General features: G+C 41.7%; 2 protein-coding genes across 4 annotated transcripts; one reads left to right on the forward strand and one right to left on the reverse strand.

Moving 5' to 3' along the window:
- Positions 1-4,883: 4,883 nt before the first annotated feature.
- Positions 4,884-6,369, reverse strand: LOC150058366 (uncharacterized). The gene is made up of 2 exons (XM_090341162.1): positions 6,193-6,369; positions 4,884-6,030 (listed from the first exon to the last, which is right to left on the reverse strand). The coding sequence occupies exon 2, from the start codon at positions 5,751-5,753 to the stop codon at positions 5,055-5,057; it is 699 nt and encodes a 232-aa protein (XP_090197288.1). The 5' UTR covers positions 5,754-6,030; positions 6,193-6,369; the 3' UTR covers positions 4,884-5,054.
- Positions 5,880-45,680, forward strand: Dusp10 (dual specificity phosphatase 10). 3 transcript variants are annotated; one of them, XM_090341159.1, is made up of 5 exons: positions 5,880-6,039; positions 6,376-6,695; positions 9,068-9,919; positions 39,884-40,255; positions 44,421-45,680. In XM_090341159.1, the coding sequence occupies exons 3-5, from the start codon at positions 9,109-9,111 to the stop codon at positions 44,684-44,686; spliced, it is 1,449 nt and encodes a 482-aa protein (XP_090197285.1). In that variant the 5' UTR covers positions 5,880-6,039; positions 6,376-6,695; positions 9,068-9,108; the 3' UTR covers positions 44,687-45,680. The 3 variants fall into 3 exon arrangements, with proteins under 3 accessions (XP_090197285.1, XP_090197286.1, XP_090197287.1); XM_090341160.1 differs by lacking the exons at positions 5,880-6,039; positions 6,376-6,695 and adding an exon at positions 7,326-7,426; XM_090341161.1 differs by lacking the exons at positions 5,880-6,039; positions 6,376-6,695 and adding an exon at positions 7,517-7,619.
- The last annotated feature ends 26,155 nt before the right edge of the window (positions 45,681-71,835 follow it).

Here is a 71,835-nt window from a genome sequence, read left to right on the forward strand (position 1 = left end):
TAAGCTTGTCCATACACTTGAGCCTTGTCAGATTCTTCTCTTGGCAAAGCCAGCAGGTATTTGTGAGATCACATATGGCGGGGTCAGTGAAGGAGGAAAAATAACTGCTCAGGAAAGGGATCTGCCTACATAAGCAAAGATAAGGAGTTCATTGATGCCTCATCTAGGCAGTCACTCTATATAGCTGGTAAAGGCTAGGCCAGACTTTAAAAAGACTGTGAGGGCCACGTCCTAAAGTTATGTATGGTTTTGTCTGTGTCAACTCCATTTTCTGGGCCTCAAATTGCCTTACAGCTCAAATGATTGACAAAGACCATAAAATGAAACACAATAGAACACGAATAATAATTAAAACCCTTTCTTCAAAAGAAATGCCATTCCAGCCTCATGAATACATTATAGCTATCTTCAAGTCTACATACATATATCAAGTTTGGAAGAGGTGGGAGGTATAGTCAGAGTTTTACCAGTATAGCCCTGCTATGCTCTCTGCTGCCCCTAGCATCTGTGCTGGCTGAAGGTGTAGTGGGCCTACCTAGCAAGTTCAAGGTGCTGAGTTCAAACCCTAGCAGAAAGAAAAAAAGAAAAGAAAGCAAGAAAGGAAATACAAATATCTAACTTATAAATGAATATATAATAAGGCTATTTTACGTGAGGTTTTCAAAATCTGGTGTATATTTTATACTTATAACCCATCTCATGTCGAATTGTAAGCCACATTGTAAGTAAATGTACAATAGTCATAGGTGGTAAGTAACTGAAACATCCAGGTGTAGAAACTTAAATGGCCTTTTACTGAGTCACAGATGCTTCTCCCTGTGTAGTCGTTCAGGCACTTGGTGTCCAAACTTGTGGACAATGATAGAAGCATATGACTGCTTCTTTCCATTTCTGAAAGTGGCCATCTAAGTCCATTCATACTGCTATCACAAAAATAAGACTGGTTAATCTACAAAGCATAGAGATGTATTTCCCATAGTTCCTAGAGGTGGAGAACCCCAACACAAAGACACTGGCTGTTTTCTCTACTCTGGAAGGATTGAATGTTGAATCCTCACATGGGAGAAGGGACAGAAGGGAAGCAATCCACTTTCTAGCTTCATCCATGTGTGCTCTATCTTCATGTCTCAAACATCTCAGAAAGGTTCTACTCCTTGTGTTATGGGGTCAGGAGGAGGGGATTCCACGTCCCACCAGGGTCCACCACACAGAGACAGTCTCCTATAAAAAGATGATTTTATTGGAAAAGTAGATGGTGAACTGACTGGCCAGGGACACAGTGCAGACTTGGGAGCTGACACTGTGACACCGAGAGGTTCTCACACTGTGTTTTTGAGGGCAAAACCCATAAGGTCAAACCTGGCCACACACTGGTAGCCAATAGGGTCACAGCATAGTATTTGAATTTACCTATCACCTTAGTTGAAGTTGGCATGAATTGGGCAGTTCTCCACATAAAGCAGCCCCCCCACCCAAACCAAGCAGATATCCCACCTCATAGGGGGTGGGGATAAGGTTGCCCCTCCTTAGAAGAGCAAAGATGGCTGGGCTGCTTTACCATTGTTGGCCTTCCACAATGGGGCGGGGAGCTCTTAGCGCAATCAAGATGGTGCCAGTCTTTGCTCCCCTTAACACTTGTCTGTTTTTTGAGGTTCTTACACTGTAGCTGAGACTGTCCACAAATTTGCCATCTTCCCATGTAGGCCTCTGAGTGCTGGAATTACAGGCCTGTACTACCACCCATGCACAAACTCTACATTTTCATCTTTTACCTTGGATGAATCATCCACTCCCTTCAGGGAACCCTGCTCTTGAGTCTTTCTTCAGGCCTGGAGGTTGTTGTAGGATGTTTCCCAGCCACCTCAACTGCTTACCCTTCACTTTCCTATTCCACACACCTTCCACATCTTACTCTCTTCATGTTGGGGTTTATTATTACTAAAATTCTACTAAGCCCTCCTCTGCCTTAATTCTAGACTTTCTCCATATCTTCCTTGAACTTGGATTAGTTTGAAGACTGCACATTCTGCCATTATCCCAAAACTTAACCATTTGATTGAACATAAATCATTTTATCACTACTTAAAAGTATTTCTTCTTTTTTTTTTTTTTTTTTTTTTTTTTTGTGGGTCATGGAACTTGGGCTCTGGGCCTGGGTGCTGTCCCTGAGCTCTTCAGCTCAAGGCTACCATCCTGCCCCTGGGCCTGGGCATTGTTCCTGATCTCTTGTGCTCACAGCTACTCTCCTATCCCTTGAGTCACAGCCCCACTTCCCATTTTTTTTGTTTGTTTTTGTTTTTGTTTTTGTTGTTGTTTTTAGTGGTTAATTGGAGATAGTCTCAAAGTCTTTAATGTCTGGGCTGGCTTTGAACCTAGATCCTTAGCCTCCTGAGTAGCTAGGATTACAGGCATGAGCCACTGGGCCTGGCAAATATCTGAATTTTAAAGGCATTAAATATTTTCAGATCTTTTGTTATAACAAGCAATAAAGCAAGGAAAACTCTTGAATCAATATACATTTTTTGGTCAGGTTGTGGGGCTCGAACTCTGGGCTTGGGTATTGTCTACCACCCTACCCATTGAGCCACAGCATCATTTCTGTATTTCTAGTGGTTAATTAGAGATAAGAGTATCAAGGTCTTTAGTGCCACAGCAGGCTTTGAATAATGATCCTCAGATCTCAGCCTCCTGAGTAGTTAGTATTACAGGCTTGAGCCACCACACTGGGCTGAATCAATATACTTTTAAATGCAAATCCATATGCTATTTTATATCTTGGCCTATGTTATCTTCAACTTTTTTGGCTTTATCACATAAAATGTTGCACTGAAAGGTATGTTTTTCTTACTGTGGTACAATCACGTTTGAATACCCCCAAACAATAACAATTCTTCACCTTCTGGGAGTAATTTGTTTTGGGGGGGTTATGGGGCTTGAATTCTAGGTCTGGGTGCTGTCTCTGAGCTCTGGGAGTAAATTTGAGTTATAAGATTCTGGTGGTTGTCTTTGTATATAGATCAAGTTTATAGCTATTTGGCTGATGGGATATTAAATTCAAGTTAAGGGCAGTATATTAGGTAATGTGTTCATGTAATGACTCAAAAATAGGAACTAAATCATCTCTCTTTGTGTAAAATAAGTATTGAGGTAGGGAGGCAGAGACTAAGTAACTGAAGCCATGCTGGCTGGGTGGAGGGGAATTCTCCATCCAGTGTTGAAAAGCCTAGAGGTGAGAGGGGCAATTCAGAGAATGCAGATGACTAAGCCTCAGGAAAGCTTTGCATATGGAGAATGAAGGTCTCACCTCTTCTCAGGGTGGGGTTCTCAGTTCAGGTTATGGGTGCATCTGAATCCTTGGAGACTGAGTGGGCTCCTGACTGATGGGTTATTAGACCTGACAGTCATCAGAGCTCAATTGGCTTGGCTTGTTGGTATAGTTTATTTTATTTTTTCACCTACTCTATTGTGTGTGTTCTAGCTGCTGGTCTTTGAGACAGGAATTCACTAGGCAGTCACTGGCCTTCTAATAAAGACTCCAAGATTCCAGCCCTCAAAATGTGGCTTCTCTATATTCTCACCTTAGAACAGTAGAGGCAGGAAAAAACTCTAATCTGATTCTTTAAAACTACTCAGTAAGTATACAGATACACACTTAGAAATGTTTAAAAAGTACATCTGTGTATTTGTTAGCAATCTGGTACTCATTCCATGTTTGGGGGCTGATAAATGATGAAGAATACTGCCAACTTACCCAGTTTTCAGCCTGGATGATTTAGATGCTTAGTCAACTGAATTATAATAATTCACAAGTGTAAAGCTATAATAAAATAATTATCTCATTAAGTGAGCTACATTTCTTTTTTCAGTTACTTTCCCCTCTGGGGCTTTGTGAGAAGAGCACCCTTCTTCTTTTGCATTAAAGTCCCACTATGTTTGGGCACAGATAACGGAGGCATTAGCAATAAAGGTCACAATGCATAGCTCTCCATTTCCTGAAGCGAGGACAATGATTTCTTAGTAAAGGCCATTTTTTTTTTCAACAGAGATTCTCCCTTTTCCTGCCATCTGCTCCCTTCCCTCCATTACTTGCATAATCCTCTTTTTCCTTTTTCTTCTAAACTGGGGTATTAGCATTTTACCGTTACATAGATAGATGACTGTTCTGATAGACTAGGAATTAAAACTCTCAAATCCCACATTAGTGAAAAAACCTCAACCCACCCCTAACAATTGTATAAACATAGGGAAAGGCTCCAAACAGACCCCTAATAAAACCATCCAGGAACTTCTTTCCTGGTACATATGGAAATTTCCTAGAACCTGATTTTCCTGGCCCTGACCTGCTTTGATTCTTGATTCTTAAAGGTGTAAGGACAAAATATTGCATTCAGAATATTATTAGCTGTCATTGAGGGGGTAAGTGTATATGAGAGGTGGGTGAATGAAAAATGGAAAGAGGATTACACAATATTTTAAGGTACTAGGAGCATTTGAGGTACGATCCAATACAGGTATGAATATGTATTTAGGGATTTCTTTTTTCTTTAATTTGTGCCCAACCTGAGACTTGAACTCGCTTAGCTTTCCCCCTCAAGATTGGGGATCTACTAATTGAGCCACAGCTCTGCTTCCAGCTTTTTAGTGGCTAATTTGAGCTAACAGTCTCATACTTTCCTGCATCTTCAGATCTCAGTCTCTGAGTAGCTCGAATGAATGGTTTGAGCCCCAAGAGCTGGACTTAGCTTTTCTCTTAACAGTGTCATTGTAAGGAGTTGTTCAGCTATGTTTTGGCCCCTTGGGATTTTGGATCCACACTTAAAAAAGTAATTACATGAAAATATCTGTCATTTAGTGTATTTATTAGACCTTGGTCTAAGCACACCTTCAAACAGCTCCAATCAGATAAGAAAAACCATAGCCAAGCATTCCATATTACTGATTTAATCCATTTTTCCTTCCTCTCTGAGATGGGAGTTTATGGGAGTATAAAAAGCTCTATTATCTTAATATCATCATTATTATTTTAAAATTCTCTCATGCGGATTCTCCACAGTTCATCTGGGGCTTTCCACTCCTTTTTGTAATCCGGAGTTAATTTTCTGCCTTTTTCCCTTATATTTTTCCTGTAAGGTACTGGGTGGCTTGACCAACTTCCTGCACTTTTTCCTAGGACCCGAGAACCCTCTGCAGGCCAGATCCAGAGAGAATGGGAGGGGGGTCCCTGTGGCCCTGGGCCCGGCGCTCCTCCCGGAGCATTCACCCCGGCTGTTCTGCCTGAGCTCTGGCTGTCTTCCGCCCAGAGAGGCTGTTCTACCGGGGACCGCCTGGCGGTCCTTGACCATCCAGGAGCCCAGCGGAGCGGAGGGGCGCCGGGGGAGCGCGAGACGGGTGGGCCGCGGGAAGCCGGCGCTGCCTTGGGACACGGTGCGCGGGGCGGGGGCCGCGGAGGCGGGCGGGCGGCCGGGGCCAGGTCCAGGACAGGCAGCTGGTTCCCGGCGACCTCGGGGACGCCCAGCCTTGGACGGTGGCGCGAGCGCTGCAGCACAGGACGCACCTCCAGTGACCCCCGGCACAGACCCAAGCCTCCTCCTCCTCTCCGAGCAGCCCTCGGAGGAGTCTCCTTCTACTTCGGCGTCTAGGGCTGACACCGGGGAGGGTGGAGGCGTGACCGGGGCATGGATGTAGGGAACCAGGAGGACCTGGCGTACCCGCTGCTCGGGATGGCTGTAAGGAAGCCGAAGGGGCAGCGACATCTGCGGGCGAAGGCGGTGCCGACGAGCGAGCGGGGCTGCTGGGCGGCGGAGGTCCGCCGCGCGGGGCGGAAGGGCCTAGGCTGCGGCGGTGGGGGTGGGGGGTACGGCGGGGCCGGAGGGCGAGTAAACGCCCCTGGCGGCGGCGCACTCACGTCCGGCCTGGCGCTGGAGACCCGGCGGACACCGCGAACCTGGGGTTCGGATTCATCCGTCGGAGGGACGGCGAGGTCCCGTTGTCTCCCGGTCTATCTAAAGTTCGTCCAACACTTTAGAGCATCTATCCGTAGTGAGTGAGAAGGCAAAGTCAAGTCACGGAGGAGTGAGTGTGTGTGTGTGTGTGTGTGTGTGTGTGTGTGTGTGTGTGTGTGTGTGTGTGTGTGTGTGTGTGTGTTGGGGAGGGGGTGGGATGGGGTAACAGGGTCCTGGAAGGAGCACCAACCGGTTTTAGCCCGCCGGGCCGGTCCGACCCATTGACAATTCAGCCCGGGAAAGGGTTAACTGCATCCCGCTGGCTCGGTTTACAAGTAAATAGAGAGCAGCTGCTCCGCGCGGGCTCGGGGCTGGCTCTTTGAAGTTTTTGATTGGTTGCCAATGACATCACCGCCCGTGTTCTAACACCCAGCGCCCCCAGCCGCGTCAGTTAAACCCGCCTTTAAAGAGACCCGGCCACGCCTTCGGCTCCGCCCTCCCACGCCGCCGATTGGCTGCGGGCCCCTGTGAGGTAGCGGTCTTCTTTCTTCGGCTTTTTATTGGTCTGCGGGGCCGTCGGTCGACGTCAGATGCCCCGCCCCCTCCGAACCTTACATTTACAGTGTAGCAAAAGAGAAAGTAACTATGTTGCTGCTGGAGATCAATGAAGCTGAGTGAATGGGGCGCTGAGCGTGGCGAGTTCAAAACTGCGGCGGAGCTCCGGAGACGGGGAAGACTTGACTTCTTCATGAAGTGAGTGGAAGTCAGCACGGCTACTGTTGAGAGCCCAGTAGTGTGGTGCGTGCGTGCGTGCGTGTGTGTGTGTGTGAGTGTGTGTGTGTGTATGTGTGTGTGTGAGAGAGAGAGAGAGAGAGAGAGAGAGAGAGAGAGAGAGAGAGGGGGGGGGGGGGGAGAGGGATTGATTGGCGGAAGAGCCACAGCAGGTGAGGTTGTAGGGCTCCCGCTGTGGGCTGGGGTGGCCCGGTGCGTTTGCTCTCTCTGCAGTCCGTTTGCGTTGGGGATGAAAGGGAAAACGAGGTTTGTTGGGATGCTTTGCGGCAGTTTTGAGTGCCCAGGGTTTGTTAGTACCCCGTGTGACGAGGGAGAGGCGTGTTGACTGACCCTGGAGTAGGGAAAGAACATTCTCTACACACTTCATTTTCTCTCTATAGGTCTTGTCTAACGGTGGAGGGGAGACCCGGGAGGAAGGCCGGGGGAGTGGGGGGGGGGTGGAGGTGTCTGAGGATTTCTCTGGGAGGTTTGGCTGGGCTGGGCTGGGTGGTTTTGCGGGCACTTTGCACGTCCGACCCTCGGTGCTGCAGGAATGCAGATCTCGGTACTCGGAGCGTGTGCGTGTGAGTCCCACGCACCCCGTATGGGGGCTGGCGGGGGGGGGGTCCCAGCATGTGTCTCTCCGCAGCACGTTTGTAACTGTCTTCCCTCCGAGAAAATGCACGGCTCAGATCCCGATAAAACCCTGCCAGGTAACAACACTAGCAGAATCTTTTACCCCCTGGTACGGGCTGAGGAACAGTTATAGCTTGTGGAATAGTACTCGCTCTTAAAAAAAAAATACTACGCAAGGGGGAAAGAGAGAGAGGGAAGGAGGGAAGCAAGAGATTGGATCCTTCCCTTGCATCCAAACGTGGGTGAGAGAAACCCGAGACGACCGGATGGGTAGGTGCCCCTGTGGCTTCTCTGCCTTGGCTGTGCTGTAGAATGGTGATGGTCCCCTGTGTAGATAGATGGAATATGACAGTCCCCCTTCCCCCACCTCCCCTAAAGTTCCTTTAGGTCGGAAAGGCTCTTGCCTGGCATTTGATTTCTTTGCTATAGCAAGCATAGTAGAGAGAAGCTAGCTAGGGCCACGTTGTAGAATGGCTCATACTTAAGATGAAGAAGGAATCATACATTTGCAGTCACCCTCTTGAAGTTCCTATTGAAGGGAGCCATACTCTTCCCAAGAGGGGAGAGGTCTCAGGATGCAATGAATGGCTTCTATGCAGCCCAAGGATGTAAATGTGCTTTGCATCACATACAAGGAGAGTCCAAGGGGCCCTTTCCTTAGGGGCAGAAATGGGAGTGGATCTCTTAGGGATGGACTGCCAGGGTTGGGACTTTCAGTTTTGGTTCCTTGGCTTGAAGACTACCTTGAGGGACTGGGAGAAGAGGAAATGCAGATTAATTTGGATTAACCTGGAAAGGTTTTTTTTTTTTTTTTGTCCAGTCCTGGTGCATGAACTCAGGCCTGAGCACTGTCCTTGGACTTTCTCAAGGCAAGAGCTCTACCACTTGAGCCTCAGTACCACTTCCAGCTTTTGCTTTTGTATATGGTCCTGAGGAATTGAATCCTGGTCTTCATGCATGCTAGGCAAGCACTCTACCACTAGGCCAAACTCCCGGCCCCTGGAAAAGTTTTAGTATGACTGTGTTGTGTTTTTCTAAGAACCCAATAAAATAGAGAAGCAAAAATAGCTTAGAGTTAGAGATTCACTTAGGAGGCTACTTTCATTCTGATTTAAAAAAATAGTTGATATCACCCCATATGTATGTGTATATGTATATATATGTATATGTGTATGTATTTTATATATATATACACACACATATGCCAGTTGTATATTTCTGTGAGCCATGCCAGTGCACATGATCATTTCTCTCTGCCTCTGTGGGTGGGTGAAGGAATGAAATGGAAAGCATGTGGGAAGGGGCAAATGGGTCTTTCTAAGTGACAATATTCTTCTGTCATGAGGAGACCCAGAATAGATATCCACGGAAGATTCACTTCAATCTTCAGAGTTTTCTCACTCGTCGTGCCTGTGTCTTTCTCTAAGGCTGAACTTTGAGGTAGGTCATTTGAGGTGCATTTTCCCATTAGTGCTTCCAACCGCAGCAATTGTAGATGTAACCCCAGACTTAGAAGTTGAATAGATGGGACCCTTAGTTTTGCATCCTCTTCTCATACATCTGAATGAGTTTCAAGCTTTGGTAGCAGAATAATAATGGGTACCTAGGATGGCTCTGTACAGAGCTAAACAAAGGCTTTTCTTAGGGATCAGATGAGACTGCAGACTTCTGTGTCACGTGACTTTATTTTTTTCTTTCCCCCTTCCCCTTCTTTACAGACCCTTGAGTTCTTCTTGAATTGCCAGTTTTCAGCCTCCTCATGCCTCCATCTCCTTTAGACGACAGGGTAGTAGTGGCATTGTCTAGGCCTGTCCGACCTCAGGATCTCAACCTCTGTTTAGACTCTAGCTACCTTGACTCTGCCACCCCAGGCAGTAGTAACCACCCTCCTGTCATTGCCACCACCGTTGTGACCCTCAAGGCTGCGAATCTGACGTATATGCCCTCATCCAGCGGCTCTGCCCGCTCCCTGAATTGTGGATGCAGCAGTGCCAGCTGCTGCACTGTGGCAACCTACGACAAGGACAATCAGGCCCAGACCCAAGCCATTGCTGCTGGCACTGCCACCACCACCTTTGGAACCTCTACCACCTGTCCTGCTAACCAGATGGTCAACAACAATGAGAACACAGGCTCTTTAAGTCCATCAGGTGGGGTGAGCAGTCCCGTATCCGGGACTCCCAAACAGCTAGCCAGCATCAAAATCATATACCCCAATGACCTGGCGAAGAAGATGACCAAATGCAGTAAGAGTCACCTGCCCAGCCAGGGCCCGGTCATCATTGACTGCCGGCCCTTCATGGAGTACAACAAGAGTCACATCCAAGGAGCTGTCCATATCAACTGTGCCGATAAGATCAGCCGGCGGAGACTACAGCAGGGCAAGATCACTGTCCTAGACTTGATTTCCTGTAGGGAAGGCAAAGACTCCTTCAAGAGGATCTTTTCCAAAGAAATTATAGTTTATGATGAGAACACCAACGAGCCGAGCCGAGTGATGCCCTCCCAGCCTCTTCATATAGTCCTTGAGTCTCTGAAGAGAGAAGGAAAAGAACCTCTGGTGTTGAAAGGTAATGGCCTCTGCTTTTTTCCCCAAACACATTCCCCACTGACTGGGCTCATTTGGGGTTTTTCTTAGAACTGACAGCCTTTTCCTTAACCCTGGCTACCAAAGACCAGAGTAGACCGTCTTCTTGTCTTCACTTCTGTGCCCTTCGTTTTGGAATAGTAAGAAAAAACCCACTGGCTTTGGTTTGGAAAATTGGAAGATCTAGGTTCTGACCTTGACTTATTTTTTTAATTTGCACTGCACAAGCCATTTCACCTGAGATTCTTTTCTTACCTTTCCAGGTCAAGCCTGGTCTGGTAGCTCTATTCAAATCCATAAGTACTTGGGATGCTATTGTCTCTAACCAATATTCAAGTACTAAAGGAAGCAATACCTGTGAATTTCAAGTTAAACCCCGAGGTGCATTTCTCAGTGTGAGAATTCCTCTTTCTCACCTCTCTGACCATCTTGACTTTGATAGGATTTAAGAAAGTGACCTTCAAGAATGGCAGAGATCCTTTTTATTTATTTATTTATTTATTTATTTATTTATTTATTTATTTATTTATTTATTTGTTTATTGTGGGGCTTGAATTCTAGGCCTGGGTGCTGTCCCTGAGCTCTTCAGCTCAAGGCTACCACTTCCCATTTTCTGGAGGTTAGTTGGAGATAAGAGTCTCAGGTCTTTTTGTGCTTGGGCTGGCTTTGAACCTTGATCCTCAGATCTCAGCCTTTTGAGTAGCTAGGATTACAGATGAGAGCCACTCCGCCCATCCAAGATCTTTTATTTTTAAGGTGCCATAAAAAGTACTATCACTCAGGGCCAGGAGTTTGGCCAAGTGGTAGAGTGCTTGCCTACCATACCCTAAGACAGGGGTTCAATTCCTCGGTACCACATATAGAAAAATCCCAGAAGTGGTGTTGTGGCTCAAGTGGTAGAGCTCTAGCCTTGAGAAAGTCCAAGGACAGTGCTCAGGCCCTGAGTTCAAGCCCCCAAAAGAAAAGAAAAAAATAGTTTTCACTCGATACATCTATTTTTCTATCAAGAGTTTCAAAGCCAGAGAGACATTTTTATGAAACAGTCTCCAACTTAGTCTTCTTTCTGGCTTCACTTGAAAACGTTGGACATTCTGGCTTTGCGCAAGAAACAATCACTTTCCCCAGTATAATGCACACTCAACAACTCTGGGGTTGTATTGGAGCTGACCCCCAGTGACCCTGGCCTTGTAGACACTACACACCACTTCTCTTCCACATCCTCTACTGGGTGGTGGGAGAGAGCTGATCCTTTATCTCCTTTCTTCAGCTCAAGGCTACTGCCCTACCTCTGGGCCTGGGTGTTGTCCATGAGCTCTTCAGCTCAAGGCTGCCACCCTACCCCTTGAGCAACCACACCACTTCCCCTTTTCTAGTAGTTAACTGGAAATAAAAATCTCTCTTGGTCTTTAGTGCCCTGGCTGGCTTTGAACCTTGATCCTCAGATCTCTCAGCCTCCTGAGTAAGCTAGGATTACAGGTGTGAGCCACTGGGCCTGGCAAGTAGGATTCCTTTGAAAACTCTGCATATTGAAATTGCAGTGGGCTATTTAGGTGTGCAAATTAGTTGTTTATCTTTATGGATCAGCGCTGCTATTCACCATGTCTTCCAAAAAGTGCAATTGGCCTTTTGTTAATCATTGTCTTGGAAACATGATTCCTTTGCTGTTACCTCTTTCCCATTCTCCCAACCTATCCTCAAGTTTGTTCTCATTGGTATCTGAGGGGAAAGAGAACTGGATACAGAATGTTCTGGAAGCTCCAGGAATACCCCCCCCCCACCTTTTTATTGAGGTGGGGTGGATGGTAGTGGGTTTTCTTAGACTGGCAGGTCTCCTTCCTATAGCTCTGTGTTTTATTTCTATACTTGTATTTGGTTGACTTTTGAATATTTCCCAATAGGTTTACCCAGCTATTCTCTCCCCATGCTCTTGACTTGGCTTTTCCAGATACGAAAATAACACCTACAGATTTTGCCTTTATAATAATAGTTTGTCTTGGGGATCAAAGACAGATGTTCTTGTCGCTGTCCTTTCTTTTGTAGAATAGATATTCTTGATGAAAAACAGTACTTGTCTTTTTTTTTTTTTTTTTTTTTGCCAGTCCTACGCTTGAACTCAGGGCCCGAGCATTGCCCTTGGATTTTCTCAAGGCCAGAGCTCTACCACTTGATCCTCAGCACCACTTCCAGCTTTTTTTTCTATGTATGTGGTACCGAGGAATCGAACCTGGGTCTTCCTGCATGCTAGGCAAGCACTCTACCACTAAGCCAAACTTCAGGCCAAGTACTTGCTTTTGTTTCTGCCTGATGGAAGAGTGGTATCCAGAGCCACAAAACCAGATGTCCCTGAACTTGAATATAGGTAGAGCTGAAGACCAGGTCTTCTCTTTTGCCGTGGGCCCTGTGGAGTAGAAGGCATCTCAGTTGCTGAGAAAACGAATCTCCCGAGGGCTACTGATGTCAATGGGGTTCCTTCTTCCCCTTTCCCATGGATGCAGCTGAGGACAGGGCAGGCTGAACTTGTTCCTCAATGTCAGAATAAGATTGCCTCAGTGGGGCGGGGCCGGACATGCTACTGACCTCACCGCCAGGCGCCCTGGGCGGCCGCCCTGAGCGCTCCTCATTTCGGGTTGGTGAGACACCGCGGCGGTTGACTTGGGAGACGCTCTGTGGTAGAGGTTGGATTTATTGTCATTGGGGGAGGGATTTTTCTTCATGTATCTGGGAATTTGATTGAGAATAGGTCATTCGGGAGCAGAAGGGTCTGTCATCTATTTATTTGTGCTTATTATGATTAATTTGGTATCCTGGGAGCGGGAGGATGGCCTAAAATCTTAGGATGGCCCTAAGCTAGGGAAAAAAGAAAAAAGGCTAGGTCATTATTGGAACCCTCTTTGATATCATTGCATTTGCTAGAACCAGTGGTTAATTCCATAGTGCCATGGATGCAGAGTGGAGTGAGCCTGTCTCAACAGGCTTGGTCAGCAACTTTTCCTAAGTTCTTCAGTGAGTCCAGCAGACCCATTCTGGCCTGGCTTGTCTTCTGAGTTTATTTTAGGACTCCCTTCCCTGGATGAGCTGAGATTCTATTTCAGCAAGAAGTAGTGGTGGTGCCATTTTGGAATGAGTCAATTTTGCAGGGGAGATAAAGCAATGTGTGTGCGTGTGTGTGTGTGTGTGTGTGTGTGTGGTAGGGCTGAGAATGTGGTAGGAACATCTAAGGCCTTGCTGATGTATTTTCAGATTTCAGTACAATCGTTGCTAATTTATGCCTGGTCTCTCCGAGTCCTTGGTTCCTGTTTGTAAACACTGGTTGCTATCCTCCCTGTCCAAGTTTTATATCCCCCTGTTTCATTGCTATGGTCTCCATTTTTGGTACTGCCTGTCATCTAGAGCCACTGCTTGTTTGCCATTTTCATAGTGCTGTGTCAGGTTGGGAAGAAAAAAAAAATGATGAGAGGCACGGAAGCCCGTGAGATTATGTTACTGTTCTAATTTAGAGTCCTCACCCTCTTGTGACCTACGTCTGAATCCACATTTTCTTCTCATCTTCTGTACCCTTCTCCATATTCAATCCAGTGTAAAAGATTCCACAAAATTACATATTTAGGGATTTTTGAAAAGTCTTTGGTAAAATGACAATGTTTTTACCTGAAGGTGATTTTTAAAAATCAACTGTCACTTGGTTTCTTACACAAATCAAATTTTAAAAAATGCTAGGTGGTTCTTGACATTCTGCAATGTAAGCCAGTCTGTTTTGCTATAATGTTTAAACGGCATCTTCTCTCTCCTACCAAATTGGATTCATGAAAATAATTCTGCTTTACCCCTGACTTAGCCCCATGTAAAAGGAGGCAGGTCAATTGCTACATCTTCCTTAAAGGTAACATGTCTTTAAAACCTGATGGTAAACATTTTCAGACACTTGGAGAAGTAGAAAAGTATATGACTACCCTCAGACTTGTTAGCCAGATGAAGCAATTACTACTAGTATTCTCCCCATTTTTTTTTTTTGCCAGTCCTGGGCTTGAGCTCAGGGCCTGAGCACTGTCCTTGGACTTTCTCAAGGCTAGAGCTCTACCACTTGAGCCTCAGCACCACTTCCGGCTTTTTTCTATGTATGTGGTACCAAGGAATCGAACCCAGGTCTTCATGTATGCTAGGCAAGCACTCTGCCACTAGGCCAAACTCCCGGCCCCTATTCTCCCCATTTTGATACATTTTGTTGAAATACTTTACAGTATTGATGATGTTCTAATGTATTTAAGTATGTTTAATATTTAAAGTTAATATCTAAAATTGTAGGATTATATTTAGGATGCTGTGGACATTTTTGGTGCTAAATACTTCACGATAGTCCATATCATGAACAAATCTGAGTTACTATTATTATTATTATTATTATTTACAATTTAGAATCCTTCTGTGACTGACTGATGGTTAGATCTGAGGAGGCACTTTCATCTGTCAGGGTGGAAAGGCTCTAAGGGCCACTTTGAAGACACTTTGGGCCTCTGTCTCTCCATTTCTGCAGTGAGCTATAGTGAGATTACCAGAACCTGTACTTGCTTAGTGCTATTAAGAAACAGACACACTGACCTACTGCTACAGGTCTTTCCGAGCCATACCCTGTAACCAGAGGCTTTCAAGAACTGGGGGAACAAGGGAAATACAAAGAAATGGTTTATAAGGCCAATACACAGGGAAGTTAGATTTTTACATGGTAAAACTTCCTCATGTAACTCTTGAGAAATGAACATCATAGGTTACATACTGTTCCCTAATCAGACAGGCTTCTGAAATAGGCAATACAGAGTTAGGTGACAATGCCAACGGCTCTACTCAGAAACCAGACATACCATAAAAGTCTCCTGTCTTTGTTGGCTTTATTTTGGAAGGAAGACATAAAAATATCTTCCACCTTTGTCTTTCAAGATTATGATGAGGAGTTTTAAAAGATATTTGAAATAAAGACATATCTACTTCTCAAATTACAGTTATTATTTGGAGCCTTTGATTAATTCCCAAGGCTAAACATTAGACTTTAGCTCTGTTCCCAAAAATGGAGAAACAAAGACAGAACTTTGGATCCAGCACGCCTGAGTTCTAGTCTTCATTCTCCCTTTCAGAGACATTGGACAAGTTGAACATTTAGTTCTTGTTTCCTTGTTTACAAAAAGAAGATACAGCTATAGCTATCTATAGTGTTTTGGAATCAAGTATTTAGGGCAGCTCATCTATGGTAATCACTGTAAATGTAGATCAATAGAAATATTACTACTGATTGAGCAGAAGTGACATCAATAAAAATGTAATTTTGGCTTTTCTTCCCAAGGAGTACAAATACTGTGTGTGTGTGTGTGTGTGTGTGTGTGTGTGTGTGTGTGTGTGTTGCTATGGTCCCAAAATAACTTGGTGACTGTTACCTAATTTAAGTAGTATACAGTTGGAGTGCCAAGTAATTGCAAAAACATGTTGGGTCAAGAGGCTAGAGTAATTTGGGCATAGCCTCGAATTATTTATTTATAAAGGAATTTATAAAAACTTGATGATAAATCTGTCCAACTAATGTCCCATAACTGAATAATGAAAGTACAACACTTTGATGTTTGCTTTTTCTGGCCTCTCCTCAGGCCGATTTATTTTTAGAAGAAGGGTTGTAGTCTGACTATAAAAGGGTAGATGGATGGGAGGGGATGTGGGCTCCTAAAGCCTTGGCTTGGGAGGAGGACCTGGAGTGTGGAGGAAGAGGGGAAGGAGCTATATGCCCATTCCTTCATTCCATCAAATCCTGACCATGTCCACTGAAAGGGTGTCCAGTGATCAGTGCTCCTCTCTGAGCACTGACATCTACTGTTCTGCTTTTGAATTAAAGTGTATACGGAGAGAATGGGTATGAATCCCCACCCCCATCCCCTGACCTGATCCAGCTGTTCTTGTTCACTGTGTGTTCAACATGGGGGAGTTCACTCTCTTACCCCTGGCTTCAAATCCACAGTTCTCAGCCAAACTAGGTGGATGGTTAAGCTACTCTGGTGACATCTCAAGAGGCCCAGGTTTCCTTCATTGTAAGATGGGGATAATGTCAGCAACACTGGGTAAAGTGAGAGGATGTATATAAAGTGCTCTGCACACAGACACCTCTATAAATCAGGCTTCTGGACCCCACTCCCCTGTGTCCTTTAAGAGGGAAATGACTTGTTTTTGACAGAGGACGAGGACAACATGTTAATTATGAATATTCCTATCCTTACTAATTCAGATGAGTGAGTTAGCCATCTGGCTTGTCAAAGACAAGTTTAAGAAACTCTTCTCTAAGTAGTGGTAGATAATGATTATAGAATGGGGCGGGGAAGACTAAGGGAAAGAAACTAAATGAGCATAGCAGTTTTCCTAATTCTGTTTCTTAAAATATGTTTATACAGGAAAGGGAGGGGAAGATGGCGCATGGGTGCACTTTTCTACTTGATCCTTCCTCCAGAAGGAAGTCCTATGAAATCTCAGAAAAATCTCCCAGGCGTGGTCTTCCCCAGACTACCACCCCCAGGGGCTGGCTGACAAGGCTTTTGTAGCAGATTCTGCTTTCATGGATTTCGTATTATCAGAGGCCAGAATCTCAATACTTTAGCCCCTTCACTAGGGACCAGTTTGGACATGAAAATGTATCATATTGCACTGTTGATGCAGTTCAATCCATGCTGGAAGAAATATTCTATATATTAAGGTTGTAAATTCCAATCCCCAGATTTTGCCTTTTGAATCTAAAGTTTCAGATTTTTTAGTGGGAGGGAATTTGGGAAGTGGAAGTAAGGGTTTATTCTATAGTTATTATGTCACATGCTGGCATTCCTATCTTCAGAGATTCTGGCTAAATTGGTCTGACACATCAAGGCTTTAAAAAACTAACGTGTAGAAAGATTTGAGAGCTGTTAATCTAGTCCATTCTTGTCATTATGCAGTTATGGAAATGAGGCCTAGAGAGGTTTGCATCTTGTCCAAGGTCACGTGCATTATTAATTTTCGAGCTTTGGTCCTTTGTGCTAAAGTAGGTTTGCCAGGTTGACAGACGTGTGTGTGTGTGTGTGTGTGTGTGTGTGTGTGTGTGATCTACTAATTTAACATCTAACAAAATATAAAATGATAGTTCAGCAATAATTTGTAGCACTACTACCTATCTTTGTTGTTTGTATCAGTTCTGGAATTTGAATTCAAGGCTTCTCACTCTTAGCTGTTTTGCTCAAAACTCACTACTTGAACCATGCCTCCACTTCCAGCTTTTTGCTGATGAATTGGAGGTAAGAGTCTCATGGACTTCTGAACCAGCTGGCTCTGAACTGGGCTCCTCAGATCTCAGCCACCTCCTGAGTGGCTAGGATTACAGATGTAATTCACCAGTGCTCTGCTTGTTTTTATTTATTTATTTATTATTTTTTTAATTATTTTTTGGGGTCATGGGGCTTGAACTCTCGCCTGGGTGCTGTCCCTGAGCTCTTCAGCTCAAGACTACCACCCTACCTTTGAGCCACACCCCTATTTCCCATTTTCTAGTGATTAATTGGAGATAAGTCTCTCGGCTTTGTATTGCCTGGACTGGCTTTGAATCGTGATCCTCAGACCTCAGCCTCCTGAGTAGTTAGGATTACAGGCTTGAGCTACCATGCCCGGCCTTGTTTTTATTTTCAATGGTGAAATTTTAGTTGTGAGCCCAAAAGATCTGTAAGTCGAAAGACTTTAGAAACTAACATTCATGGTTTACAAATACCAACCAAGTATTAATAATAATCCCGCCTTCAAGAGATGCTCTAAGGAATAGCTAAAAGGCACATATTGAAATGTACACAGTCATTTCAGGCTGTTAGTGACTTATGGCTAGATAATCTGGTAGGTAAAAGTATATTCAATCATCTTCAGGAACTGTTGTTTTCTCATTTCTCCTTTTTTTTCTTTTCAATTGTGTTTTATTGTCGGGGTTATATATAGATGGGCTACAGTTACGTTCGTCAGGTAGTAGGTGCAATACTTCTTGAACATTGATTGATACCCCATTCCCATGGTTTTCTCCCAGTTTCCCTCTACCTATTCCCTCCCAATCATCTTGATTTTCCCCTTCCCTTCTCTATTTCAAATAAATCAATGTATATACAATATATGTTTATTTATATATGTTTATTATACAGCATTTGAGGTATATACAATATACCAGGTACAAGAGAGAGAAGAGGGAGGGAGGAAGAGAGGGGGGGAAGGGAGAGAGGGAGGAAGAGGGAGAGAGGGAGAGAGAGAGAGAAAGGAAATAACTTCTCAGTGGGTTAAGAATAGCAAACACAAAGACAACTCATGTTTTCAAAGAAAGAAAGACAGGAAAGAAGGAAGAAAAGGAAGGAAGAAAGATAAAACAAGAGAAAGGAAGAAAAAGAAATGAAGAAGAGAAAGGAAAGAAAGGGGGAGGGAATGAAAAAAAGGGAAAGGAAAGAAAAGAACCTAGCCTTTTCTAAGTATAGCATGGTCCAACAGAGTATTTTCCCTGTATCTTGATCTGAAAAGAATTGATTGCCTGGAGCTGGGCTTGGTGGCTCATGCCTGTAATCCCAGCTACTCAGGAGGCTAAGATTTGAGGATCTTGGTTCAAAACCAGCCCCAACACTAAAGTCTGCGAGACTCTTATCTCCAGTTAACCACTAGAAAACAGGAAATGGTGGCTCAAGAGTAGTGTGGTGGCCTTGAGCTGAAGAGCTCAGGGATAGCACCCAGTACCCAGGTCCAGAGTTCAAGCCCTACAACCCGAGGGAGGTGGGTGGGTGGGGAGATTGGCTGGTTTCTAATGAAAAAGGAAATGTGTAAGGTGTCCCTCCTCCACAGCTCAGGGATGACAGGCCTCCTCAAAGCATCAGAAAAGAAATTTGTCATTTGAGCTCTATTAATTTGGGACATGTTCCTGTTAGGAGCAAGACCTGTGTGCATTTTCCTGCATGTTTCTTATGAAAAGAGGGCATGAGCAAACAAGCCTGGTAAATATTTCAGAAACAAGGCATTGGTCTGGTTAAACTTTTTTCTTCAGAGTCCCCTCTGGGGATGAGGCTAGAATTAATGCCTATATTATTTCCCCGAAATGGTGAAGCTGTCTCTTTGGCAAGCTTTCCTTGATGATGTATTATATACCATATACTTCCTATTCATAGATATAAACTTAGTAATTCAGAAAAATTGAGATGAAAACAGTGAGTATGCATTTTATTTCAAAATTTCCTTATATTCAAGTGGATATCACTTTTAAATTATAAAGTACTTGGCTCTTCAGATGCTTTCATTGATAACCCATCATTTTTATTTCCAGAGGATGTCTATATCCTTTATTATGAATTAAAAGTTGGAAATCTTAATTAACACCCTCCTCCCCCACCCCCCAAAAGCAGGGTCTACATTTCATATGACTTAAAAGAAAAGGGAGGTTGAGCCTTCTTTGCCTAGAGTTGGACAAGCCTGGTGCTTTCACATAAGATAGAAGCATTTACCCAATCAGTGGTTTTTGAGTGTTTCATTGGTGATAAACTCTCACAGAGACTTTTCTGCCCGGGCTGGGTTTGAACTGCAATCCTCAGATCTTAGCTCCCTGAGGAGCTAGGATTACAGATGTGAGCTACTGGCACCCAACCAAATGTCATGTTTTATTTGTGATTAGAGCTTGCTTATACTCCTTTATTCTCAGATTTGAATTTCACAAAAGCCAAAGCAAAGTCCAACTCTTGTGTTTCTACAGTGTTTTGCTTTCTTTTCTTACGGTGAAAGTAGGGCTTTTGGGACTTCTGCTGTCTACTTCTAATAGCAAATCAGTCCAGGGGTTAGTGTTAGACCTTTCCTGCCTTTGAGAAGTGTGACTTTTCCTTTTAAAATAAGAGCTCAGCTGATTTCATTGTGTGTCCTGAATAAGGAATCAATCACTACCACAAATCCTATGATCATCACTATCCATTTCTTCAATAGAAGAAATAAACCTTACATTCTTTGGATCGTGGGCCCTGCGTATTGCCAGAGAAATAACAACACAACTTTCAATCCTGGACTTGAGTTCGGAGCTCCAGGGTTCAAAACAATTTGATTACCTTTAATCATTACAGAGTCTTTGCTTTTATCTTTTCTTCTATTTTCAAATAGTAAGATACCAACTTCTAAGATGGCCTTTTTTCAAGGGATAGAAGACAATTTTCTTAGTTCTTCTATTTCTGTTTGTATCAAAATACTACAGTTTCATAATCATGCTTTGAAATGCTAGGTCTTATGGTTTTCATGGAGTGATATTTTAATCTTCAGCAAGGCATTATTTAATTACATGTAACTACTCGGCCTGATCAATTCATTATCTCTGAAGCTAAAAATATTTTTTTGCCAGATAATTTGGAAGAAAAAAAAAGTTTAATAGCTATTGAATGCCACTACTGAATGCCTTTCTATTTACTGGCCATTGTGCTGTCATTTTGTTTTATTTAGTGCTTAGAGAATTTGTGAAAATGGGTGCATATTTTACCTGAGAGATAATGAAATTTGTGGAACAAATCTAACGTTTCACTTTCTCAAAGGAAAATAATCTAGTAGCTATTCTTTCTTCATAGACACAAGTTACATTATCCTCCCCACTCACTGGAGAATGAATGGTACAAAGCCCAAGTGAAGGAACAAGACATTTAGGTCTTTAGAATGGAATCATGTACAGTCACCCATCACATGTGCCTTCTTATCATTATACCTAACTTTACGCCTGATTTTCTTCTCACTCATCCACTACCCACTCTGGAAAGTGAGTAAATATATTAATACACGGCAAAGAAGGAAACATCGTTCTTGTATTTATTGACCACTAAGAAAATGTGTTCTAAGGTTCTAGGCATTAAGTAATTTGTTTTTGTTTTGGTAGGTTGTGGGGCTTGAACTCTTGAGCCTGGGTGTTGTTCCTGAGCTCTTCATCTCAAGGCTAGCCCTCTACCACTTGAGCCATAGCATGATTTCTGGTGTTTTTTTGGTGGCTAATGGGAGATAAGAGTCTCATCTACTTTTATGCCCAGGCTGGCTTTGAACCGTGATCCTTAGATCCCAGCCTCCAGAGTAGCTAGGATTACAGGCATGAGCCACTCTTATCTCCAGTTAATCACAGAAAAAGCTGGAAGTGGTGCTCTGGCTCCAGTGGATGGGGCAGGGAGCACAGCCTAATGAAAACGTGCTCACCTAGCATGCACGAAGCCCTGGGTTTAATTCCTCGGTACCATATACATAGAATAAGCCAGAAAACTTAGTAAGTATACTAATTTTGTCCCAAGCAACCTACTTTCATTTTTATATGTTCTCTTGATTCCTTACCATATATGTGCATGCTTGCAGTTTCTTGCATAGAAACTGAGCTTCATTTTCACTTTATGCTGCTGGTATTGCCAGCACAGACTTTTTTCCTCTAATGTTGTAATCTCTTTTATTACCACATTCAATTTAGCCAACTTGCCTATTCATGGAAATGGAAATCATTTTCAGAGTTTTTAATATGAGAAATTTATTGAGGGAATGCTTTGTTTGAAAATCTCCCCCAACTACCCCATCCCCTCAAAGGAAAGGATGCTGGCCAATTGGCTAATGTGGATAAAGCTTTTTGATTCTCATGATTTACTGTTTCATTTGCATTCCTATCCAAATGCCTGTCCATGTCTTTAATTTTAAGTGAGTTCTTTCGCCTTGACCTCAGGTCCTTATACCAGCCTTCTGAGCCATTTAGGTTGGTCTTGCACTCCTTTGTAAGGTTCAGTGTGGAAGTGTGCAGGCCACCACACGCAGTGCATTGAGCACCCAGAACCTGGGAAGGAAATGAAAAATCTGGCAGGGCCAAATTGCTTGTTCTCTAAATATGAGTCACCTCTTGCTTTACAATGTTGATAAACTACTTTAAAGGGACAATAAAAGCAGAAAGAGTTAGATTCAGAACATAAATAGTAGTTTTCCCGTGATGTCTTTTTGAAACCTTAGAATTTTAATGCCATATCAAAGTCTTCTCAAATCCTCATGCAAACTTTAGGCGGGAAGAATTTAACCAGAAAGGCAAGATTAATTCCCATTAGTTTTTTTTCTTTTTTGGACAAATTAAGGTAAAATGCCCTTTGAACAGAAGATAATTCCTTGACAGTTAATTAGCTTGTCTTTCTCAATAAAGAATGTGAATTGGATTGAATTTATTATAATTAATTTTGCCTGTCATGTAAAAATGTGTTTGTCTGCTCATATTAGATGACTCTCTTCATTCTCACCAGTAAGTAGCTAAGAAGCCCGGCTCATTCTAGAGATAATCAAAAGACTTGACAATTGCAAGGATGGTGTTCACAGCACTCTTTCTCTTTCCTCTCTCTTTTTCTCTCTCTCTCCTCTCTCACATACACACACACACAGACACCAAGGTTGGGATGGCACTAATGACACACACAGACTTTTCATATTAATGTCTACCTCTTTAAATACAAACAAAAAGTTGAGAAGACTTTGATACCTGGAAATCAGAGACTATAAAGCTGTCCAGACAATTATCCTGAAATCAATCTTCTACTAATGTCAGTCTTGTGGATTTGCTGCACAAACCATTTACCAGAGACTGGAATATTGTGGTTGCCTGGAGACAAATGGCTCGTGGCTGGCTGGTCAGTAGCTCTGGGAAATGGCCTGAGAGTACTAGGAATGCTTGTCTAACCAGTGAGCCCCAGCATGCCTCTGTAGCTTAGCGTCCTTGCCTGCTCTAGCCATTCAGAATTTCTGTCATCAGTTGACTACATAGTTTTGTCCATCAGGAGCCTTGACTTGAGCAACTTAATTTGCTAGTATTAAAAAAAAAAAAAAACAACAAAAAAAAAACGTGGCTAAGTTGGGCGTGGTGGCACACACCTGTAATCCTGGCTAATCAGGAGGCTGAGATCTGAGGATCGAGGCTCAAAGCCAGCCTGAGGCTCAAAGCCAGCCGGGTACTAAGGAGAGTGAGACTCGTATTTCCAATTAACCACTAGAAAACCAGAAGTGATACTGTGGCTCAAGGGGTAAGGCGGTAGCTTTGAGCTAAAGAGCTCAGGGACAACACCCAGGCCCAGGGTCTAAGCCCCACAACTGACCAAAAAAACCCCACAAAAACCAAAAAACATGTAGCTAGAGGACTATTAGACCATGCTTAGGATATTCAGGGAACCCTCCGCATTGAAATGAAATGTTTCTTTTCCTGAAAAAGCAATGCCTAGCTGTATGCCAGTGGCTGAAGCCTGTACTCCTAGCTACTCATGAGGCTGAGATCTAAGGATCATGGTTCTAAGCCACCCCAGGCAGGAAAGTCCATGAGACTTTTTTTTTTTGGCACCACTTCTGGTTTTTTGGTGGTTAATTGGAGATAAGAGTCTCATCAACTTTTATGCCCAGGCTAGCTTTGAATTGTGATCCTCAGATCTCAGCCTCCAGAGTAGCTAGGATTACAGGCATGAGCCACTCTTTTTTTTTTTTTTTCTTTGCCATTCCTGGGCTTGAGCTCAGGGCCTGAGCACTGTTCTTGGACTTTCTCAAGGCTAGAGCTCTACCACTTGAGCCTCAGCACCACTTCCGGCTTTTTTCTATATATGTGGTACCAAGGAATCGAACCCGGGTCTTCATGCATGCTAGGCAAGCACTTTAACCACTAGGCCAAACTCCTGGCCCATGAGCCACTCTTATCTCCAGTTAATCACAGAAAAAGCTGGAAGTAGTGCTGTGGCTCAAGTGGTACAAGGCTAGTCTTGAGCAAAATGAGCCCAGGGACAGTGCCAGCCTCAGGACTGGAAGTAAACAAACAACAAAAGCCGTGGTTCCTTGATGCCCTGGAATTGATTTCTCTCTTCCTGATATAGTATGGCTAATAGCTTCATAAACTTTAGTCATGGATCATTTAACCTCTACACATGTGAATGTGCATACACACACACACACACACACACACACACACACACACACGCCTACTTATTTTAGTTAACATTTGCAGAGTGGATGATTATGATAATTGAGACACTCCATGTTAATGAGGATAAGTACAGTAGTCTTTGCTCTGACTGTGCTGTTTAGTATGGCAGACACAAGATACATGTAGACTGTTGCAGGCTTGAGATGAAGCTAGTTCAAGCTGAGGTACGCTATACATGTCAAATACATACTGGATTTCAAAAGACTTAAAGAACAACATAAAAAAAATTGGTTTTAAGTGGGCCATGGTGGCTCATATCTGTAATCCTAGCTACATAGGAGACTGAGATTTGAGGATTGAGGTTCAAAGCCAGCTCAGACACTAAAGACAGAGAGAATCTTATCTCCAATTAATCACAAGAAAATGAGAAGTGGAGCTGTGGTTCAGGGGTAGGGTGGTAGCCTTGAGCTGAAGAGCTCAAGGTCCAAGAGCCCTGGCCCAGAGTTCAAGCCTGATGACTCATCAGGAAAAAAAAAAAAAAAAGTTGGTTTCAGTACTAGGGCTTGAAATCAGGACCTGGGTGCTGTCCCTTAGCCTTTTTTTTTGGGGGGGGGGGGGGAGGCCATTGGAATTTGAACTTTGGGCCTGGGTACTGTCCCTGAGCTCTTCAGCTCAAGGCTATTACTCTTACCACTTGAGCCACAGCGCCAATTTAGATTTTCTGGTGGTTAATTAGAGATGAGTCTCACAGGCTTTTGTGCACGGGCTGGCTTTGAACCATGATTCTCAGATCCCAGCCTCTTGAGTAGGCTTTTTCTTTTGTTGTTCTAGCATGGTACCACTCAACCCACACCTCTCCTTCCTCTTGCTAGTTAATTGGAGATAAACATCGTGGATTTGGGGCAGGGAGCATAGCCTAGTGGTAAAGTGCTCGCCCAGCATGCACGAAGCCCTGGGTTCAATTCCTCGGTACCACATACACAGAAAAAGCCAGAAATGGTGCTGTGGCTCAAGAAGCAGAGCGCTAGCCTTGAGCAAAAAGCATCCAAGGACAATGTGTAGGCCCTGAGTTCAAGCCCCAAGACTGCCCCCCCCCCCCACCAAAAAAAATCATGGATTTTACTATCTCTGGGTGAGCTTCAAGTTGTGAGCCTCAGATCTCAGGCCTTTCTGGTAGCAAGGATTTCCTTCCACTTGTTGCAGATCGCTGTCATTGTAATGACAGGATTGTTAGCCCCACCTTTGTTTGTGAAGAAATTAAGGGTGTGAGAGAGGTTAAGTAAGGTACCCAAAGTCACATAGCAGAAAAACCAATCAGACTATATGAATCTGAGGCCTACATCCTTTGACACGGAGGAATTGTTGCAGAGTAGAGACTGTCATCTTTTTCTCCTCAGTTCCTGGGACAGTCTAGTCCTTTGGAATTTCCAGAACATCAGAGCTCTTTGGATTGCACCTGAGTTTATGCTAATGAGATGGAGGGGGGCATAAGAGTTGGTTAGCAGAAAGACCAACCATGTGATGATAGGTTTGAGGCTTTATATTAATGCAGTCTAACCACGGGAAAATGACTGTCTTAAGTAATGAAACCCTAATCAAACTAGCTGCCAAAGCTCAGTTGAGCTCCTCATGGCTATCCGTGACTACAGTTCAATAAGGTGTCCTGCTCAGGTTCTTCTCCAAACTTCTTCCTCTTTTATCTCATCCTTAGGATGGTTCTGACTTACAGCATTCGAATAAAACTATAGTCTTTTCTGCACATTATCCTAGTGAATTCATGAACCTGAGAGACCCAGTTAGAAGTATGAGTGAGCTGAGGAGCCCTGGGCTTGCCAATAGTGTGGAGAAAGAAAGACAGGATTCTTGGGGACCATGGTTTAAAGGGTAGAGGAGTCTCTGCTGAATCAAGTTAGTGTCAGGTTGCATTGTGGTATTGTGAGAAGAGACTGTCTTTCTCCAGGCTGTCTGTTGTAGGTCTAGGTGTTGAGAGAGCACAGTGGCCCGTGGTACCTTAGCTTACTTATCTCACTATACCCTTAGTGCCAATGGCCAGTTGTACTCTAAAAATGATCCAGTCTTTTGGCCACTGGCTCAACCTGGACGCAGCAGACCTTAGTGCTTCTGCTATTTCACTGCTGAGATAGCATCCTGTGGGTGTGTGTGCACACGCGTGCGCGCGTGCACGTGTACCTACCCATACATGCTTGCTTGCTTTCATGTGCATGTACTTGCTGTCAAGCTCCTTTTGGACACCAGGGATTTCTAAATATCAGTGTTGAGACTGAGTCCCTTGCAGGAAACCAATGCAAGGCACTGGTATTATAGGTCTTGTTTTTGTTGTTTAGTTGCATTTATGAGGAAACAAAACATGTTTTTTGTTGGAGTGCTACACATTTCATAAAATATGCTGTTCAGATAAAATATTGCCTTTTTTCTGGGTGCTTTAGTTTGGATTTTTTGTTTTATGTTTTATTTTTTAGCTACATTCCTATCTTTTAAAAAAAATTTCTACTTTTTTTTTTTCTCTCTTCCTTGTCCAAAATAGATACTGCCTCTTGTCATGGTCCTGCTACCCATTATCTTTGAACTTAGGATCAGGCCAAGCCCTTGTCCTACAAAGCCTGCATAGGGTCACCAGTCCTAGAAAGTTGACCCTTTATGAATGTAATATGAGGCTACCCTGGAAGGCAGAAAAGATAAATGCAAACTCTGTATTTGCTTTGAGGAAAGTTTTCTTCATCCGTGGAAAGTAAGAATAACTCAGAGCTTCCAAGTTGTAGAAGAGAGCATAACCCATGATGGCTTCGTTGTTCCAACTTATGTGGGTCAACCTTGGGCACGGTGTCATCTGCCACCATGCCAGGCTTGCGCATCATGGACAGTCAGGTTTAAGATGGAGACAGCGCAACCAGACAGATCCCCCTCTCATACACAGCCACGGTGACAGTGTTTGGACCAGATGCTAAAAGAGGTGAAACAGATTCATCAGAACCTCAGCTTCCCTTTGTGAGGATCTTATGCTTCCTTTCAACATTCTAAGAGCAAAATATCCTGTAGCACTGAGACATCTAAGGTTGAAACTGAACTTTTTGAGAAAAGAAGCAACTTTTTGAGAAAAGAAGCAACTTCTTACGATGCAATCATTGTGTTTTAAGATGATCTCAAGTAACTTGTCGTCAGGAATGTAGTTAAGAAGGAGGATAAGAAGAACCCAGAATGCTTGGTTTCAGATGCAGTGTTGTACCCTTCAAAAGAAGGCAGGAGCAGCAAGGGCTGCAGGGGTGGTGAAACTCTTTCCTGTTTTGTGTCTTCAGTTACTGCTGACTCGGTTTAAGTGGGAGGGCCCACCTTTCTCATAGGGCCAAGCCAGACCTTTTTCATCATGACGCTCTGGGTCCCCAGCTCACAGCAAGAACTTTGTGACTGCATGTAGAACTGAACCCAGAGCTCTTTCCTTCTCATCTGCATTCTATAGGCCTTATGTCCTCTTCTGAGCATCTGACTGTTACAACCGCTTCCTACCTCTTTCTGCTATCCATCACTCATATATAGACTGTCCAAAGAGGTGAGATTGGGTAGAGGGAAAGGGTTAGATGATACTGAGGGTGACTTATCTTGGCTCTCAGCCTTCCCCAAAGGGTGCCCATTTGTCTCATTTAAGGCCTGGCACTCTTGTACTCGCTCCTTCCTCAGCCCTCCTTTCCCAGTCTGGAGAGTGGCAGGATTTCTCAGTCCTCGCCATGACTTCACCTGGTCCTTTCTGCACCTGCTTGCATGAGTCACAGCCAGATGGCCCCGTTCAGGGCAGGCTCACTGTGTGCCTGAAACAGTTCTCCCGCCAGTCTTTCTGCTGAATTTGTTCTAATGTTCCTCATCCCTTCATTTTTCTCCAATTAGATTTATCTTTGAGCACTATTTTTAATCTCCCAACTCTCTCACAGAATGCTGAACAACACATAATTAATGGCCCTTTCCATCTGATTCTAATGTTTATCTAATCTAAAAATATTTAATGAGCACTTGCTGTACAAATCAGATGCTAAGCAGTGAATACTTACAATCGCTATGAATAACTACTTCGTAGTAGCTCATTTAATTCCTGCAGTGACCCTGCTTAGTACTGTTGTCAGCTCCATTCTACACTTGAGGAAATGGAGATAGAAACAATTAAGCAAACTTCCTAAGACTCTACCAGAAAGTCACAGAGGGGAGCACTACTCCACCAAAGTGAGCAGTTATGCTGTTTTCTTAAGATAAACAATACCTCTGCATTGTTGGGATCCACATTCATGAGTGGCCAACACTCTGAAGGTAGGGAGATGCCAAGCCTTCAGAGAAGGGAGAGGAGCTGGAATTGTCAGAAATGAACCTCTGGGAAGACTACTGATTTTGAGTTCTGATGAATCTCTGAGTAGAGTGTATCGGTTCTGGGTCTGAGTTCTGGATCACTCCTGCAGGTCTCAGTCATTTTCCTACTACCTCACCTGATAGGGGTAAGGTACAGTGGTGAAGGTGTGGGTGGATGGTCTTCCTGAGGATTCATTCCTCACTGTGGTGCTGTTGGGAAGTGGTGACTTTTCAGATTGAGAGCATCATGGGAGGTCAGCTGAAGTCACTTTTGCCCTTAGAAGGACCAAAGATGGGCTCATAGGATCCTGAGTTTCATACGTCTGGCCTCTTCCTCTGTTGTCTCCTATTCCCCTCTTCTGTGTCCCTTAATTGTGCTGCCACCTGCCATGATGTGACATAGCCAGGATGACTCTCACCACCAGATCTGCTGTTCATGGCTTCTGGACTTTCAGCCTCCCAAATTGGAAACTTTTTAAATACTCAGCCTCTGGTATTTTGTTAGAAAATTACTATACTCTCTCCATATAGAATGCTTCTTGAGGAGGCTCCCTGTTCATTCTCCAGCTGATACTAAGTGAATGCCCTAACATTTAACTCAATTCTGATACCACCTACCTGGAGATAGTGTTCTATTTCACAGACAAAAGGCTCCATCCCACAAAAGTGTCCTCATTTTGGATGCTAGTTGTAGATTTCTTGTTTTTCTGTGCCTTGGACCAACTGGCTACAAATCAAAGTTCTCACAACTCATTCCTTGGCTTTGATTAGTTTTCTAGCACAGTCACAGAACTTGGGGACAGGCGTTCCTTGCTTTTACTATCCTTATTATAAAGAGTATTATGAAGATGAGCGGCCAGTGGCTAGGACATACAGCTTTTTCAATTATATACAACCTTGTATTTAGTTTCCTTGGGGGGTCTGAGGTGGCTTCAGGGGTAGCTTGTGTCTTCTCTTTCTGGCTGTTGATCAGTTCTGTTCAGTCTGGTTGGTTTTCTTGCCCAAATATAGAATTCCGCTGGAGGAAGTCGTAGCTATGCTTTTTGTAAAGTGAAAAAGCTATGCTTTTTGTGAACAAGTGAAATCTCGGTTCAGAGATTCTCGATTTTGATACTGTCATTGATTACTTTCCCTACTGCTTTCTGAACTTTGTATGGGACAGGGATCTGATTTCCATGTGGGACTCAAATACAAGGTCCCAAAAGCAGCTTGCTGGGCATGGGGATTGCAAAGCAAACTAGGATGCACACAGCATGTTTGGCTGCACCTCAAGGCATGGGTAACAAGAACCCAACCCAAGCTTCACCTGTGTTACCTTGCCTTGTGGCTTGCTTTTCTTAGCACAGATAATTCTTCAATGACCTTTGTGAATCTAATTTTCAGTGGGAATGTTTCACAGTAGAAGAATGCTGTCCCCGAGGCTCCCTCTTGACATTTCTAGAGATTTATTTAATTGGACTTTACTTAGAACCCATTGGGAAACATTTTTGCTGTGAAGTTCTGACGTTTTTAATTTGGATCTAAGATAAATGTCCATCCTGGGATGTGTTGGGGTGGGGGAGAAGGGTGTGGATTGTGAAGCAACAATTTTCCTTTTGTACTGTGGGCTGGTTTAATGAATAGCTTGGACTGGGCTTTCCTCTGTTTGTTTGTTTAGCAATGCTGGATTATTTAAACTTCTGTTCTGAAAACCAAACAAGGTTTTTCCTCTCTTTAGAGAATTAAACAGTAATGCAGAGAATCTGATTAGCTTTGTATTTTACAAGCATCCTCCTCCTCTTCACATTCTCCTTCTCAGTCTTCCAGATGAGCTAGTGGACATTTTTTCCCCCTTCCCCTCTTTGATTCACCAGTATTGAGCAGCATTTCAGTGGGCCCAGAGGTGGAGATTTGTTATGGTGTGGAGTAGCCTTCCAAACACATAGAACATTTCCAGCTAGGATAGGTACTCTTGGGACCAGAAGGATGCTGTAGGAAGGCTTGAGCTATCCATAATGGGGATTTGAGGAGGAATGAGTCTTTGGGAAAGAGGTTAACTCCTGTGCTTGTTTCCGGGTCATGGAATTAAGGTTCCGGAAAGTTGAATAGGCTTACCGCTTCTGGGTATATTGGTCTTTGGGACAGCACCACAGGCTGGCTTTTGTCCATTTCTGGCTTACCTTTAATCGATGGTACAAAGTTGGGTTGGCTCCCAGGAGCTTTGTTGTTGAGTAGGCCACAGTGTAATTCTTGAAAAAGCAGGTATTCTAATTTATATTTCTAAAATGTAAGCTGTCCTGACAAGTGAATTTAGAAGTATCAATGCATTAATCTGCTCAATCAGTGCATTTGTCTGTCTCAGTTGCTAAAACAAAATATCTGAGGCTGGATACTTTGCAAAGGAAAAGAGGTTTATTTATTTCATGGTTTTCAAATCCCTTGACCCAAGCAGAATTAGATAGCTCCATCCATTGGGCTCCTAGAGAAGACCTCATGGTGGATGGATGACATTACATTGGTGAGAGCTGGTGCAAAAGCCACATGGCAAGACAGGAACTCAGAAATGCAGAGCCTACATCTGTGCATACTAATTGGAGAACTACATCCATTCCTTCCAAAAGCAATGTCCCCAGTCATCTGATTGAGCCTCATCTCTTTCAGGGTCTACTGCCACTCAGTATCACCAGACTGAGGACCAAGTTTCTAGTGTAAAAATTGGGGGGACACCCTCAAACCATAGCCACACTAGAACATACTGTGGTATCACCAGAGGGTCTGTTTGAGGTATGCCTTTCTTCTCAGAAACAGAGATGTCTAGACAGATCTAACTAGGGAAAATGGAGACACAGAAGATCAGAGAAACCAGAGTCGGCAGCTCTTCCATTGCACTCTAAGCCCTCACTCTTCACAAACCCAGCTTGTTTTCATAGGCACATGAAACAGTAAGCAGCTTCCTTGTTGAATCTGAAAAGATTTTTCCAAAAGGCAAAAACGAGTGCTTGGACTAAATGTGTTGTCCGTGGGTACAGTGCTCAAGTTGGAGGTGGGTGAACTCTTGGTTAGAATGAGATGCCACAGCCTGGGCCTCTGGGAACTGGGGTAAAGGATGGAAGGAACAACAGGTGCACCTGCCAAGGCCCCCTTCCCTGACCCCTCTTCTCCGACCAAGGGAGAGCAGCAGACCTTGGGCCTCTCTGGCAAGGTCTTCATCTTCACAAAGTTCTTTGTAAAATCTGTTTGAGGCAAGACTGGGAAGGGGGGACATAGAGGGTACCTAATACCACAACTTGGGCCTTCAGCAATTTGTGTGTGTGTGTGTGTGTGTGTGTGTGTGTGTGTGTGTGTTTTCAAGATTCTTCCCATCCCAGGAATCCACCACTTTACAAAAATAGGTCTCATAAGCAAGTATTCTGTGGAGTAATAGAGATACATTTCAGATTAGCATCTCTCTCTTTCTCCCTGTCTTCTGGTGGGCTTATGGGAGGAAGAGGTGGAGAGAAGAGGAGAGCAAAGGGGAGGGGAAAATGAAGCAAAGTAGAGTGAGAGAACTGGGGAGTAAATGAGGCAGAGTTGAGTGAGGGAACTGGGGGAGAATGTAGTTCCTTCCCAGTTCCCCTGGGAAGGAGCCTGAGCTGTTCTTACCGAAGAGTCACATTGACTTCTGGAAACTCAGAGATTTTAGTTTGAATCCTGCTCACATAAGTCACCTGCTCATTAAAGTAACACAAAGCCCTTTAATTGTTGGCTTTGTGGAAGATGACTTGACTATCTTCAGCTGTTGCTGTTGGCAGAGCTTTCTGTTCTAATGTAAATAAGTGAGGTAACGGACTTAAAGGAGCAGGCTGTATTTGCATACTAGTGTAGAGTCTTCTCCCACCATCTGTCTGTGTTATTTAAATGCTCACAAATTAAATGTGTGGTTCCCCCAAACTGATTACATAGAAATCCTTCAAGTAGACCCCCTAGGAAGGGGTATTCAAAGTGCACCCTCTTTTCTGGGAGTCCTGGTTAGAGGCTATCTTTCTTTTGAGGCCCAGGCCTCTTTAGCAGAGCTGAGATTTAATCCTCAGCCATTTTCTTGGGCACCAGTTCTAAGGGAAAGGAGTCAGAAAAGCCAGAGGCAAGTTCTGAGCGATGAGGGTGTGCTGGCTGTGGGGTGGAGGGCAGAAGGAATCTTTTATGTTCTGACAAGCGTCTAGAAAGGTTTTCAATTATAGCTTTATTTTCCAATTTTGTAAATTATTCTCAAGACATTGGATCTTTCTGCCATAGATCTTTCTCTATTTGGAGGTCAGTATTGAGGGTCTTGCAAAGATTCTATTAAGAGGAGCAATACATGGGAGAAATTACAAGAGATTTTCCAGCTGTTGATTGAGATAGTTACAAAAGCAAATATAGCCAAATGTTTATAAGAAACACACTGCTACTTTATAGAAAGATTGAGAGGGAGTAAAAGGTTTTTTTTTTTTACTAAGTGTATTCCTAGTTAGCTTATTAGCTGATTTCTAGAATGCTAGATTTTATGATATAACTAATTGTTGTGACAGAGTTTATAGTCTGAGGAGAATGAAAATAGTAAATACAAAATGAGAAATTGGCACTAGCAGGCAGGACTATACAAGCTACATCTTCTTTCCTATATCCATACTCTATATTCAGCTTTATCCTACAGAAAAATTTTGAGTTTAAACTTCAAGCAAATGCTGATATACATTTTGCAGAACATTTCTTTTTATACTTTGAACAATATTAAGTATGAAGAGTGATCTTTAGTCTAATAAGAGAAGAGCAATTTTATGAGGGGTATGTTTAAACGATAATCTGTCCCTAACATAGATGTCAGAGACAGCTTCCTGTAGTTTTTATAAATCATCCCCAGACAGTGGTTGCCCAGATTGTTGGCTCAACACCTTTTTCTAGAGCTCTTGTTGGTATTTACCATACCAGCAAGTCATCTGTTTTCCTTGGACAGATGGTGAGAGTCTATGCACAAAGGGACTTGAATAAATGAATCCCAGTCTCCTAGAATGTAGATTCTATGAAAGGTCAGCATGCACAGACAGCAAAATACATTTTACAAAACTAATTCTCATCCAGCAAGAGTTTTAGTTGTAGAACAAGTCTAATGTGCATACATATACCTTCATGCTGAAAGAAAAACGTTGAGCAACTCAACTTACTAATGAACTAGAAGTAGAGGAAAGTTATTTTTATATAACTATATGTCATATTTGCATTTTATTTGTAAAATTTTTCTAGACTTGTTTCTTCAATAGTCTGAGATATTCAGATTTATATATATATAACATATAACTTTTCCATACTATTTCATGTAGATGATATTTGAGCTTCTAGAATTCCTTCTAATATATACGCATGTACATACATGCTTGCATATGTGTATCCGTCTATTCATGTATACAAACATGTATACATGTGTACACACATGGGTATATATGTATGTATACATATGTATACATACTCTTTAAGAAAATGTACCAGGAATGCACTTTTTGCTCTTTGCCATCTGTGGTGTTTTGTTCCCCCAGTATCCCAATTCTACTAAAAAATGGAAACATAACTAATAAAGTTTCCACAAGAGGCCACCAATCAAGTGGCCCAGCTCCTTTTTCTTCCTGCATTTGTGGAGTCTACAACCTTTCCAGGAGCAGGACTGAAGAATGCTAATTCCTGGCCTCTGCTGGGCCATCCCCCCATCATGTGCTATTGTTAGGCACTAGAATCTGGTAGAAGGCTTCTTGCTGTCCACTTTTCTGAACCATCTGCATCATCCTTCCAGCCCACTTTGATTGTTCTGGTCTGTGATAGCGCTCCCTCTCAGCTAACCATCTCCAGCCCTCGTCCGTTAGGCAACTGGATAGCTCCAGAGACTGAACACACCAGGATAGGTGCCTTGTCCACCATCTCATTAAATCTCACAATACACCTGAGGAGTACGATTATCCCTTTTCTATAGGTAAAAGAAGCTAAAGCTAGCCCAGAAGATTCACTTTCAGAAAGGCACAGTGTGTTGCAGACCTGCAACTATAGTCCAAGGCAAAACTCTCTCCTCAATGCCTTCAAGGGTTAACATTTTAAAGACTCTAAATAACTTGTTTCTCCTACTAGCGAGGCTAGACAGGAAAAACTCAGGGCAACTATCTTCCCAGAAGATGGAATAATGTACCGTGTTGAATTCTGAGATTGTTTTCAAACATATTTTAAGCTTGTGGTACTTTCTCACTTTTATCTTTTCACACATTGGACATTTCAGAGATGAGCCAGTCCACACTGGCTGAGCTTGGCAATCTGAGGGCCCATGTATAGTAATATTCTACTCTGACTGATAGTTCCCACCAACAAACAATTTGGTACTCTAAATTCCTCTCTTACCCCACTAATAGAAATGTTTCTTTATCCTTTTCTTCCATATCTTGAATCTTGTGGGGAATCTCACACTCTCCTTTTGTAGCTTTCCTTCCTCCTTGTAAAAGAGAAAAACGTCCCAAGGAACAGGATCACATGAGAATTTGACACTTCCTAGGACTGGACTTGAAATCATTGGTCCCATAAAACTCTCGAAATCAACTTCTTAGGAAACAAAAAAATAGAAATAATTTTTATTTATCTAGCTGAGAATCCAAATATTATTCCTCTAATAGTATTAATATTCTTCTCTGAGAATTATAGAGTTACTCTGATCTCCTCTGATGGTTTCAGCCTTAGAAACCTGATAGCAGCTAAATCACCCTTTTGGGGGGGGGGCGGTGGGGAGGGGCTCATACCAGGATCCTTGTGAATGTAGGACTTTTAGTATCCACAAATGATACCCATTTTATACCAATAATTCTCCTATTTATAATATGTGACATGTTGTCTTGTGTCCATAGTAATACCACTATGAAACAAAGAGTATTATATCTAAACTACTGATGTAAAAAACTGTGGTATAGAGATGTTAAATAGCTAGTCAGTGGTAAGATAGCTGGTAGCTAGCCAGGATTTTTTTTTTTTTTTGGCCAGTCTTGGGGCTTGAACTTGGGCTGAGCACTGTCCTGGGGCATTCTCAAGGCTAGCACTCTACCACTTGAGCCACAGTACCACTTACAGCTTTTTCTGGGTATGTGGTACTGAGGACTGGAACCCAGGGCTTTGCGCATACTAGGCACTAGTCCATGCTCCCAACCAGGAACCAGGATTTTAATTCAGGCTGTCTCCAGTCTTTTACTTTAAAAGATGGGTAATCCATTAGGAAAAACAAAGCAGTGAATGAGTGATCAATATGCTTGCTTGTTCAGAATACTTGAGCATTAATTCTGTTCCCTGACTTTCAGGGAACATTTTTTTCTTTACTCTCTGGGAAATGCTTATTTCCTAATGTAGCCTAAAACTGTGGTCCACCTTTAGAATATGGAAATCTCCTGTTTATAGATTCTGCATGTAGATGTGGGTTCTTTAGCTTCCTTCCCGACCAAAACATGGCTTCTGGGTCACCACATAGATTCTGTGTTTGAGCCTCCTGTAGGCCTGGAACACAAGGGAGCTGAAATGCCTCTGCAGAAAGTTTCCCACCAAAGCTGAACTTCATTGCTTCCTTTTACTGTCACTGGTCTGACCTGTTAGAACTAGTTGGCAAAGCGGTGTACATAACTTCCTCTTCTTTCGTGGAGGCTGGATATTCTTCCTTATGGTCATTCAGAATCAATGTGCTGAGCCACACTTATTAGTTCTGAAATAGAGTTTGAAAATGTTGGCCCTCATCCCCAGTCTGTTGCTCAAAAATATTTATGTTATCAAAAATGTTTGCTTTGACAAACTGTAAGCTTTTGATGTGCTTGGGAAGCTGGGCCAGTTTGGTCAGGATTAAGGAGAGGAAAGAAAGAAGGAGAAAGAGCAGTTCTACTTGAAAATTTCAGCCTTCCTCTAGCAAACCTAGGCATTCCAAGTCTTTGTTGGAAAAGCCAAGCCAAATAAAATGAGATCAGATGTATTTGTATAGGAAGGATAGGGGACTGTTGATTCCTTTGTGACAGAATTGTCTTATTTAAACTTTAAAAACTGTTCAACTAAGTGGGTCCTTAGTTTCATTTTGATAATAAACAGTTTTAAAGTATACAGGCTGAAACACGGATTTTAATTAGTTTTAATTAGCAGTATCTTAGGTCTTTAATTTTCTGAAATATTGAAAAAGTGCTTTCAATGTGCAAGGTATTACTTTAGCATACTTTATGATATGAACCAGCTTATTCCTGTGGGATTCTTTTTTTGTCAGTTGTGGGACTTGAACTCTGGGCTTGGGCATTGTCCCTGAGTTTTTCAGATCAAGGGTACCATTCTATCCCTTGAGCCACACCACTACTTCTAACCAGCTTCTTCCTTACAGAAGTACTTTGTGGTAGGTCCTGCTATTTTCCTTGCTTTCTGTATGGGGAAATGGAGAGAGGAAGAGGTGGGAAGGCTGCCCAGATCTCACAGCTTGGGTTTGGCAGGGTAGGGTCACTGCTCCTGCTCTGGATCCCTGTCCTACCTGTAGTAGGGCATATGTGTATGCCTAAGTTAATTGGAGGCAAGGACAATGGTGGTGATATTGGAGTAATGTGGTACTATATCAAATGATTTATAAGAAACTCCTCTTCCAGAATCCTGTGTGATCGATCCTGTGCCCACCTTGTAGATGGGTAAGCTGAGGCTTAACAAGGAAAAAGTTTGCATCAAGTCTCATATCCTACAAGGCAGAAAGTCTGTTTGCTTTTAGCCATCATTAGAACATTAACCGTATCACTAAACACATTTAACCACACTGTGTGCCATGTTCTTATAATAATTAATAACAAACCTAAAGCTTTTCATTAAGCCATCAGTGTGGAGTACTGTAGTGGTATTTGATAAGGTAGGGTGGGCAAGTGTAAGAAGCAGCCAAAATAGCTCTGCTCTTCTCCCTTCCTTCTTGCTGCCAGTTCAACCCCTACCCCCCACCCCAACCAGGACAGCAAAAACATTCTTCCTGAAGAGTTTTCTTAAAAACCAACAACACATACAAAACCTCACCACTATGACTTGCTGCTGCTTCATTTTGCTCTAAACCCTGTTTACCACCTTGCCACTGCAGCATGGAGAGGCACACTACCCTTAAGTGACATCCACATTGATGAGAAACTGGAAGTAGAACCCGCCATTGTTTCTTCCTGCCCTCCGTGAGAATTTCCTCATTGAGCTAATATGTTGGAATGATAACATCGCCTTTTCTATCTGCCCTCTTCCAAATATCATATAAGCAGAGCTTCCCACATGGCTCACACACAGTATACACATAATTCTGCACATAAGCACACACCCTGTGATTTGAAGCATTCTGTGTCTGTCTCAGATTCTCTCCACTCCCTCCCCCCTACCCCTCATGGGATTTTTTTCCCCCATTAGGCAAATGGAAGGCCCATGCCACCTGTTAGCATTACGTCATTGACTCCCCAGAACACAGTTGCACCAAAGGCCTTAAACAAAGTAGTTCTTCTTGTATTGTTTGCACTCAAAGAGCTGATATCATGCCAACTGATGTCATTGTGTGTCTTTGTGTAACTGCTATGGCAACTGGGCAGGTGGGGAGCCTCTAGCTGACGTCATTGGGAAAGGAGGTGTGGAGACAGAATTTTAAAAAGCTCTGTGATGGGGTGTGTGTGTGTGTGTGTGTGTGTGTGTGTGTGTGGTTTTCTTGGTATACTTTTTGCTTAAAAAAAAAAAAGAACAACCCCAGGCTTTTAAGATAAATTACAGATTGCAGTCCCTAAGTAAGAAAAGAAAACCTGCCTGTTGCCCTCTTTTAGAGTCTTATTTTGAGTTTGTCATTTTCTCCTCTCAACTTACAGGGGAAAAAAAAGTCACAATGGATTTTCTTAAGAAAAGAATGAATTAGATTCCTATCACTGAATCAGTGTGTGACCGTTTATGGGGCTTTTGTGAAAGGAAGGCTGAACATATTTTAAAATAATTCCTTTAGTGCTTTTGTGGAGCTTATGTTTGTGGCAATGCCTAGTTTTTTTACTTTGATGTCTTCAAAGTATTCACTGGTGAAGTTTTTTTGGTGTTCCTCCTCCTCCTCCTCCTCCTCCTCTTCCTCCTCCTCCTCTTTTCTTCCTTTTTTCTCTTCTTTTCTTCTTTTCATTTCTTTACAAATTTTCTCTGGTCACCATGGTTTTATGATATAAATAAAACAGGACAGAGCTCAGAAATGAGAAATTTTACCTTTTGTTTTTCTTTTCAAATGGTACAGGATTTGCATTAACTTAATTTTTTTTTAAATGAGAAAAATGATCACAGCATTGACCTTTTGAATTGACTGTGGCTCCTTAACATGAGAAGTTTTAGGTTATCCGCTCTGCCCCACTGTGCTATGTCTATTGGGTGTGAACAAGTCATGAAAACTCCTTGTTCAAGTCTGTGGGGCTTCCTGTGGTGGCTGCCAAAGATGAGCCTTGAGATGGAGAAGGACATACATTAGGTTGAGAAGCTCATGGTCAGGTTGACTTCCTGGTCTTTGACTAGCACCATACCCTGTTCCCACACTGTGTTGTCTCCCTTATCTCTTGGGATAGCCAACAAATGTGAGGTATCTTTGTAGGAGCAGATGTTGTGGTGGCTTTCAGCTAATAGGCATGTTACAGTGCCTCCACCATTACAAAGAGAAGGCCTGAGTGTATATAGTGTAGTTTGATTAGAGGTAGAGCTCATTTACTGGCAAGAATATCATCCCAGATTTCATAGCCTTTTCCCATAGAAGCTGAAATTCATCAGAACCTGTACATCCACATGGGAGTAACAAATGTTAAAAAAAAGAAACAATAAATTTCATAAATTCACAAGTTTTCTAACTTAAACATTTAAGTTTTATTAAATTTATTTTTCATTTAATGTTAAATAGAAACATTTGGTTTTCATTCTACTTTCCACAACTCTTTCAAATGTCCACATAGTACTCCATGGAATAAAATTATTCTTTCCCTTTTTTATTTCTATTATTTGCTTGACATTTTTCCATTAGATAATCCTGTATTGAACAGCTTCATATATGTAACTGACGGTTTTTGGTTACATTATTTTCCTAAGATTCATTCCCATAAAGGAGACAGTCCTTATCTGGGGGGATGCTTAGGTTTTGAAAATGAATCAACAGATAAACATTTTAACGTTTCTGACCCATAAATTTGGGAGACAGTACAGGGCTTTGGGTTCTGAGTGTATTCAGGGTCCCATTAGAGGTCTTAGTGGATGAACATACCCACATCCTTCTAAATACCAAGTGCCCACGACAGAGCTGTCCTTAGATTTCATTCTACTGGAAGTCAAGTTCCACATGCCAGAATCTACATGGAGATCCTAAGGGTTTCCTACTCCATACAACCCTAGCTCATCTTTCCCAAGTATTCCCAGCTAATGAAATGGCCTGATGCATGGCACTTGTTCCTCAGGGGGGGAAACAAAATGCCCTAGTTTGTTCTAAGGAGCGTATTTCCAAAGCATGCCATGCAGTACATTGTGAAGCTGGTCCTGGTCTCTAAATAGGCTTCAGGTTTTTATTTTGGAAAAGAAAGAAGTGTATGCATACACCACACACACACACACCCATCACACAGCAGCTCTGAAACCTTTGGGATTAGGAGTCGTCACCTCTGGCTTTCTGTGTGTGTGTTCCAGGTGGACTCAGTAGTTTTAAGCAGAACCATGAAAACCTCTGTGACAACTCCCTCCAGCTCCAAGAGTGCCGCGAGGTGGGCGGCGGAGCGTCTGCCATCTCGAGCATGCTACCTCAGTCTGTCCCCACCACCCCTGACATCGAGAACGCAGAGCTGACGCCCATCCTGCCCTTCCTGTTCCTTGGCAACGAGCAGGATGCTCAGGACCTGGACACCATGCAACGGTTGAACATTGGCTATGTGATCAATGTCACCACACACCTTCCCCTGTACCACTACGAGAAAGGCCTGTTCAACTACAAGAGGCTGCCGGCCACTGACAGCAACAAGCAGAACCTGCGGCAGTACTTTGAAGAGGCTTTTGAGTTCATTGGTAACTGTCTCCGTCTCCTTTCTCTCTAACTTATGCTTTGATAGCAAGTCCAAGTTTAGTCCTCTGTCTAAAAAATGATAACAATAATGTAGCTACTCAGGAGGCCGAGAGTCATGTTTGAAACCAGCCTGGGCAGGAAAGTTTGTCAGACTTATTAACCAGCAAAAGCTGGAAATGGAGGCATGCTTCATAGGGTAGAATCCCAGCCTTCAGCACAAAGCTAAGGGACAGTGTCAAGGCCCTGAGTTCAAGCCCCAATACTGGTACAAAAACAACGCCCCTCCCCCCCCAAAAAACGAAGCCAACAACAACAAACAACCCAAAGGTTGCCCTGAGATGTTCTGGGCTCTGCTGCCTCATATAGCCTAAGTATTCTCCTAATTTCTAGCCCATGGAGTCACTGAATATATTGGAGCCATCAGGATAAACACAAAAATACAGTTGTATTAGCTTTCCCGGTCTGTGACCTGTGATAACAACTGAGGGGAAGTATGATTTACTTTAGCTCATGATTTTTAGTGTTTTTAGCCTGCTGTCTTCGGCTCTTGATTCTGGGACCATGGTGAAACAGAACACCAAGATGGTGGGATTCTGTGGCATGGGCTACTCTAATCTCTTGGTGGACAGGAAGCAGAGACAGAGAGACTGTGAGTTGTAGGGAGATCCAATCTCAGGGGCTCACTCTTAGGAATCTAATTCAGATATAAACCTCACGTCCTAAAAAGTATCCAGAACCTTCCCAAATAGCGGCACCATCTGGAGCCACGTGTTCCACACACAAGCTTGTGTGGGGGCATGTCATCTTCAAATCAAAACAATCGTCATTGAGTTTGGTTGGCATCTAGACAATTGTCATCCCTCAAGTTCTCAATGAAAGAATGCCAGATATTTGTATGCGTAGAGAGCGCTCACATGCTCTGTGATCAAAAGAATCAAAGGATTCACTAAGAAGTGGAGGGAAGAGCTGCTACTGCTGCTACATAATCTATCAGTGGGAGAGAAAGGGTATCAATGTATGTGAAGTAATGCACCTTCCATCTGGCGAATGTAATGTAACCCTTCTATTAATTACAATAAAAATATATTTAAAAAAAGAAAACATAATCAATATGAAAAGGCCTATAGTCCTGAGGATTATGGCTCAAAGCCTGCTCAGGCAGTGAAGTCCATGACACTAATTAACCAGCATAAAGCCAGAAGTGGAGGTATGGCTTCAGTGATAGAACACCATCCTTGAGTGAAAAAGCCAAGCAAGAGTGGGAGGCACTGAGTTCAAACTCCAGTATGAGTCTAAGAAAAGAAATAGAAAAGAAAATTCTACTTTTCCCAGATGCTGTCACACTGCTTAAGCAGGGATTTCCTTTTCTACCTTCAGTTAAACACTGACTTGTAATTAGAATGACTTCCACACCTCAGGTTCCAGGTAGCACAGGATAAAGAACTAGTTCTGAGAAAGCCTTTAACCACCAGGCCACCGGCAGTGAGTCCCTTTCTGTATTGTAACCTCACAGAAGAGAAGGAGAAGGGGAGTTGTTTACCCTTCTGCTTCTTTTATCTCAGTTGCTAAATACTGGGTAACAACAACAGTGAACATCACTGCTAAAAGAGGGGGCCCGTGAACAGTTTGCCTCAGACTTACAAAAGTAGGAAAGATCACCATTGTAGAGCCCTCGTCATTCCCATGGAGGAAAATCTCACAGTAGCAAGCTCTAACCTCAAGAATGGAGCAGCGTCCTATTATTACATGCTCTCTTTTTGTCATTCCCATAGTCTTAAATTGTTATAAGGCACTATATGATCATTTGGAGAACATTAGCATATACCAGATACTCAACATTTCTTTTTTCAAGCGATTCTAACGTTTATTTCCACAAAGAGATGACCCAGTACTTTTCCTCATTAATGGCCATTGCCTCAGGAAGAATATACTTTTCCCCCCCTTTTTGATGCTCCTTTGTCAGAAAAATGCCTCAAGTTTGATTGCCATCTGGTCTGGTGGGTTTGCTGGCAAGTTGGCAGCTGTGGCTACCTTGCCCAGCTATTTTTCTTGCCAAGTCACCTTCCACGTAGCACCATGGAGGATTCAATCTGGAAGAAAGTTCTGAGTAGTCACTGGGCTCAAAAGTAAACTGACTTTTCCAAGGTCGTGGGAATGCTAATAGTAGAGAAAGGTTCTTGTTTCCCAGGCAAGGGTCCCCACCCACTTTAAAAAGACAAAAAAGGATACTGGGAGTATGTTTACAATGCCTTATTAATTAGTCTGAACTGGCAGTCCTGGGTACAAAGATGCCTGAGGTTCTTTGTTAATAAAATCTGAGCCAAGTTTTGAGCCCAGAGGAAGAAATTATTGTCAGTAAGTAGATGAGAAACTTCCTGGTTCATATATGATGTTAGAATTGTGATTCGACCTGACTTAATTCCAGGTGGAGGAAGTTGAGAAATCATTTTCCAATTAATGAATGGCATTAGATATGTTGATTCTAAGAGGATTTCAACTAAAGTGCTCACATTCCTTGTAGATTACTCAGGCTTACCTGATTTTCTACAAGGAAAACAAAACCAATAACAAAGAGCATTTAGCCTGGAGGATAATTTGGAATCACACAATGTATATAGGCACAATTTTGTTTTCGAACATTCAATGTAAACTAAGCTGAGTCCAAGCTTAAGGTTTAACATGCTGTTTAAACCTGAATCAAGAGATGATATTCCCACATTTCCTGAGACCAGGCTGGCAACTCTCGTTCCCATTTTTCAGATAGAAGGATTAAGGCTCTAAGAAGTTATACATATGACTCATAGTCACTCACTCTGATGTTGTATGGTAGAGTCAGTCAAACTTCGCATGTAGAATCTCATTCTCATACTTTCTGATCCATTCATAGGGTGTGCTGAACAGAAAAAATAATTATAGAAGTACTATAATCTTAAAATACTATCATCTCATAAATAAGGCTCATTTATAGATGCTTAAGATAAAAATTAACATCCAGCTTCTTGGTTTACTTGTTAGTAGCCCATGGGATAGCAGCTAAACTAAATCACTGCTGTCTTTAACCTCCCCACTTCCTCACCTTTCATTTGATTAGTGTCCCTTCAGAGACACTGTCCCTGGGTGACTCTCCGGGATGCCTTCTAGTCTGAAAACGGCATTAACGTTTAGTTCGGTGTTCCCAAGCTAGTTTCCTGAGCTTTTCAATATTGAAAATTAAGAATTTGGGCAGTGTTGATTTCTGTCCATTGCTCTGGACTTGGCCATTATAAGAATTCCATCTTCTCCCATTCACTGTCATGTGGGAGCCTCTTTGTGGACACAGAAGAGGCAGAACACTTGGGAGAGAGCTGATACCTGGCTCAGAACACCCCACATCTTTAGTTCACTTGGCAACATTTGGCTTTTCTGGTACGAAGCTGAACATCATAGTTCTCTAGTTGAGGTTTATTCCTTAATTCTGTTCAGGGTTTAGGAAACACTATGTAGTGTCATGTCCTGTACAGCGCTATTCTGTAATATAAAGAAAGGTTATGTCTGTTTTTTTCTTTTTCTTTTTTGTATCATAGGTAAGAGAGGCATTGTTAGTGAGACAGGTTTTGATAGGACACACAACCTGGAAAGTGGTACTAACATCTCTAATTAGAATAATTATACAGACACACACAGATACACATCTGGGTTTATGTGTAAATAATTTTTTCTTTGTTTCCTCATTCCCTCTTTTTTTAACTTCCTTTCCTTCACTACACACTCTCTCTCTCTCCTTTTTGCAGTAGTATGGTTTTAGAAAATTAGAATAGGAACCAGATGTTTGAGTGAGAGCTCCAGTGCCTTGGGAGTCAACTTAAATGGTACAAGTTCTTCATGCTGCATGTAGGTCTAGCTTCTGTCCACTGTTATGAGTAGCACTCACTGCTCCTGTGCCTGATTCCTTCCCTCTTATCTTTAAATGTAGACATACAGCTTCTGGCTCATGCTAATACTGATTGTAGCCAATTCTTGGAGTTGTCACGTAAGCACACAGAATTCACTAGTAGACGCATGACATTTCGTTTTCAAACCACTTTAATCCATTCTGTAGCAAAGGAGATAATGTCAACCTCAGCTACAACTTAGACCTGTGATGTCTCTTTCTCCTCCTTTTCACCTTCCTTCTCTCTCTCTTTCCAGAGGAAGCTCACCAGTGTGGGAAGGGACTTCTCATCCACTGCCAGGCTGGCGTGTCTCGCTCTGCCACCATCGTCATTGCCTACTTGATGAAGCACACTCGAATGACCATGACAGATGCTTATAAATTCGTCAAGGGCAAACGACCAATTATTTCCCCGAATCTTAACTTTATGGGGCAATTGCTGGAGTTTGAGGAGGACCTAAACAATGGTGTAACACCTCGAATCCTTACACCAAAGCTGATGGGTGTGGAGACAGTTGTGTGACCACGATTAGTGTGGAAAGGATTGCTATTAGGAGACAAACCGGAAGGAAGATTGAGTCTCTTTTTTTCCTTCTATTTCCCTTTTTCTTTTTGTTTGTTTCTTTTTCTTTTTTTTTTAGTTGGGGGATAAAGTTTGTGAATAGCAACAAACTTGTTTAAAGACTTTTTATTTTTAACAAGTGTGAGAAGACTATATATATATATATGTATATATATATATATATATATATAATACCTTTTGATGCCATTGAGATTCACTCCCTGTAAACTGATAAAAGCAGGGAGACTGAAGAGCTCACTTTTCTAAGCCAACAATAAAAATGTAATCAAACTTGTTTCTCCCCATTTTCCTTTTAAGCTATTTGTAGAGCTTGATTATAGTCTGTGCGGGTTCATAGACGGAAGATATCACCCTTTAAACAAATTAAAAAGAACTAAAAGTAATAGAAGGCCCAGGACAGGCCTGGGCCATCCATATAGAAAACAAAACCCACTAGAAAAGCCCTGTTGTGCTTGTGGATGCAAACATGATGAGGGCAGTGTAAGTGGTCTAAACGTATATTTCTCAGAAGACAGAGCATCGTCTTGATTTGACTTGTTTCATTCTTTGGGTTTTCTTTTTCCTTTGTGTTTAAGAACTGTTTGTTTGTTTTGGTTTGGGTAAGAGCAAGAAGAAATTGACCATCATCACGCCCCATGCCTTCATTGGCTCTTTGTGCAATAATATGGTGTTTTGAGTGTGCAGATAAGTTAGAGCTGGCAACTCAATGATAGAGAAATAGTTCAAATTTGCCAGCTTGGAAAGAGAAAGGAATTCAATAATATCAAGCTTTTCTTTCCTCCTTTTTCCTTTTTGGATTTGATTTTAGTTATAGTGCCATCAACCTTGTTACATATGTATATCAGAATGTAAAAAAAAAAAAAACAAAAACAAAAGTTTATTTAAAAATATTTTTCGCAAAGAAAAAAAAACAAACCTTGGTGTGTTTCTGTTGATTGTGTAAAATTTTATTTTCATTATATAAATGAAACTCATTTTGGGATGTGTCTTTTTTGTTCCCTCTTTTACCTCAACTCTCAAGAGCAGCTTCTCTTAATGACAATATCTATGTGACACCTACTTAGAAAGAGAACACAATTTTTATGGAAGGAAATGGAGAAGAGACTGGAAAGCAGGATTCAAGAATGCAAATCAGTTCCAGGATTCATCTGCCCAGTTGTGGTTTTCTCTATTCACTGTTATCAAGGGAAAGTGACTTCACAGATAGGAGGAGGGGTTCATGTTAGCCTTTGAGCTTTCAAAATCAAATGACTGTCAGATTGATCCATTTGAATTTTGTGGGCTTCCCAACAATTTTCCATTCATGCATTTTCATAGTCCCTTCACCGTCCCCTCTCTCTGTCTCTCTCTGTGTCTCTCTCTGTGTCTGTCTCTGTCTCTCTGTCTCCCCCTCTCTCTCTCTCTCTCCCCCTCTCTCTCTCCCTTTCTCTCTCCCTGTCTCTCTCTCTCCCTCTCCCTCTCTCCCTCCCTCTCTCTCTCCCTCTCTCTCTCTCCCTCTCCCTCTCTCCCTCTCTCCCTCTCTCCCTCCCTCCCTCCCTCCCTCCCTCCTTCTCTCTCTCTCTCTCTCTCTCTCTCTCTCTCTCTCTCTCTCTCTCTCTCTCTCTCTCTCTCTCTCCCCCCCCCTCCCTCCCTCCCACCCTCCTCCTCCTCCTCCTCCTCCTCCTCCTCCTCCTCCTTCTTCTTCTTCTTCCTCTCTCTCTCTCTCTCTCTCTCTCTCTCTCTCTCTCTCTCTCTCTCTCTCTCTCTCTCTCTCTCTCTCTCTCTGTCAGTTATGAGACTTGAGACTTGAACTCTGGGCCTGGGTGCTGTCCCTGAGCTCTTCAACTCAAAGTTACAGCCCTCTCTCTGGACCTGGGCATTGTCTCTGTCTTTAGCTCAAGGCCTACTGCTTTACCCCTCGAGCCACAGTGCCACTTCTGGTTTTCTAGTGGTTAATTGGAGGAGATAAAGGTCTCACTGACTAGTTCCTCTGCTGGCTTTGAACCGCAATCCTCAGATTTCAGCCTCATGAGTAGCTAGTAGCTGTGCCCAGATACCACTGTTCTCTTGACATCTTTGGTGACTCAGCATTGCAGTACCTTACAGCAACTTACTCTGCCCTCATTCTTTTTTTTCCCTCAGCAAGCCAAACTCAGCTTTGTCATAATCCTATCTATGCCAACACATGGTTAATACCTAGCTAGGTCCCCAAGCAACATATTTGGGGGTGGGGAGAGAGTACAATCCAATAATTCTTCTATGTTGCATTAAAATACGTGCCTAAAGGGATTTGGCCACAAGGAAATTTTGCAGCACAGTGAACTTTGTCCAGCATGAGTAAGAGCTGAAGAATTCTGGCACGTCTAAGTTCTACATGATTACAGTTGACATAAATATTTTTGTGAACACTCGCTTATAAATGTTAAAATATTTTGACTTGACTAGCTTTTCTGACCAAAATGATTAATTTTTTCTTTTGTTAGAAAAGTTAACAAATTAACAAGGCTTTTTTATAGCACATTTAATGAGTCAGATTCTGAAATGTAATTAATGATATAAAATATACAGTAATTTGTCACTTTTTTTATTTTTCTATATCTTAACTTTCTAATAGCAAAAGACCTCTTTCTTTCCTGTCTCTTCCTTTCATCTGCCCTCCCTCCTTCCCTCCCTTCCTCCCTCCTTGTCTCGCCTTCCTTCCTTCCTTCCTTCCTTCCTTCCTTCCTTCCTTCCTTCCTTCCTTCCTTCCTTCCTTCCTTCTCCAGGAAAAGACTCAATTTAGTTCTGTTCTTTTTTTTCCCCCCTAATTGTAGGGCTTGAACTCTGGGCTTGGGCACTGTCTTCATTCAGTTCAAGGCTAGTGCTCTACCACTTGAGCCACAGCACCACTTAGTTTCTTTAGCTACATGGAAAATGTTTATGTTTCTGGAAGTTTATGATTTTAAGAGTTTGTCCTAGAGCAGACAGGAATCCAGCCAGCCAGCATACCAAGAATTCTGCAACGGTATTCAAATCTTTTCTCCTAATCTACTTTGAATCATTAGCCTTCATTTTTTCATGAACAAGGTTAACTACTTCATGACAACACTATGGATTAGCTAAGCCATTGCACTAGAAGCTAGATTCCCCAAATTTCTGGCCACTAGTTTCCTAACAGTTTAGGTTGGGCTAGGGAATAATTCTGTGTTCCTGAGAAAGCAGGAACACAGAATTTCTGACTAAGATATGCATTGTCCTCAGAACCCAACAAGAGTTTCATGTTTAATAATTTAATAAAATGAATCTGTAATGTATCTAATAACTTTGGAGAGGATACAGTAAGTATTGTTGCCTTAATTTAAATAGAACAGTAGTTTCAGCTTTGCTCTATAATCTAATAGTAATCATCTAATTTCCTTTTGATAGTTGTGATCATTCCAACCAGCACCATAGAATTCTATTTTCCTCATTGACACTTTAGTCTCAATGTATGGACAGAAAGTAGTATCAGCTATGGGACCATTGTCAGTTACAGAATCTCTCCTGAGAATGAAGGCTTCTCGACCAGCAGGACCTAAATTTGAGAGTAGAAAGAATAAAACTTGCAAGTAGATTATTAGGGCTAAAAGAGAGAGGAATGCCTCCATTCTTGGACCCAGGAATCCTAGGTACTGGAGAAAGAACAGTGTGTGTGTGCGTGTGTGTGTGTGTGTGTGTGTGTGTGTGTGTGTGTGTGTGTGTATTATTTAGAGAACTCACTGCATCTTACAGAATATTACACTACCATTACATTTCTATTTATCTGACACAATATATTGTCAAAATCCCATTTTACTTTGGTTCTGCTTTAGGGTGATAATGTGGTAAGACTATTGAGTTGTATGAGCATAAACCTGTTTCCACTCTTAAGTAAAATAGTATACCATGATGATGGCAAATAAGAGAAAAATTCTGCAGGTTCACAAATCCCAGTTTTAGAAATAGCCTTGTAGCTAGAAAAGGCAAATCCATATGAAGAGTAGGCTGCTGTGTTAGAAGTGATACAGTATAAAACTACTTTGCCATCAGAGAGCTGCTTGATTCTTAAGAATATAGCATGCTATTTCAGGGTCTCGTGGTTGGCCTTACTTTGGAGTGATGGAACTTGTTATCAATTACTGTAGCCAGACTAGTTAGCCTTGGTGAGTAGGGTTCATGTTGGTGAATTCATAAACTCCCTTCATATCTGCCACCCTGGCTATCTTGATCATGAGCTCGTTGTGGAAAGCAGAAAGACCTGACAGGATGTATCATGTTGCCTCTTATTAAGATCCTTTTATGTGGAGGTTGGGTGTTGATGGGCATATCACATGGGGCATGTGCCTATTCGGGGAAGTAAATCTTGTTACTTCTTCCCTAGGCTTTCCTGTAACCAATATTCCTTCCATGTACCTTCTAAGTTCATGATTAGCTAATCAGACTTTTATTGCAGTCCACAAAGTAATGTAAGTCCATGTCTCTAGCTGTCTCTCCTTTCAGAAAAAAATAAGCACTAGATATACTGATGGAAGTTCTGCCTACTGGAAAAATTTTCCCTTCATTTGTTTTTCTGGTTACTATAAGAGAATGATTGCAATTATGTAGCCTTATAGTTGAGGCTAGCACCAAGATATGTAAACCTTTCCTTAACTAACACCCAATACTATTTTAGACCATTGGTCACAGGAAATATCCCATGAGTCTACAGATGTGTTGTAGCAGATCATGGGCCTCTGAGTCACTTGCTTGTTCATTGTGCTAATGCTTGTACTCATCTATTATTTCATTTCCACTTGCAATGAAATGCTGTCACTCATGCACATCTCTTGCTGGGCTGACAATAGTTGTTTTGTTATGGGCAAATCAGGTTTCATGATAATGTGTTAGTCCAACATCCAATTGCTAGATTCAATCTGCTATTCAAAAGAAGAAGAAGAAAACTCCCCCCCCCCCCCAGGATGTCATAGCTTTTGCTCCAGTTAGTGTTTTCTTCTATGTAACATTTAGTACATCAGTGGCTCTATACAGGATCCCTGTCTAATTAGTACCATGAGATCAACTGATCTAGATATCAAAACAGCTGCTATGAGAGACTTGAATGACTGTGGAGATTCCCTTTATTCTGGACCTCACTCAGAACTAAAAACATTTCAACTGTGCATTCTATCTGGGCATCAGTGGCTCACTCTTGTAATCCTAGCTACACAGGAGGCTGAGAGCTGAGGATCACAGTTCAAAGTCAGCCTGGGCAGAACAGTCCCTGTGAGACTCTTCTCCTCCAATCAAACCACTGAAAAACCAAAAGTGGTACTGTGATAGCATTGAAAACAAAGAGGAAAAATAAAAATAAAAAATATCCGGAATGTTCCTGTGTCTCTTTCTTAGTGGTAGGGGTAGCAGATGTAACAACTTGTTACTATTCCCATGAAAGGAAATGCTATCTTCAAATCACAAGGTCTCTGAAAATCGCACTAGCTTTAAGTCCCTATATTTTGGAGATTTTTTAGACAATAAAGTAAAGCTAATGTACAGGTGGGTTACAGTTACTTAAGTCAAATAATGAGTATATTTCTTTTTTTTTTTTTTTGCCAGTCCTGGACTTTTCAGGGCTTGAGCACTGTCCTTGGACTTTCTTAAGGTTAGAGCTCTACCACTTGAGCCTCAGCACCACTTCCAGCTTTTTTCTATGCAGGTGGTACCAAGGAATTGAACCCTGGTCTTCATGCATGCTAGGCAAGCACTCTACCACTAGGCTAAACTCCCAGCCCCAATCAATTTTTTTTTTTTTTTTTTTGCCAGTTGTGGGGCTTGAACTCAGGGCTAGTGCTCTACCATTTGAGCCACAGCACCACTTCCAACTTTTTTCTATGTATGTGGTAATGAGGAATTGAACCTGGGTCTTCGTACATGCTAGGCAAGCACTCTACCACTAGGCCAAATTCCCAGCTTGAGTATAGTTCTTTTTGAAGTGTCCTTGGTTTTCTCACAGTTATTTCCTCCTGACTCCCACCCCTACAAGTTGTATAGTATCATGGCTGCTTCTGTCACTCTTTGTCCCACCACTTCTGTGCTCCCCTTACCATCCCCCATTTTGGAATATTTACTTCCTTCTTTTCCATCATTGGGCGTGATGCCAGAATGAATGAGGTCATGTACACATGTACTGTGAGCAAGCAAGTGATTCAGATGTCCATAGTCTGCTACAATGCCTGTGTACCTTAGCTATTTCATTGTGCCCACTAGGTACAGTCACCATGGTATCATGAATGTAGCGAATCTTTATGATGTCTAGTGGATGGTCCTGTGGGCTAGATTATGACACAGGTAAAGTTAAAATAGTCCTGAGGCAGAAGAGTAAAGGTGAACAGATTACTGGTACTACCATAATAATGAACACAAATATTATTTTTGTCAGTCCTAGGGCTTGAACTCAAGGCCTAGGCACTGTCCTTGAGCACTTTTGCTCAAGGCTAGCACTCTGCCACAAGCCACAGAACTACTTCTGGCTTTTTCTGTGTATGTAGTACTGAAGAATTGAATCCAGAGCTTCATGCATGCTAGGCAAGCACTCTACCAGTAGGCTATGCTCCTGGGCCCTGAGCACAAATTATTTCTAGTGGCCTTTACTGGGAGTCAGGAAAGATTTTTCCATATGGAGCCAGATAATCAAACAGCTCAGGCTTTAAAAGACAATTCTCTTATCATATTTACTCAATTGTGGCAGAAAAGCAATCATAGGAAACATAAATAAGTTTAACTAAGTTCTCATAAAACTACTTTTTAAAAAAATCCAGTCACATATATTTTGGTCCACAAGATATACTTCACTAAGTCTTGGTCTTGATAACAGGTATAGAGAAAAAGGTATTTGCCAGATCAATAGTTACTTATTAGGTTGCAGGAATGATACTAATTTGATCCCTCAATCAAGCCACATCTGGAATAGCAGCTGCATTTGGAACCAGCAGCAGTCTGAAATCTAATAAGTCCCACTGTCCTTCAGAATTCCTGAATGTTCTACGTAAGCCATATGAGTGAAGTAAAGGGCTGTGAGGATGATATCCTAGCCTTGGATTTGGATGCAGTCCCCATTCGTGGCACTAATTCTCTTTTTTTTTTTTTTTTTGCCAGTACTGGTACTTGAGTTTAGGGCCTGAGCATTATCCTTGGGGTTTTCTCAATGCTAGCACTCTACCACTTGAGCTACAGCACCACTTCCTGATTTTTCTGGTACTGAGTAATCAAAGCCAGGGCTTTGTGCCTGCTAGGCAAGCACTCTGTTACTCCCAGCCCCTCCTCACAAATTTTTAGGGCCTGTGCCTTGTTGTTATATAACAGGCTACTGCAGAACTTAGTAACTTAAGACAATAAAAAATTATCAGCTTTGCACTTTAGTTTGTTTCAAGCACATTTAACAGAAGCAAGTCATCACAAATCATAAACTCACTAGAAAAAGAAATACTTCTTTTAGCCATCTTTTTTATTTTTGATCAGTCATGGGGCTTGAATTCAGGGCCTAGGTTCTGTCTGAGCTCTTTTAACTCAAGACTAGCACTCGAGCTACAGCACCACTTCCAGTTTTCTGGTGGTTATTTGGAGATAAGAGTCTCACGGACTTTTCTGCGTGTGCTGGCTTTGAACTGTGATCCTCAAACCTTAGCCTCCTGAGTAGCTAGTATTGTAGGCATGAGCCATCAGCACCCAGCTATATACATCTTGACTGGGACTGGAGAACACACCACTAAAATGGCTTACTGAAATGACTGGCAAGTACCTTTTTTCTTTTTTGTCAGTCATGGGGTTTGAACTCTGGGGCTAGGTGCTGTCCCTGAACTCTTCAGCTCAAGACTAGCACTCTACCACTTGAATAGGCCAGCTTTGAACCACAATCCTCAGATCTCAGTTTCCTGAATAGCCAGGATTACTGGAGTGAGCCACTGGTGCCCTGCTATGGCAAGTACTTTTTCTCATTGTCTTTGAGTTCAGTCGAGGTTGTCTGCTGGAAACTGCAGCTCCTTAACATGTGACCATGCTATGGAGAAGCCTGGGCTTCTTTAAGACATGGAAAGACTAGTTTTCTAAGAGTTAGTATTCCAAGGAGCCTGGATGAGAGCTGCACATCTTCTAAATCATGTAAACTATAATATTCCATATTCAGTGACTATGGAATGTGTGTATTCCGTGAATCACAAATATAAGCTCAGGTCCCATGGGAAAAGAATTCAGTTTCACCACAGTTCACTTTGCTCAACAAAGCCAATACATGGGAAATAACCTATGGGAGACAGTCATGTTTAAGTGACTGGAAGAAACCAATGACATTAACTTCCTCCAAATATTGCTTCAAATATTGTGTAATGGAAGACTCATGTTTTAACAGTTCTCTGGCCTCCAAACCAAGTTTGGGAAGGGAGAAAAGAAGGTAAGAGGAGAGCTATCAGATGGTTTCCTGTATTCTTGGTCCTAAGGAAATGTTAGTTTTCTGAGATCTGTACAGTCTGTCCACCTATGTTACCTAGCTCAGCCTTCAACAACATAGATTTTTTAAAAAAGTGTTTTGTATTATCTTAGGTACTTGTACAAAGTAGTTGTCATTCCACAACTATCACCTTCTAACATTCTCACCTCTCCTTCCCAATCTACCCCTTTCTTTTACTTTTCTTAATTTGGTACAATATGTACTAACTATATGTATTGTGCAATATGTATTCACTAAGTTTTCTTTGTTGTTGTTGCTTTCATTTTTTTGTTTGTTTGGTGTTTTTCGGTTGTGGAGCTTGAACTTTGGGCCTGGGCATTTTAGCTCAAGACTAGAACTCCACTACTTGAGCCACACCACCACTTCTTGCTTTCTGGTGGTTAATTTAAGATAAAAGTATCACAAACTTGCTCATGCACAGGCTGGCTTTGAATTGTGAGCCTCAGATCTCAGCCTCCTGAGTAGCGAGGATTATAGGCATGAACCACCAGCACCTGACTTTTCACTAGGATTTTTAAAGTCACTAATGTGTGACAGATGTTTTATATCCCATAACTCATCATTTTTGTTGGTCATGGGACTTGAACTCTGGGCCTGGGCGTTGTCCCTGAGCTCTTCAGCTCAAGGCTACTGCAGTCCTGGGCTAGAATTCAGGCCCTGTCCTTGGGCTTTTTTAAAAAATGCTTTCTTGTAAGACCCATTCATTGGTATTATGTCATTAAATATCCACCTGTCTTTCACTAATTCAGTTTCTTAAGTCATTTTTCATGTACTGAATTACATTTCAGAATAAAATCCTAATTTAGTTCCGCTGCTTTCTTCATAAACACTTTTGAATTTAAAAGGGAGATTCAAAAATGTGTTATAAGTTCTTTGAAGATGCAGGATATTACAATTATGATAATAATTATTTTGCTGCCCTTCTGGCATCAATCCTGGCATTGTCCTTCCTTTTACTCCCAACACTTTCATCTAAAACAAGGAGGGACAACTTTAAGTTAGATGAGTAACAACAACAAAAGTAGACCTTTGGGGGCATTGTCTGCTACAGTAGCCATATGAGCCTTATGATAAGCTTTTTTCTAATACCATTACACAAAAATATATTGACTCATTAAAACTCACACAGCTGAAGAGAACTAGCTGTTAAATATCTGGAGTTCGATGAGCTAACTGTTTCAGATAGTAGAAAGTAATTAAATGGTGAGCAACCCTACAAACGGGGTTTTTGTACAGAAGGGCAAATGGTTCTAAATGGAAGAGCAAATGCCTCTGTCACAGAAATATCATCTGAGGCTGGGAGCATAGCATAGTGCTAGAGTGTTCGCCTAACATGCACCAATCCCTGGGTTCAATTCCTTGGTACTATATATACAGAGCAAAGCTGGAAAGGGTACTGTGGCTCAAGTGGTACAGGGCTAGCCTTGAGCCAAAAGTGTCAAAGGACAGTGCTCAGGCCCTGAGTTAAATCTCAGGACTGGAAGAAAAAAGAAGAAGAAGAAGAAGAAGGAGGAGGAGGAGGGGGAGGAGGAGGAGGAGGAGGGGGAGGAGGAGAAGGAGGAGGAGGAGGAGGAGGGGAAGGAGGAGGAGGAGAAGAAGAGGAAGAAGAAAAAGAAGAACCAGATCCAGAAAACTATCTATGACAGAAACAGGCAAGAGACAGCAGAGGACATGGGCTGGGAATGTAGTTTAGTGGTAGAGTGCTTGCCTAGCATGCATGAAGTCCTGGGTTTGATTCCTCAGTACTACATAAACAGAGAAAGCCAGAAGTGGTGCTGTGGCTCAAGTGGTAGAATACTATCCTTGAGCAAAAGAAACTCAGGGACAGTGCTCAGGCCTTGAGTTCAAGCCTCACGATGGACAGAAACAAATAAAAAATACAGAAGAGGAAGCTACAGCCCACAGAGGCTCTTTTCCTGTGTTCTTTGGAGCATAAAGGTGAAGACCACTGGACGTCAGGGTTTCCGTGAACTTTCAGAAACCACATGTAAATGCGTGTCCGTCTTTAAGCACATTCATGATGATGAGATTATCTATATTTCTCATCGATTTCCCCAGTGTTATCTTATCTGGCATAGCAACTGCCAGCTGAGAGATCCTTTGAAGAATACATTTGGTATTGGTCTTAGAAGTCATTTCCAAATTTCTCTGTGTTCTGCATGGATTGATTGACCCTGGCCTTCCTCTTCAGTTTCGACTGCAGGGCAGTAGATACTTGTAATGATACGGCAGATCTTGGAGAAAGATTTCCTGTATTCATATCCCTACTCTGTCAATTTGCTGTTGTATGATGCCCTACCCAATTGCAGTCAATTGTTTGTGTGCCCTATCTGTCTGCTTACGTCTTGTGTGTCCTGTTTTCTTACGTCTAAATGATGACAATAAAGATAGTAAGTTGCTATTTTATTGACTTTGGAGACACACTAAACTCTACCACATCCATCATCTCCCTTTATATCAAATACAGTATTCTATTGTACTTCAGACTTTTGTTTGTTCGTTTGTTTTTGTTTTCTTTCCCCAGCTAGTCTCTTGCTTGGAAAACATTAGGCTCTTATCCTTTTTTCATAGACTACTGATGATCCTGCTGAGCTCAGTTCTCATCCCACTACATCAGTAAATCTCTGACTCCACTCACTGAGACCAACCTCCATTTAGGATGTTCTATGTGATCCGATGGTGATGGTGTACTGCAGTTGGCTCACACAGACTATAGCAAATTTGTTGTAAAATACTCTGGCATTTTGTAAGCTAGCAAGAGTTGGTAGCTTGAAATCAACCATAGTGAACATATTTACACTCTAAAAATGTCAAGATGCAGTCAGATACTGGTGGCTCATGCCTGTAATCCTAGCTACTCAATCCTAGCTGGGATCTGAGGATTGTTGTTCAAAGCCAGTCCAGGCAGGAACATCTTATCTCCAATTAACCACCAGAAAACTCAAAGTGGAGCTGTAGCTCAAAGTAGTAGAGCACTAGCCTTGAGTGAAAAAATTCAAGGACATTGCTCAGGCCATGAGTTCAGGCCTCACCACTGACAAAAAAAAAGAAGAGGAAGGAAGGAAGGAGGGAGGGAAAGAAGGAAATAAGGAAGGAAGGAAGGAAGGAAGGAAGAAAGAAAGAAAGGAACTGGGACATGCTAGATGACACTAATCAGGACCTTTTTAAAAAATAAAATAAAAGGTGGCTTAAAAACAGCATATTTTCCATTTTTTGGTCAAATATGTTACAATTTAGCCTAAAGCCTTCTGAAAGGGACTGGAGATGTCACTTTAGTAGTAGAACACTTGCAGTAGAACATTTGCCTAGTATAGCAGGAAAGGCCCTGCATTTAATTCCTCCATTAGAAAATAAAACAAAATAAACCAGCTACCACCAAGAACTAAACAAAGCCCAAATGAGTTATCTGAAATGGAGACTTTGAGTATGTCCTGACAGCCGGACTGAAGTGGTCTATGAATGCGCTCCAGGTGTTAAGAATATCATGCCTGATTGTGAACTTTACATCTAACAAGCTCTTCCCCAAACTCCTGGTGGTGGTGGTGGTGGTGGGGAGGGGACAGGGTTTCTTTTCTATCTTGGGTAGTTAGCCTCAAGCAGAGGCAGTTTCTACCAGAAATAGACTCATGTGGATCTTAAGACAGAATGCCCTCCATTACTACCCAGAGGTTTGGCAGGGCCAGGAAGAATTACCATGAGTGAAACCTGGCTTCAATGGAAACAAGACACACACCTGCAAAAACACACCAAACCACTTCCCCAGCTTGAGGATGCCAGTCAGTTGGCTATAGTTAAGTGGAGTGTGTATCTTAGAGCATTCATTGACCAAAACCAATGGAAATCCTGAATCCATTTGCGGAGGTGTGGTGTAGAGGTGTCTTTCCAGTCTAGAACCTTTGAATCTTCATTGGTGAAATTTGATAGGCAGGACTTTGCCCCAAAACGTACCTTTAGGACCTTGAGTTATAAATACAGGTGGAGTTGTAAACCATCAAAGCCTTCTAGTCTGGACATCAAGGGCTTCCTTGGAAGCCTGACACAATTTTTGGATGGAAGGAATCCCACCTTTAAGACCTCTCTCTATGGAGAGTGTATTGCCTTCAATAAACTTGCTGTTTTACAATATATATTTTTTTTCCTGAGCAGGTATCAGGAAACCCAACCAAAACTAAACAGCTAGGGTATTGCTGTGCATGGTCTCACGTCATTGTAAAATTGAGTTTATCTAAAAAGTCGACTTTCAATTCTCTCCCCACAGAGAGCACGAATAGAGCTTCCTTCAGATTGTTTCTCCAACTTAAGTTTCCTACAGAGTATCAGGGGACCTTATTTCAAGGAAGGTTTTGATTAAGTAGATGAAGCCTAGGGTTCCACATATCTGCCATATTTTCTGAAAGTGCCAAAACTGCCAATTGAAAGACTTCATTTGGCTAGGGTAAACAGTGCTGTAATAAACACAGTTGTGCTGGTGGCTTTAGTTTGGCCTGATTTGTGGTCCAATGGATAAATGCCTGGGAGTGGAATTCATAGAGAAGCTCAAAATTTAATCTTTTAAAAAACATCCATACTGCTTTCCAGAGTGGTTGAGCAAGTTTAAATTCCCACCAACAATATGATAGACTTCCCTTTTGGCCACATCCTCACCAGTATTTGTTATTATTACTTTTCTTGATAATTCTAACTGGAGTGAGGTGGAATCTCAATGTTGTTTTCTTTTATGGCCAGAGATGTTAAACTTCATGTGTATTGGTCATTCTTTTTTCTTCCTCTGAGAAGTCTCTCTTTAGGTCTTTAGCCTATTTATTGATTGGGTTGTTACATTTTTGAGGGTTTATTTTGAGCTCTAAGTATGTTTTACATATGAAGCCCTTTCCTGATGAATATTTTCTCCCTTTCTGTGGGCTGTCTTATTTATCTTCCTAGCTGTGATCTTTGCTAGGAAGAAGCTCTTCATTTTATATAATCCCACTTATCAGACTTTCTTTGATTTGTTGTGATTCTAGGTCTTTGTTTAGGTAGTTTTGCCAGGTGATAAGTAGGCTTAACGTTTGCCTCCCCCTTCTTGTAATGCTTTCACAGTATCTGGTCTTACATTGAGATCTTTGATACACTTAGAGTTGATTCTGATCCAAGGTGATATATGGCTATCTATCTTTAGTTTAGTGCATATAGATACCAAGATATGGAATCAACTTAGATGTCCCTCAGTGGGTGAATGGATCAAGAAAATGTGATATATATATCATATATGTTATATATTATAATATAATGGAATTCTACCAGTCTGTCAGAAAGAATGATATTGTACCATTTTGTAAGGAAATGGAAAGACTTGGAAAATAAGTAAGCCACAGCCAATGAAATATAGGCTGTATGGTTTCCCTCATTTGTGGTAACTAGAATGTGCCTATAAATCCACAAGTAGCACACTGGATGAGCACAATAAATAAATAAAACAGAGACATGTAAATTAAATAGGATCCTGGTCATTAATATAGAGGCCAAAGGAGGCTATGTGTAGGAATGGAGGACGTAGACTTAGTAGCTATGTACAGATGATCAAACAAAATAATATTCTGTGAAATGAACTCCACGAAAAGGAAATGAGACATTTTTTAGTTGCCATTGTTGCTGTTTTAGTTTTCTTTTCCTTTTATCTTGTTTGTTTGTTTGTATTTGGGATGATAAGGGCAGACACATAAAAGGCAAAACAAGGCTGAACAAATCAACTGTGATACTTACTAGTCATATGTGGAAAATGAAGTGGCTATCTTATGGGTGGGGACAGGAAGGAAAGACTGAGAAACAGTGATGGAAGGGCAGAGAGACATGGTTCAAAATTGCACAAATCCATTCATGTTACTATAACCACTCTGTATATCCAACTATAGAAATACAGTAAAAAAAAACAGAAGGAAAGGAAAAAGATTTATGATTGGAAAATAAACAAACAAGATTGTAGTCTTTTTTTTTTTTTTAAAGCAGCAGGCCTAGGGGTGGATACATTCCCAAAGAAGTAATTGGAGAGTGAGGGCCATTGGAATTCAGGATGGCTTGCTGAGACCTGTTGTGAGGGCCCCTCTGTATACCTAAATCTACCCACCAACCCTCAATTTTTAGAAAAGACTAATTATATTAAGGTTTATACTATGGTGCTAATAACATCTACTCTTTCTCAGCTCACCCCCAGCACAATCCAGAGAAAGTAGCAGTAAACCTTACATATGTAACTATAACTCCCCTATACATCACCCTGATAATAAAATTTGCATAAACACCCCCCCCAAAAGAATGAAAGTATCAGTGACCCAGTATTGACAAATCCAAAGTACTATAAGCTGCTCACTCAACTCTATATTTGTTTCATAATGACTAATGTCTCCACGGCTCTTTGGAGTCAGGGCTGGGATCATATGCCACATGTTCTAGCATTCTTCCTTGCCTACCTGCTTCTTTTTTTTTATTTCTAGTTGTTCTTGTTCAAATATAAGCTGTTACAGTCACACAGTACTCCGTCCATAGCCTCATCCTAAACTGTTTTGTTCTTTTCATGTGCAGGTGGCAAACCTGTGGCCTGGCTAATCAGGGCTCATAAATGTCAGGATACTTTCTTGGGGCTGATATGGTTTTTCATTCTTAAATTGTATTTGACAGCCTGTGTGAGAGCAAAAGGCCAGAGCATTTTTAGCTTTAAGCAATGTCAAAATCCTTCAAGTTGAAGCTAGATCCTCCTTTTTAAAAAAAAAAAAAAAGTGCTCCTGGAGTGCTAGTGGAAGCTACAGTTTCTTCAGAGGCAAAGGCACAGGCATAAACAGAGGCACCGACACAGATGGGGCTGCTCTGGGTTGATTCTCCTATATTTAACATGGTTCTAATGACCCACAGGTCTCTGAGTGAGGAGGGCTGACGAGCAGTTCAAGTTCCCTGCATAGAAATAACCCCAGAATAGTTCGTGTTGTTTCTAATTGCAATGGATGAGCAGACTGTCTCATTAATCCTCTCCTATCAGCGTGCACATGGGCTGCCCCAGAATAGCCCTGAGTTCAGCCAACCCGCACTGCAGGCTTTGGGCTGCTAATTTTGTACATATTTGGAAAGGGAAAGAACTTCTCCCTAGGGATAAGAGAATAGAGAGGGGGTGAGGGGAGAGAGAGAGAGAGAGAGAGAGAGAGAGAGAGAGAGAGAGAGAGAGAGAGAGAGAGAGAGAGAGAGAGAGACAGAGACAGAGAGACAGACAGAGAGACAGACAGAGAGACAGACAGAGAGAGAGACAGAAAGAGAGACAGAGAGAGAGACAGACAGAGACAGAGACAGAGACACAGAGAGAGACAGAGACAGAGAGACAGAGAGAGAGACAGAGAGACAGAGAGACAGAGAGAGAGGGCGCGCACTTGGGGCTAAAGCAGCCTATGGATTTTGGAATCTTAGAAACAAGGAAAAGTAAGTACAGAATACCACAGTGCATTTGGGAAAGAATGATCCCCAAAAGTTATTTTAAAAAATAGATGAAACATGGTTCTTCAAATGCCTTTACCTTATTCAGGCTCTTTTATATTTGTGTGGGAATGGCTAGTATATTCAGATCATGCTCTTACTTTTCTGTCTCTCTTGCAGCTGTGTGATTTTAACTTCTGGACTTTTTTTTTCTTTTTGGTTGGCTGTGGAGCTTGAATTCTGGGCCCGGGTGCTGTCCCTGAGCTCTTAAGTTCATGGCTAGCACTCTACCACTTGAACCACAGCACCACTTCCATTTTTCTGTCTCTATTGAGCGTAGGATTCGATGTCAGTCATTTACATTTTAGTGACAATGTACCACTAATAGGTTTCAATATGTTTCTAGCTTTACAAATAACAAAGGTCATTTGCTGTTAGACCCCCTGGGCAATACTATGAGGTGAGTAATGACAGATATAATTCTCATTCTGTAAGAGACCAAAGTGAGACCCAGCAAATGAGTGTTGTGAGCCAAGTTAAAAAAATGAGAGATCTTAGATAAGAAACCAGATCATTTCTCTATTTAAGGAGACACTTGGCTCCTTGTTAGAGAAATAAAATATATTAGTTATGGTCAGAGATGGATACACTCACACAAGAAGTCTCTGGGATCAAGCATACTAGGATTTTAATTTCTGAAGCATTAGGCACATTTAAAAAGTATCCCAGTTTCAATAATTAGATAACATAATGAACATTGAACAAGGTGCAAATAAGAAGGAATGAAACCCTTACTTCCATAATAACCAACCTATTTTCTATTTTCCCTTAGGAAGAGTAGGTGATTCTTCCAGGGAGCAGCGTCCATACAGTGACTATGCATAAGACAATCTTCCTCTCCCCCTCGCACTTTTCTTCCTCATCTATTTATGAAATTAGTCCAGATGTGTTATCCCTTATGTGAGATGAAACCATTTGGAAGTCAAATTTCCCTGATAGTCTAGACAGATAAACTATCCTTTATCCAAGAGTCTCTACAATGAAGAGACAAAGGAGAAAGTGGCAATTGTCTCACCTTGCCATCCAATACCAAGAATGAAAAAAGTATGATGGAAAATGAAACTGATAGGTTTCCTCAAGAACAAATAAGTGGATGCAAATGAGCATTGATATGCCATCTATAAATACAGACCTGTGGAGCACAATAAAGTTGCTTCTATAAGGCACTGTCCTTCTAAACCTCCCGAGGCTCCATTTACTTTCATTCAGAGGACTTCCCAGACCTTCCTTTGTTCTCCATCTCTTACCCAGATGGAGCCACCTTTGCCCCTCATTTCCCAGACCACTTGACATATTCTGCACATCTGTCTGCATTACTGCATGTGTTTTGACAATTCAAATGGCTCTTATCCATCTGTCATGAGCCCTTCAGAGGGATACCTTTGCTGTTGGTACATTAGCTAGGAAATAAATGCAGGGAACTCAGCCACTTCCTGTTTGAGGAAGTCTAGCGTCATACTTGAAAATGACTAAGTGTTCACATAGATGTTTCCAGTCACTGTCCCAAAGCCTTATATCTATCATCTTATCTAGTTCTCGTAACTTTTCGGGAAGGTGGGCATTACAAAATGCCTGTTTTATGGTAAATGGAAGCTTGGCAAAGTTCATATCTTTATCAGAGTCTTGCAGAGAGGTTCATATGGAGTCAAAGTACTGGAAACCCAGTCTGTCTGGCTTAACATGATTGCTTTTTAATCTCAATGCTGACCATTTTTTCCTCTGTAAAAGAGCTTTGTCTCGGGGCTGGGAGTTTGGCCTAGTGGTAGAGTGCTTGCCTAGCATGCATGAAGACCTGGGTTCGATTCCTCGGCACCACATACATAGAAAAAAAGCTAGAAGTGGCGCTGTGGCTCAAGTGGTAGAGTTCTAGCCTTGAAAAAGTCCAAGGACAGTACTCAGGCCCTGAGCTCAAGCCCAGGACTGGCAAAAAAAAAAAAAAAAAAAGAGCTTTGTCTCTTTACATGAACAAGTGGATAACTAAGGGAAGAAACACAGATGGGAAGATGGGAAGATGGGTTCACAATGGGTAGATGAGGGAACTCGGCACTCAACTTTCCAACTCTTCTGCTCTCCCATTTGATCAACTCAAATTCTGCCACTCGTGGCTGGTATTAATTTCTTGATGCTCTCTCCCAGTTTTTCCCTCTCATCTCTATTCACAAGTTGTATGGTTCATTTTCAACCTAGTGTCTAGTGGGTACCACTGCTGCATTTGTTCACCTTTCAGGTTTACTTCTTTTTTTTTGCCAGTCCTGAGGCTTGAACTCAGGGCCTGAGCACTGTCCCTGGGCTTTTCCTCAAGGCTAGTGCTCTACCACTTGAGCCACAGTACCACTTCTAACTTTTTTCTATGTATTGGTACCGAGGAATGGAACCTGGGCTTTTGTGCATGTTAGGAAAGCACTCTACCGCTAGGCCAAACTCTTGGCCCTCAGGTGTACTTTTTTTTTTTTTTTTATCACATCTTCCCTCTCTTGAGAACTAATCTAGTCACTCAAGATCTTATTCACTTACCCAAGATAGCACAAATCCATTCATCTACCAGGTGCCTCATTTTCTACCTTTAGGACTTTTATTTTTATTTCTTTAAGTTCTACTATTTCAACATTACCGCCATAGGGACCACAAGAACTTTTAGGAACACACTTAAATCATAGCCAAATCATTGCCTTCCCATAACAAAAAGAACAGACAGGTGAGAGGCCAGAGCTTGAACTCTGCCCAGTGACTGAGTGAGGTGAGCAGGCTGCTTACCCAACTTACTTTGTGGAAGTTGTTCTGTTTCAAAGAAGATAAACAAGCTGGGTCAGATTACAATTGATTATTCATGCTGTAAACATGAAAAGGGCCATGATTTGGCATTTTACAAATAAATTAGTATTTCATAAATATCAAGCCGCTCAGGAAAGTACATCCTGAAAGAGTGGCATGGAATTGTAGAGATTTGCATATTCTTACCAGCTATCTTTTCTAAATAATGAATAAAGTTCAAACTGAAAGAATTTGCTTTTCTGGGAAGAATGTGAAGTTTTCCATCATCATTTATTTTGCTCTCTGTGATTTCTCACGGAATGTTAAACATAGCTAAACTGACCTTCCCAATTATTGATTTTTTAAAAGAATCTCATTTATTCATCCAAGAAATGTTTACTTCTTGGTCAATGTGTTCCAAGCACTGCCCCTAGGACTAAGAAGTGACTGGAATATATTACAGTTGACACATAATATGATGGATTTCAGCCACTGCACTGAAACTTTATTTTAACTTTTCTTTTCTCTTTCCCTGGTCACATGCACAAGAAAAATCTGGAAAGTCCATATAATATCCATGAACCCACACATTTTGGCCAACGTGCACTTTAGGCATAGGCATTCTCTAGTGTCGAGAAATGTTATTAATTCAAGCGGTAGCTGCCAATGGATTCTGCATATTGTAAGGATAGCAAAGGGCCTACAGCATGGTTCCTGGAGCAATTAGAGCCCCCTGTCCTCAAATGGATATTTATCATTATTGGCAAAAGGTGGAATTCATAAAACTAGCACAAAGAAAGGTATGGGGTCACCTGTGTTCTTGGAGGGCCATTTGATCGAGTCATACTCCACATCAAATTAAACCCTGGGTGTGCTTCATGATTCTTAAGTGCTTTTTACCTGAAAAGGAAAAAGACAGAAATTTTATTTTTGTTCTTCAGCGTCTCCAACCAACACCTCTCCCCACAAGTATACAGGAGGCCAAAGATGTGATATCAAGAGCTTCCAGGAAAATGATATTGATGATCTCATCCTTCAGGGTCCATACTCATCTTTTAAATAACCACTCAATGATGTAGGTTAACAGAAGCGAAGTGTCTTGTACTTGAAAGTAAAGCTAGCATTTTCTATACCCATGAGAATGGACAGCTTCGTTGTACCCACCCTTAAAATCTTAAAATACTAATGATTTTGCAACTCGTGTCTTTTGCAACTACCCTCTATTTTCATATATATATATATATGGATAGATAGTAGAGATATATATTTATACATATATATGAAATGATATATATGATACACTGTTTCTCTATATATGTACATAAAGTATATGTGTTAGTGTGTTTCTGGTTATTATCAACATATTCTTTCATTGTCTTTATAAAACCTCAACATAAGCAGAACTTGGCAGGTTGACATAAGTAGACAAATGGCCCCTGTGTATGCCATTGACAAGGAGAGTAGAGATTGTAGTACCCAGAGATGGTGAACTAGATAAGTGATTTTCTGATTCAATGCGGCTTCAGCAAGAACTGTTTGCATTGGGACAGGAAGGGGAGGTGGTATGTTATATACAAATAGTAAATTCATGCTTTCAGTTCTTGTGGCATCCTGCTGGGTTGCTCTGTTCAGCCAGCTCTCTGCCTCACAACAGACAGACAGACAGACAGACACACACACACACACACACACACACACACACGCACACACACACACACACACACACACAAGTTTCCTGGATACTTCTCTCCCCCCAAGTCACAAGGCCACAGCCTTAGGAGCCCAGTCATTGTTTAGGAGTGATAACTGTACTCCCAACTCTGCCCCAATCTGTACTGGGGACTTGAGCCACCAGAGCTGTTTAAAGTCATATCTCCCAAAATTTGGGATTAGGCAAGAGATGAAGGGTCAATTTCTGTCTGGGAACCTGGCTGTGTACATGTTAAATTTGAGAGGTGTTGTGCCTTCTATAGCTTGTGAAGAGTAGATATTCCAAAGGTAGAGAGCTGAAAGATATATGTAGAGGATTCTTCTTCCACATCTCAGTTCTTGATCCCATCTCCATCCTATAACTGGTCTTGTCTTTTCTTAGCCTCTGAGACCTACTATTGAATCCTTAGAATGCCATTTCCTCCCCATTTTGTTGCTTAAACATGAAGGGGTAGTTCTTGTTACTTATATGTTCAAGACTCTGAACTTTGAACGTGGCTCCAAAACACTGTTTTATTATCCCAAGCTACCTGAAAGTAGTTCATCACTCTATAGTGATTACCCATTTCCCTTTCCCTGATGGATTGTACCCTCACTATTGTCTGATGTTAAATCCTAACTTTAACATTATTCATAATTATAAGTTCAGGGTATACAGGCCAAAAGGGGATAGACGCAATTATATAGATACACAAATATGTGCATGTATATGTATATTAGATGAAATATATATACAAGCACATCTATATAGACATATAATGCATGTCTATACATGTATATGTATTTATAGTTCTGCTAGTAATTCAACTTTGGAGCTCTGAAAATTTGTTCTAAGTGAAGTGTAATGGATCATGTATCATATATTCATTCAGAAGTGGGTTTCCATGCTTTTCATGAAGAGATACTATTAATTATTGCTATCTTGTTCATTTGTTTACTCTGCCAATCAGCCAGTGAGAGGTTGTTATAAGTATCCAATTTCCCAGTTATTGAAGTCTAGAGAGAGGTTGTATCTTGAGTTCTTTTCAGAGAAAAACTATATGAGTAACCCCTTCTCCAAAGAAGCCTATGCTTCAATTACAGATATAATATATACTCATTAAATATGAATCTTTGAACAGAAAAGAAATGTACTCTTTATTTCTGGCATAAATATTTTGGTTTATTTCCTGACATACTTTGATAAGCCTTTTAATGTAGTTGTGGTCATGATATTTAAACACTTCAAAATTACTTTTGTTGCTTGACATTAAGTCAAAATATTTCTGGGTTTATTAGTCTTGCTGACCATTTATAATAATAGCATAGTATACCATTCTGTGATTTTTGTTTTCTAAAATAAGACATGGTAGATACTGGGGATGTTTTCTGCTACTATCACAACTATAGATGCTTTCTTTTTAAAATTTATTTATTATTTTTATTTATTATTTATTTTAATTTTATTTTATTGTTGGGGTGATGTACAGACAGGTTACAGTTACCAGGTACCAAAGTCAGATACAGTAACAACATGAGATAAACCTTAAGAGGAAAAGAAGAAAATGAAATAGATTTACATAGTACATTAAGAACAACAATCACAAAGACAAACCTCTTGTTTCCATACCCTGGAGTTCATTTTACTTAGTCTCATCCTATATGGACATATGTACATAGCTTTTGACCTATTATGATCCTCGGTTAGGAGAGTACAAAACATATACTAATTGTTGCAAATGAGGGAAACCATGGAGCCTATGTCTCTTTGGGTCTGTCTTATGGGCTATAAAGACTTAAAGAGAGACTTCTCTGAAGAGGAAATGAAATTGGCCAATAGACACATGAAGAAATGCTTGACATCTCTGACCACAAAAGAAATACACATTAAAACAACCTTGAGATTTCACCTCACTCCAGTTAGAATGTCCATTATCAAGAAGTCTAATAACAGATGCCGGTGGGGATGTGGTCAGAAGAGAATGCTGTTACACTGTTGGTGGAAGAGTAAACTTATCCAACCACTCTGGAAAGCATTATGGTGATTCCACAAAAGACTAAACATAGAGGTCCCCTATGACCCAGCAATCCCACTCCTGGGCATTTACCCAAATATCTAGAGACAAGGACATACTAAAGCTACCAGCACAGTGATGTTCATTGCAGCATTATTCCCCATAGCTAAGATATGGAACTAGCCCAGATGCCCCTCAGTAGATGAATGGATCGTGAAGACGAGGTCTATTTACATCATGGATTTCTATGCTGCCATCAGAAAGAATGACATTGGCCATTTGTAAAGAACTGGAAAGGCATTCTCATTTGTATCTCCCTTACTGAACACACAAGCTGGACATGGTGACGTGTATGTGTAACTGTTGAACTTCGAAAGCTGAGGCAGAGGGACTGAGAGTTCAAGATCAGATTAGGAAACAGAACAATATCCTGTCTCACAGAAGAAATACCAGCATATACAAAGCGTGAGGTAAACCCATAATCCTTCCCTAAGGGACTCTTTCCTCTGAATGGACAAACTTCTACTTCTCTACTAACCCATATCAATCATTTCCCTTTCAGCTCTCTGAGCGTTCCTCATTAGGAGATGAATTTTATATCCTTTTTTAGTCAGTTGTGGGGTTTGAACTTTGGGCCTGGGCATTGTGCCTTAGCTCTTCAGCTCAAGGCTACTGCTTTATCCCTTGAGCCACAGTGCCACTTCCAGTTTTCTGGTGGTTAATTGGAGATAAGAGTCTCATGGACTTTCATGCCCATGCTGTCTTTGAACCGTGAACCTCAGATCTCAGCCTCCTGAGTAGCTAGGATTGTAGGCATGAGCCACCGCACCTCGCTCGCTGTAATGATTTTGGGAGGGGTGCTAAATGGTATGTGGTTCTTTTCTTTTTAAATTTGTTATTATAAAGATGCCATACAAAGGAGTTACAGTTACATAAGTCAGATGAAAAATGCATTTCTTTTTTGGACAATGTCACTTCTCTCACTCTCAGTTTTTTCTGTCGCCACCCATGAGTTGTATGGCTCATTTTCAACACACAGTTTAGTGAGTCCTACTGCTGAATTTGTTCCTCCATTTCACTTCAGTAAATATTTAGGGGCACCTAGGCATTGCACCTTTGTGTTCCTCCCCTAAGAGTATCCTATCCTCCTTTGGTCAATTGTTTTTCTTGAATCACAATCTTGCTATAAAAGCTCACCTTGGATTAAAAGTTACAATCCTCCTGCCTGAATCCTCCTCCTTGAATGACCTAAGTGCTAACATTATAGGCATGCATCACCATGCACAACTATCAAGTTTTTGATTCCTTACTAAAGTGAGTTTCAGTTTTGTAGTTTCTAACTAACACTGAAATAATTTCACCTTGTGATATTAGTTACTGTACATGTAGCCTGGTATGGCATTCTCATTATTATGCTAGAAAAAAGAAAAAAAAAACTTTTCCTGGATTTCTGCCTAACCAACATTTACTATTTAAGTACATATATTAGTAATACAGCACACAGAAGGTCAAAGACAACCCTTTATGCCAGGATGCAGGGTAGTCATTTCAACAGGTTCTTTAGCCAAGGAAAAGATAACTCAGTCCACGTTTCTTCTCTCAGACTTTGAGATGGCCGATTAATCCTTGAAAGAAGATTTTTTTCATTAATCCTTGAAAGAAGATTTTTTTCTTTGAGGATGTTCTTTTAGTTGAGACGTTATGCTTACTACACAGATGAGGTTTAACAAAGGCCACCAGACAGCTGAAAAGCATACCTCTGGACTCTTGAGAAATGGGTTTCAGGAGAAGCCACTAAATCCAATCAGTGGAAAGAAGACAGAGAATGAAGAAGACAGTGGCCTTGCTTCAAGGGTAATTCTACTGAGGATATTGCTGGAGGGCTTGCGTTTTGTTTTTCTTTCTTTCTTTTTTTTTTTTAAATTAAATCTTAGGGTGGAAAAGAAAAGGAAGCCCAAGAATAGGGAAAGCATTGCTTGAGGTCCCAAGCCCTGGTGACATGAATTCATCAGTTTTTGTCCCACTCTGCCTTCCTGATGATACACCCTCTGCTGGCTAGGCTTGGGCCAGGCTCACTCTGTGATACATGAAAAGTCACACAAGTTCATCAAAAGCTTCCTATAACGTTTACCTAAACATGGTTGTAATGTCCAGGAATGAACTTGAACATGAGTTAACTCGTGGAATTAACTGTCATTAGTGGTTTTTTTTTTTTTGTACATATGGGCCAAACAAATTCTACCTTTTTTTTCATCATGTCATCTCTAACATCTTTAATTAGTGCTCATATTGAGATCTCAACAACATCCACACATTTTAGCTCACATTGGACTCCCATTCTCTCTCTGGATACCTCCCAATCAGATGATATTTATGTCAATACTTTTATTTTAAATTACCTTTTTGTTTATTTCTTACTTTTATTTTTATCTGGTATTAACATCCTTGAAAACAACAAACAGCAAGGAATGGAGGTTTGGAGGGAGTGTGGATGTTAGCAACACGATCGTCTGGACTTTCTGTTTGAATTCTCTTGTAATGGGGATCAAGTGACGCTGAGAGTCAGAGCCATGTACTTTGCTTTCAATACTCTGAATATGAGAATGCATTAGGCTTGTAATCAGGAGACAAAAAATGTAAATGCATTTCTTCCTGAATTCCTGTGTGTTTAGACATCAGTTTATTCCGGTAAGAACATGAAATCTCTAGATCAGAAACTGGTTGTTTACTCAAAACATTTTAGCAACACTTCTCAACACCTGATTCCTGGCAGGAGGACAGGCTGCCAACCAGGGCCCTGTATGTGCAGGGTTGTTTCATCATGAGGAACCTAATATTCTGACACTTGAAGCTGCAGTTGATGGCTAGCACCCATGTCTCACCAGGCAGACACTAGAACTGCTGGCTCCACAGTGTACATTAATGCTCTTTGAAGAGAGAAGGCCAACGTTTTCATTCATTCAGTTCATTCTTATCCTTGGACTGCAAGCCAGTGCAGGCAACGCTGTTCATGATACATTATTTCTCAATGGCCTTCCCCTTATGGCCACTGTGGAAGAACTGAGACTTAGGCTTTTGCTCTTGTAAACAACCAGAATATTGGACAAAATATATGGTATGACATGTTCAGATATTGCACAATACGAAGTACAGACTTTGCAACTTAAGAGAAAGGAAACTGGCAAGGCAAGCCCATAGTGACCTCAGGTTGTTTTTTTTTTTTTTCTGTTTTTGTTTGTTTATTTTATTTTTTGAGACCTTTTTTTCCAAGGGTAGCATGTAAGGATAAGAAACATGGCAGTACGTGTAGCTCTCTATGAGTGAATTCTAAATTCAGGGACACCAGATACCAGAGAAGAGGAAAATAAGAAATAAAGTTGCAAAATTAGAATAGGAATCCCTCGAGTCATTGCCTGAATGCAGAGCTGAGTATGCATAAGATCAACTCTGTGAGACTGGGACAAGAACAACCTGCTAAGATGCTGTAAGTTGAGTCATTTCCAGAGTGGATAACTGGTGCAGGCCAGTTCATTTCCAGGCAGCCACAGTAGAGAAACATTAATGAATATCTAGAACACTTGCTAGAAACATTCTAATGGTTGGCTTTCAAGTTAGGCTATGCTAGCAAAAAAATGGAGGTCCTTCTAGATCTGTCTTAATAAATCGCTAAAAACCAACTTGCAAAGACAAAGGTGCCTGCCAAAAATAGTAAATATTCCTTGCATTCTTACTTGGATTTTTTTTTGCTCATATCTGGTGCTCAATCACTTGAGCCATGTCTCCAGTCCGGCATTTTGCTGGTTAACTAGAGACAGAGCCTCACAAACTTTTCTGCATGGACTAGTTTTAGAACCTTGACTCTCAGATCTCTCTCCTGAGTAGTCTGGATTATGGACATAAACTACCTGCACCTGGAAGTATTAGTATCCTTAAAAATACCACCAATGTGGAAACAATCTACCTGCTCAACAAATAATACATAAGCAAAATGTGGTATATCTACATCCTAGGAGATTATTTGGCCATAAAAGTGATTGTGGGATTGTGGTACCAATGCATTCAAACATATGAGCACGATTGAGTGTTGAAAACATTAACCCAAGTGAGAAAAGCAGACCCCCGAGGTCACATAGCACAGGAAATACACAGAATGGGAAATTCTCCAGAGACATAAAGCTTAGATGTGGTTGCCAGGACTTGAGGTGGAAGGAATGTGGAGAGAGTGTTAATTGGTCTGGATTTTTTTTAACTGTATGGTAATAAAAAAACACTTTGAAATTAATAGTTAGGGCTATAGGACTTTGTAGCTATGCTAGCACTCTTAAATTGTATGTCTAGGGAGTGTGAATTTCATGCTCTGTGACTGACATGTCAAGTTTTCAAGAGTTGTCAGTTACTCTCTCTCCTGACCTGCGCATGGGAAAGACTTACTTCTCTTCCATCTTTTTCATGTCACCTGCCCTTCACTCCATGGGACTGAGGGAAGGGCCATAGAAGATATCCATTTGTTGTCCTTTGAACCTAGAAAGAAGATGAGAGAATTTATGACAAATTATCTCTGCACTGATATCTTTCTAAACACTGCCCAAACACAGCAGCATCAGGACATTAAAAAAAATAGGACAGTGGTCCTGTCCTTTCTCACTGGATTCTGGTAAGGTTTCAGTGATTTATGAGAAAAAGGA

Source organism: Megascapheus bottae, chromosome 10, assembly GCF_031878675.1.
Source record: "Megascapheus bottae isolate mThoBot1 chromosome 10, mThoBot2.hap1, whole genome shotgun sequence".
Classification (NCBI taxonomy): domain Eukaryota; kingdom Metazoa; phylum Chordata; class Mammalia; order Rodentia; family Geomyidae; genus Megascapheus; species Megascapheus bottae.

What these genes read in the sequence shown, in the direction of transcription:
- LOC150058366 (XM_090341162.1), bottom strand. Translation starts at nt 5,753, where the DNA reads ATGTCGCTGCCCCTTCGGCTTCCTTACAGCCATCCCGAGCAGCGGGTA.
- Dusp10 (XM_090341159.1), top strand. Translation starts at nt 9,109, where the DNA reads ATGCCTCCATCTCCTTTAGACGACAGGGTAGTAGTGGCATTGTCTAGG. An exon ending in AGAACCTCTGGTGTTGAAAG is followed by an intron (nt 9,920 to 39,883) that starts GTAATGGCCTCT and finishes TGTGTGTTCCAG; the next exon opens with GTGGACTCAGTAGTTTTAAG. An exon ending in AGAGGCTTTTGAGTTCATTG is followed by an intron (nt 40,256 to 44,420) that starts GTAACTGTCTCC and finishes CTCTCTTTCCAG; the next exon opens with AGGAAGCTCACCAGTGTGGG.